The 62,500-nt window shown below is 42.2% G+C and overlaps 2 protein-coding genes across 2 annotated transcripts; both read left to right on the top strand.

Moving 5' to 3' along the window:
- The first annotated feature begins 20,085 nt into the window (after positions 1–20,085).
- On the top strand, positions 20,086–36,949 carry LOC106568382 (keratin, type I cytoskeletal 18). Its single transcript, XM_014138682.2, has 11 exons — positions 20,086–20,143; positions 22,240–22,510; positions 22,878–23,003; positions 23,272–23,354; positions 23,696–23,852; positions 31,824–31,991; positions 32,739–32,864; positions 33,665–33,787; positions 33,891–33,985; positions 34,447–34,472; positions 36,063–36,949. The coding sequence occupies exons 2-11, from the start codon at positions 22,247–22,249 to the stop codon at positions 36,188–36,190; spliced, it is 1,296 nt and encodes a 431-aa protein (XP_013994157.2). The 5' UTR covers positions 20,086–20,143; positions 22,240–22,246; the 3' UTR covers positions 36,191–36,949.
- Positions 36,950–57,388: 20,439 nt separating this feature from the next.
- LOC106568381 (zinc finger and BTB domain-containing protein 26) lies at positions 57,389–62,083 on the top strand. Its single transcript, XM_014138681.3, has 2 exons — positions 57,389–58,461; positions 58,681–62,083. Exons 1-2 carry the CDS (start codon positions 57,409–57,411, stop codon positions 58,870–58,872), a joined length of 1,245 nt encoding a protein of 414 aa, XP_013994156.1. The 5' UTR covers positions 57,389–57,408; the 3' UTR covers positions 58,873–62,083.
- The last annotated feature ends 417 nt before the right edge of the window (positions 62,084–62,500 follow it).

Here is a 62,500-nt window from a genome sequence, read left to right on the forward strand (position 1 = left end):
TCACGCCTGAGACAATAGCCCTGAGTGCCAGCTTTCAATCAATCCTTTTCTTTTTTTCATATTTCCTTTTAACATGAGGCAATTGTTGTGCTGGTTAAAGACAAATGGTAGGCCAGGCACAGGGACGTGATAGGTCTATAAGCCTGTTCTGTTGTAGCCTCAAGAAATAAAGGTGTCTATATAAATGCATAAAATGATGTTGTTTCATTAAGTTTGTCTCCCCTTGTCCTTTCACAATGTGGTAACGGCCATTCAGCGACATAAAGCAGCCTAAATATAGTGTTTAGAGTTGTTACACGCGCGGGCCTGGCTGGTAATTTAAACTTTTTCATTTCTCTTTTGTAATGTCATGTGTCTGCGGGGGTGATTGGCAGGCTCGAGTGGCCGCAGATTAAATGACTCCCGCGTTAATGAATAGAACGCTGATTGCAGGATCCCCGAGCCGCCAAATTACCGTGCTGCCACCCTGAGGTGTAATTACCGGACCCCTCGGCTCGTGGTATATTCATCGTTGCTGCTTTGCATATTGATCAACAATTTTAAAGCGTTGCAATTTACGGCAAACGAATGGTTGAGTTAAAAAGAAAAGAGCATTTTACCTTTTCTGTCGGAAGTTGAAGGTGTGGACTGAGTAGCAGGCGCGACGCGTGCCACTACCCCACGTGCCACAGTTTACCACTGTAGTTCAGGATATTATTTACCAACAAACTATTTTTAAAGCAAAACTCGGCTATTGGAGGGATTGTATTCCATGCACCAATTCCTTCTTAAATAAACTCACTATTTTATTTTATTGTATTTTGAATTTAAAAAAAACATTGTCCAATAAACGGGCTAAAGAAATGTAGGCCCACCAGCCCTAAATATTTGCTAAATAATAATAATAATGATAATAATAGTAATTCATTATCTTTGCATTCACTTTTTTATCCTGTTGCTCACTGCTAGTCCTGGTAAAATAGTATCATACTTATTATTCTATCATGCAAAATGTTTTTGTTTTAATTAAAATAATGTGTCTTTTCATTTGACAAATAACACACACAAACACGCATTGTCTCTGTTATCGTTCGTTGTTTTACTGAGCTGTTCTGTGATGACTCAAATGAACTCAGTATATTAGTCCATCTCTCTATTCAAGTGATGATTGCATTCATTGGCTTTTGTTGAAATCTTAGGTTATATACTGAACTACTGAGAATTCATCCTAAACGCAAAGTCATTTAAGTACTTTCAGGACAGGAGAAAGAGATGCAGTATACATAAGGCAATGCTACAATAGAAAAATGCATCGCCAAATAAAGCATAGCTGAGCAACGTTAGATTTAAGCCTGCCTCTCAAAACAAACAGACTACCATCACATTATCACTGGATCATATGACCATATAATTATTGTCTTGTGTTTCTCTGTCTATGACTCACAGTCGCACCCAATATCTATCTACGGAAAGTATTTCTGAAGAAAAATGAAGGAGAATTTAATGTTGCTGAACCCAAGTAGCTTTGATTATGGAAATATGAAGGAGTCTGGGGAACAAACATGTTTTCATTTTGTACTATTGTGAAATTTGAATTACTTTGTATTTTACATTTTTAGGCTACCATACTTGTTTCATACCAGTTGTGAGAAAGCTTGAGAAGGCTTGCCAACTTGCTGTTCTAATGAGCTATGGATTGCTCATTGTTCTTGCAGAACTCATGTATGCTGTGTTTTGTGTACATTATGTTGAAAATCAATACTTTTTTAATATCTTGCTAATATATATTATATGTATAACACTTCTTTATTGCTAATACTAGATTATGTATATGAGTCAATTCCAGTTTTGTTTGCAATAAGTGAACTGAGTGATCCACATGATGGGGATTGCATTGTATTTGTGATCACAGACCCAGGTCATTTCCACACCTGTCCAATCTCCTTTAATAACCCTAAAACCATGCTAGTGTCTACCTGCTGTTTGGGGGCCATAGCTCTCACTGTAATTGTTTAAGGTGTTAAAATAAGGCACAACACTTGTTACGTTGCATTATGCTTTGCTCGCTGTTCGGGGTTTTAAGTCGGGTTTCTGTATAGCACTTTGTGACATCTGCTGATGTAAAAAAAAGGGCTTTATAAATACATTTGATTTGTTGTAAAAAAAACATTTTAGAAAGAGGCTGGTTCCTGTGTGTTAAATAAATAACTGTGTCATTTTTAAGCAATGCACTTATGTGTAGGATCTTGCAGACGTTGTATTGCTTGTATTCATATCCTCCTGCAATTCAGCATATTCTTTCAATTTGATAGCAAAAACTGTCCAAAAGTGTTAGGTGTCCCTGCTTAGCAAAACTGTTTCTGGTTCTTCAAAACCAGTCCTTTCTGTAAATGTCTGAGGTTCTGAAGTTCTGTACTTTGGGTAAGTACATTAGGGGTACAAAGCTGGTTATGTGGTGTAGAATACTGTAGCAGCATAACACACCACACACACACACACACACACACACACACACACACACACACACACACACACACACACACACACACACACACACACACACACACACACACACACACACACACTAATCCCTCATACTGTGACGTGTGAGTGACACCTTTCCTTTACACATGTAAATACCCTTTCATATTCAAAAAGTGTAATCCCTTAGTTTATTTTAATAGAAATTACATAAACTAAACTATGCCAAAACCATGTGTTTGTAACCCAAACCTTTGTGTATTTGCTGTAGAGGTCTCTGTAAAGGTCTCTGTAAGGGTCTCTGTAAGGGTCTCTGTAGGGGTCTCTGTAGGGGTCTCTGTAGGGGTCTCTGTAAGGGTCTCTGTAAGGGTCTCTGTAAGGGTCTCTGTAGGGGTCTCTGTAGGGGTCTCTGTAAGGGTCTCTGTAAGGGTCTCTGTAGGGGTCTCTGTAAGGGTCTCTGTAAGGGTCTCTGTAAGGGTCTCTGTAGGGGTCTCTGTAAGGGTCTCTGTAGGGGTCTCTGTAGGGGTCTCTGTAAGGGTCTCTGTAGGGGTCTCTGTAGGGGTCTCTGTAAGGGTCTCTGTAGGGGTCTCTGTAAGGGTCTCTGTAGGGGTCTCTGTAAGGGTCTCTGTAGGGGTCTCTGTAGGGGTCTCTGTAAGGGTCTCTGTAGGGGTCTCTGTAGGGGTCTCTGTAAGGGTCTCTGTAGGGGTCTCTGTAGGGGTCTCTGTAAGAGTCTCTGTAAGGGTCTCTGTAGGGGTCTCTGTAGGTGTCGGTCCCTCTGCTGGTATAATCACATATGAGGGGTGAGGAAGGCCTACGTAATGTCAGGAGTTGCATTAGACTAATAATTTAGTTATTGATTAAACAACAACTTAAATCTATGTTGACTGACTCCTCTCAGTTAACATTGGTGAGTAGAGACATTCACAAACTGCTGTTTCTTGGAGATGTACTGAAGCGTGCCTGCCCTCTCTTGGTAATGTAGAGTGCTACTGCCCTCTCTTGGAGATGTACTGCCCTCTCTTGGAGATGTAGCGTGCTACTGTCCTCTCTTCGAGATGTACTGCCCTCTCTGGAAGATGTAGCTTGCTACTGCCCTCTCTTGGAGATGTACTACCCTCTCTGGAAGATGTAGCTTGCTACTGCCCTCTCTTGGAGATGTAGCTTGCTACTGCCCTCTCTTGGAGATGTAGCTTGCTACTGCCCTCTCTTGGAGATGTACTACCCTCTCTGGAAGATGTAGCTTGCTACTGCCCTCTCTTGGAGATGTAGCTTGCTACTGCCCTCTCTTGGAGATGTAGCGTGCTACTGCCCTCTCTTGGAGATGTACTGCCCTCTCTGGAAGATGTAGGTTGCTACTGCCCTCTCTTGGAGATGTAGCTTGCTACTGCCCTCTCTTGGAGATGTACTACCCTCTCTGGAAGATGTAGCTTGCTACTGCCCTCTCTTGGAGGTGTAGCTTGCTACTGCCCTCTCTTGGAGACGTACTGCCCTCTCTTGGAGATGTAGCGTGCTACTGCCGTCTCTTGGAGACGTAGCTTGCTACTGCCCTCTTTTGGAGATGTAGTGTCCTACTGCCCTCTCTTGGAGATGTAGCTTGCTACTGCCCTCTCTTGGAGATGTACTGCCCTCTCTTGGAGATGTAGCTTGCTACTGCCCTCTCTTGGAGATGTACTGCCCTCTCTTGGAGATGTAGCTTGCTACTGCCCTCTCTTGGAGATGTAGCGTGCTACTGCCCTCTCTTGGAGATGTAGCTTGCTACTGCCCTCTCTTGGAGACGTAGCTTGCTACTGCCCTCTCTTGGAGACGTAGCTTGCTATTGCCCTCTCTTGGAGACGTAGCTTGCTACTGCCCTCTCTTGGAGATGTAGCGTGCTACTGCCCTCTCTTGGAGATGTAGCTTGCTACTGCCCTCTCTTGGAGATGTTCTGCCCTCTCTTGGAGATGTAGCGTGCTACTGCCCTCTCTTGGAGATGTAGCTTGCTACTGCCCTCTCTTGGAGATGTAGCTTGCTACTGCCCTCACTTGGAGATGTAGCGTGCTACTGCCCTCTCTTGGAGATGCAGCGTGCTACTGCCCTCTCTTGGATACGTAGCGTGCTACTTCCCTCTCTTGGATACGTAGCTTGCCACTGCCCTCTCTTGGAGATGTAGCATGCTACTGCCCTCTCTTGGAGATGTACTGCCCTCTCTTGGAGATGTAGCGTGCTACTGCCCTCTCTTGGAGATGTAGCTTGCTACTGCCCTCTCTTGGAGATGTAGCATGCTTCTGCCCTCTCTTGGAGGTGTAGCTTGCTACTGCCCTCTCTTGGAGATGTAGCTTGCTACTGCCCTCTCTTGGAGATGTACTGCCCTCTATTGAAGATGTAGCTTGCTACTGCCCTCTCTTGGAGATGTAGCTTGCTACTGCCCTCTGTTGGAGACGTACTGCCCTCTCTTGGAGATGTAGCTTGCTACTGCCTTCTCTTGGAGACGTACTGCCCTCTCTTGGAGATGTAGCGTGCTACTGCCCTCTCTTGGAGATGTAGCTTGCTGCTGCCCTCTCTTGGAGACATACTGCCCTCTCTTGGAGATGTAGCGTGCTACTGCCCTCTCTTGGAGATGTAGCTTGCTGCTGCCCTCTCTTGGAGACATACTGCCCTCTCTTGGATACGTAGCGTGCTACTTCCCTCTCTTGGATACGTAGCTTGCCACTGCCCTCTCTTGGAGATGTAGCATGCTACTGCCCTCTCTTGGAGATGTACTGCCCTCTCTTGGAGATGTAGCGTGCTACTGCCCTCTCTTGGAGATGTAGCTTGCTACTGCCCTCTCTTGGAGATGTAGCATGCTTCTGCCCTCTCTTGGAGATGTAGCTTGCTACTGCCCTCTCTTGGAGATGTAGCTTGCTACTGCCCTCTCTTGGAGATGTACTGCCCTCTATTGAAGATGTAGCTTGCTACTGCCCTCTCTTGGAGATGTAGCTTGCTACTGCCCTCTGTTGGAGACGTACTGCCCTCTCTTGGAGATGTAGCTTGCTACTGCCTTCTCTTGGAGACGTACTGCCCTCTCTTGGAGATGTAGCGTGCTACTGCCCTCTCTTGGAGATGTAGCTTGCTGCTGCCCTCTCTTGGAGACATACTGCCCTCTCTTGGAGATGTAGCTTGCTACTGTCGTCTCTTGGAGACGTAGCTTGCTACTGCCCTCTGTTGGTGATGTAGCATGCTACTGCCCTCTCTTGGAGATGTAGCGTGCTACTGCCCTCTCTTGGAGATGTAGCGTGCTACTGCCCTCTCTTGGAGATGTAGCGTGCTACTGCCCTCTCTTGGATACGTAGCGTGCTACTGCCCTCTCTTGGATACGTAGCGTGCTACTGCCCTCTCTTGGAGACGTAGCGTGCTACTGCCCTCTCTTGGAGACGTAGCTTGCTACTGCCCTCTCTTGGAGACGTAGCTTGCTACTGCCCTCTCTTGAAGACGTAGCGTTCTACTGCCCTCTCTTGGAGACGTACTGCCCTCTCTTGGAGATATAACTTGCTACTGCCCTCTCTTGGAGACGTACTGCCCTCTCTTGGAGATGTAGCGTTCTACTTCCCTCCCTTGGAGATGTAGCGTTCTACTTCCCTCTCTTGGAGATGTAGCTTGCTACTGCCCTCTCTTGGAGACGTAGCTTGCTATTGCCCTCTCTTGGAGACGTATTGCCCTCTCTTGGAGATGTACTGCCCTCTCTTGGAGATGTAGCTTGCTACTGCCCTCTCTCGGAGATGTAGCGTGCTACTGCCCTCTCTTGGAGATGGAGCTTGCTACTGCCCTCTCTTGGAGACGTAGCTTGCTATTGCCCTCTCTTGGAGATGTAGCTTGCTATTGCCCTCTCTTAGAGATGTACTGCCCTCTCTTGGAGATGTAGCGTGCTACTGCCCTCTCTTGGAGACGTAGCTTGCTATTGCCCTCTCTTGGAGATGTACTGCCCTCTCTTGGAGATGTAGCTTGCTACTGCCCTCTCTTGGAGATGTAGCTTGTTATTGCCCTCTCTTGGAGATGTACTGTCCTCTCTTGGAGATGTAGGTTGCTATTGCCTTCTCTTTGAGATGTACTGCCCTCTCTTGGAGATGTTGCTTGCTATTGCCCTCTCTTGGAGACGTAGCTTGCTACTGCCCTCTCTTGGAGATGTAGCTTGCTACTGCCCTCTCTTGGAGATGTAGCTTGCTACTGCCCTCTCTTGGAGATGTACTGCCCTCTATTGAAGATGTAGCTTGCTACTGCCCTCTCTTGGAGATGTAGCTTGCTACTGCCCTCTGTTGGAGACGTACTGCCCTCTCTTGGAGATGTAGCTTGCTACTGCCTTCTCTTGGAGACGTACTGCCCTCTCTTGGAGATGTAGCGTGCTACTGCCCTCTCTTGGAGATGTAGCTTGCTGCTGCCCTCTCTTGGAGACATACTGCCCTCTCTTGGAGATGTAGCGTGCTACTGCCCTCTCTTGGAGATGTAGCTTGCTGCTGCCCTCTCTTGGAGACATACTGCCCTCTCTTGGATACGTAGCGTGCTACTTCCCTCTCTTGGATACGTAGCTTGCCACTGCCCTCTCTTGGAGATGTAGCATGCTACTGCCCTCTCTTGGAGATGTACTGCCCTCTCTTGGAGATGTAGCGTGCTACTGCCCTCTCTTGGAGATGTAGCTTGCTACTGCCCTCTCTTGGAGATGTAGCATGCTTCTGCCCTCTCTTGGAGATGTAGCTTGCTACTGCCCTCTCTTGGAGATGTAGCTTGCTACTGCCCTCTCTTGGAGATGTACTGCCCTCTATTGAAGATGTAGCTTGCTACTGCCCTCTCTTGGAGATGTAGCTTGCTACTGCCCTCTGTTGGAGACGTACTGCCCTCTCTTGGAGATGTAGCTTGCTACTGCCTTCTCTTGGAGACGTACTGCCCTCTCTTGGAGATGTAGCGTGCTACTGCCCTCTCTTGGAGATGTAGCTTGCTGCTGCCCTCTCTTGGAGACATACTGCCCTCTCTTGGAGATGTAGCTTGCTACTGTCGTCTCTTGGAGACGTAGCTTGCTACTGCCCTCTGTTGGTGATGTAGCATGCTACTGCCCTCTCTTGGAGATGTAGCGTGCTACTGCCCTCTCTTGGAGATGTAGCGTGCTACTGCCCTCTCTTGGAGATGTAGCGTGCTACTGCCCTCTCTTGGAGATGTAGCGTGCTACTGCCCTCTCTTGGATACGTAGCGTGCTACTGCCCTCTCTTGGATACGTAGCGTGCTACTGCCCTCTCTTGGAGACGTAGCGTGCTACTGCCCTCTCTTGGAGACGTAGCTTGCTACTGCCCTCTCTTGGAGACGTAGCTTGCTACTGCCCTCTCTTGAAGACGTAGCGTTCTACTGCCCTCTCTTGGAGACGTACTGCCCTCTCTTGGAGATATAACTTGCTACTGCCCTCTCTTGGAGACGTACTGCCCTCTCTTGGAGATGTAGCGTTCTACTTACTTCCCTTGGAGATGTAGCGTTCTACTTCCCTCTCTTGGAGATGTAGCTTGCTACTGCCCTCTCTCGGAGACGTAGCTTGCTATTGCCCTCTCTTGGAGACGTATTGCCCTCTCTTGGAGATGTACTGCCCTCTCTTGGAGATGTAGCTTGCTACTGCCCTCTCTCGGAGATGTAGCGTGCTACTGCCCTCTCTTGGAGATGGAGCTTGCTACTGCCCTCTCTTGGAGACGTAGCTTGCTATTGCCCTCTCTCGGAGATGTAGCTTGCTATTGCCCTCTCTTGGAGATGTACTGCCCTCTCTTGGAGATGTAGCGTGCTACTGCCCTCTCTTGGAGATGTAGCTTGCTACTGCCCTCTCTTGGAGATGTAGCATGCTTCTGCCCTCTCTTGGAGATGTAGCTTGCTACTGCCCTCTCTTGGAGATGTAGCTTGCTACTGCCCTCTCTTGGAGATGTACTGCCCTCTATTGAAGATGTAGCTTGCTACTGCCCTCTCTTGGAGATGTAGCTTGCTACTGCCCTCTGTTGGAGATGTACTGCCCTCTCTTGGAGATGTAGCTTGCTACTGCCTTCTCTTGGAGACGTACTGCCCTCTCTTGGAGATGTAGCGTGCTACTGCCCTCTCTTGGAGATGTAGCTTGCTGCTGCCCTCTCTTGGAGACATACTGCCCTCTCTTGGAGATGTAGCTTGCTACTGTCGTCTCTTGGAGACGTAGCTTGCTACTGCCCTCTGTTGGTGATGTAGCATGCTACTGCCCTCTCTTGGAGATGTAGCGTGCTACTGCCCTCTCTTGGAGATGTAGCGTGCTACTGCCCTCTCTTGGAGATGTAGCGTGCTACTGCCCTCTCTTGGAGATGTAGCGTGCTACTGCCCTCTCTTGGATACGTAGCGTGCTACTGCCCTCTCTTGGATACGTAGCGTGCTACTGCCCTCTCTTGGAGACGTAGCGTGCTACTGCCCTCTCTTGGAGACGTAGCTTGCTACTGCCCTCTCTTGGAGACGTAGCTTGCTACTGCCCTCTCTTCAAGACGTAGCGTTCTACTGCCCTCTCTTGGAGACGTACTGCCCTCTCTTGGAGATATAACTTGCTACTGCCCTCTCTTGGAGACGTACTGCCCTCTCTTGGAGATGTAGCGTTCTACTTCCCTCTCTTGGAGATGTAGCGTTCTACTTCCCTCTCTTGGAGACGTAGCTTGCTATTGCCCTCTCTTGGAGACGTATTGCCCTCTCTTGGAGATGTACTGCCCTCTCTTGGAGATGTAGCTTGCTACTGCCCTCTCTCGGAGATGTAGCGTGCTACTGCCCTCTCTTGGAGATGGAGCTTGCTACTGCCCTCTCTTGGAGACGTAGCTTGCTATTGCCCTCTCTCGGAGATGTAGCTTGCTATTGCCCTCTCTTGGAGATGTACTGCCCTCTCTTGGAGATGTAGCGTGCTACTGCCCTCTCTTGGAGACGTAGCTTGCTATTTCCCTCTCTTGGAGATGTACTGCCCTCTCTTGGAGATGTAGCGTGCTACTGCCCTCTCTTGGAGACGTAGCTTGCTATTGCCCTCTCTTGGAGACGTATTGCCCTCTCTTGGAGATGTACTGCCCTCTCTTGGAGATGTAGCTTGCTACTGCCCTCTCTCGGAGATGTAGCGTGCTACTGCCCTCTCTTGGAGATGGAGCTTGCTACTGCCCTCTCTTGGAGACATAGCTTGCTATTGCCCTCTCTTGGAGATGTAGCTTGCTATTGCCCTCTCTTAGAGATGTACTGCCCTCTCTTGGAGATGTAGCGTGCTACTGCCCTCTCTTGGAGACGTAGCTTGCTATTGCCCTCTCTTGGAGATGTACTGCCCTCTCTTGGAGATGTAGCTTGCTACTGCCCTCTCTTGGAGATGTAGCTTGTTATTGCCCTCTCTTGGAGATGTACTGTCCTCTCTTGGAGATGTAGGTTGCTATTGCCTTCTCTTTGAGATGTACTGCCCTCTCTTGGAGATGTTGCTTGCTATTGCCCTCTCTTGGAGACGTAGCTTGCTACTGCCCTCTCTTGGAGATGTAGCTTGCTACTGCCCTTTCTTGGAGATGCACTGCCCTCTCTTGGAGATGCACTGCCCTCTCTTGGAGATGTAGCTTGCTACTGCCCTCTCTTGGAGATGCACTGCCCTCTCTTGGAGATGCACTGCCCTCTCTTTGAGACGTAGCTTGCTACTGCCCTCTCTTGGAGATGTAGCTTGCTACTGCCCTCTCTTGGAGATGTACTGCCCTATCTTGGAGATGCACTGCCCTCTCTTGGAGATGTAGCTTGCTACTGCCCTCTCTTGGAGATGTAGCGTGCTACTGCCCTCTCTTGGAGATGTAGCGTGCTACTGCCCTCTCTTGGAGATGTAGCTTGCTACTGCCCCTTCTTTGAGATGTGGTGAATCCCAGTGCTGCAGTCTTGAAGATCTGGCTAATGCTATATCCTCCATAGTGGAGCCTTTTTCACTAGCTGGCAACAGTTACCTTTCTAATAGGGCAACTGTATTGTGTCACTAAGACTTCAATATTACTTGTATATTTTCTTTGTCAGACCTAATCTCTCTTTGTCAGACCTAATCTCTCTTTGTCAGACCTAATCTCTCTTTGTCAGACCTAATCTCTCTTTGTCAGACCTAATCTCTCTTTGTCAGACCTAATCTCTCTTTTTCAGACCTAATCTCTCTTTGTCAGACCTAATCTCTCTTTGTCAGACCTAATCTCTCTTTGTCAGACCTAATCTCTCTTTGTCAGACCTAATCTCTCTTTGTCAGACCTAATCTCTCTTTGTCAGACCTAATCTCTCTTTGTCAGACCTAATCTCTCTTTGTCAGACCTATTCTCTCTTTGTCAGACCTATTCTCTCTTTTTCAGACCTAATCTCTCTTTGTCAGACCTATTCTCTCTTTTTCAGACCTAATCTCTCTTTGTCAGACCTAAAATGACAGTTATGTTCAGAACATGTAGTAACCATCGTAGGCCACAGGGTGGCAACAATACCTTGCAGATAATAAAAATGTCTCTTAAACTACTGGCTGTCATTGGATATTCCTTAAATGGTTGCCAAACAACAGCCCTATACAGAGGATTATTCACTGACGATAGTCAAATCATAAACCAATGGAGGATGTATTCGTAGTCTCACCAATGCAAATTATGTAAATGTCATAAAAAGTATTTTTGCCATACTTTTTAATATGATATAAATGGCAGCTAACTTTCAAAGCGTGTACAACAATGACTGTGTGGTGTTTAACCTGAATTTTCTTCTGAAAGTGTGTAGCATATGTTATTCAAAAGAAGAGTGACAGGTGGACTTTACCACTGAACCGCAATAACGCTTCAGGCTAGATACAGTATTTGCATGGTTCACCTCCTGTGGACATTGTACAGTAGGATGCAAAATTTTCACCAATGACCTGGCAATATCTCCTTTTTACTTTTTACTGCTACATCTCCTTTTTTACTTAATTGTTTTCTCCTCCACTGTATACTCTGTCCTCTTTTAACCCACGTGTTGAAAACAACTGTCTACATAGGACAAAATGCACATTTTCTACAGTGAAACTCATTTTCTACAGTAGAACAGGATTTAACTGACAGACCAAAGACCAGTTAGTGACAGGAGATTCTTTGATCTACTATACATCTTGAGGCAAAATGGCTGCTGTACCTGCTCCACATTTGTTGTCTTGTTACGTATTCACACTATTCAGCTCTGTTGAACAGAGGACGGAGGGAGAAAGGGAAACCACACCAGGGCAACATTAATCACATTAATCATCAGGCAGTTTACAGAGAGGAGACAGGTTGACAAGACGGTCAACAGTACTTGAATATACAACACTACATGATACTGTATGTCACTGTGTCCCCTCTATTTTGCTCTGTGATGCTATTTCATAGTATGTATGGACTAACACCGTATGAAGCCATGTAATAACAGTGCATTGAGGCCAGGCTCAGTACTAGCTACTGTGGAACCTCAGGAAGCGCACCTGCTGAGACCTGTTGGAGGGAGATATTGTGGTTATGGCGGCAGGAAGTCAGGAAGTCATCAAGTTGGGATGGACCTTACTGTAGAGCAGGTGTGTTGGCTGTGATCAACCTGATTAACATCACAGAGAGACTGGGGGGACGGGGGACAGGGGGGGCGACACAGTTTACAAGAGGAAGACAGACCTATAGGAAGACCAGGAAATCCATAGTGTCTCTCTCTCTCTCGCGCTCTGACAGCTTAGATAGGGAGTGTCGCTGCACAGCTATTTTCAGATCTCTCAAGAGATGTTCGATCGGGTTCAAGTCGGGGCTCTGGCTGGGCCACTCAAAGACATTCAGAGACTTGTCCCGAAGCCACTCCTGCGTTATCTTGGCTGTGTGCTTAGGGTCGTTGTACTGTTGGAAGGTAAACCTTCGCCCCAGTCTGAGGTCCTGAGCACTCTGGAGCAGGTTTTCATCAAGGATCTCTCTGTACTTTGCTCCGTTCATCTTTCCCTCGATCCTGACTAGTCTCCCAGTCCCTGCCGCTGAAAAACATCCCCACAGCATGATGCTGTCACCACCATGCTTCACCTTAGGGAGGGTGCCAGGTTTCCGCCAGACATGACGCTTGGCATTCAGGCCAAAGAGTTCAATCTTGGTTTCATCAGACCAGAGAATCTTGTTTCTCATGGTCTGAGTCCTTTAAATGCCTTTTGGCAAACTCCAAGCAGGCTGTCATGTGCCTTTTACTGAGGAGTGGCTTCCATCTGGCCACTCTACCATAAAGGCCTGATTGGTGGAGTGCTGCAGAGATGGTTGTCCTTCTGGAAGGTTCTCCCATCTCCACAGAGGAACTCTGGAGCTCTGTCAGAGTGACCATCAGGTTCTTGGTCACCTCCCTGACTAAGGCCCTTCTCCCCTGATTGCTCAGTTTGGCAGGCGGCCAGCTCTAGGAAGAGTCTTGGTGGTTCTAAACTTCTTCCATTTATGAATGATGGAGGCCACTGTGTTCTTGGGGATCTTCGATGCTGCAGACATTTTTTGGTACCCCTCCCCAGATCTGTGCCTTGACACGGTCCTATCTCGGAGCCCTACGGGCAATTTCTTTGACCTCATGGCTTGGTTTTTGCTCTGACATGCACTGTCAACTGTGTGACCTTACATAGACAGGTGTGCGCCTTTCCAAATCATGTCTAATCATTCTGTTTATCAGGTGGACTCCAATCAAGTTGTAGAAACATCTCAAGGATGATCAATGGAAACAGGATACACCTGAGCTCAATTTTGAGTCTCATAGCAAAGGGTCTGAATACTTATGTAAGGTATTTCATTTTTTTATTTTTTTATATACATTTGCAAAAATGTCTAAAAACCTGTTTTCACTTTGTCATTATGGGGTATTGTGTGCAGATTGATGAGGATTTGTCTTTTTTGTATCCATTTTAGAATAAGACTGTAAGGTAACAAAATGTGGAAAAATCTACAGGTCTGAATAGTTTGGGAATGCACTGTATAGGTAATACTATGAAAACAAACCAGATCAATATCTTCTGATCTTCATATGAGTGTGACTCTGGCTGAGTGACCTGTACAGTATGTTTACAGTAGAGTGACCAGAACGTAGGGAATACCTAAGGGTCCGAGACTGTTATCCTGAGGGTATAGTGGTTATACATATTCACACTGTTCCTCAGTCCCAATATCTCATGTTCTGATCACAACATCAATAATGATGACTAACCAATCAGTCAACTCTCTGTAGCCTCAAAGGTCTTAAAATACAGCCACATACCTCCTAATCTCCTTAGAATCAACAGTCAAGCCCTTCTATAGCCTACTCATTAGAATTGATATAGCCAATCACCTAAACTCTTCAGAAGTGATAGAACTATTTAGTATTGACACAGCCACACATAGAGTATAACTATTTAGTATTGACATAGCTACACATACAGTAGAACTATTTAGTATTGACATAACCACACATACAGTAGAACTATTTAGTATTGACATAACCACACATACAGTAGAACTCTACTGACATAGCCACACATACAGTATAACTATTTAGTATTGACATAGCCACACATACAGTAGAACTATTTAGTATTGACATAGCCACACATACAGTAGAACTATTTAGTATTGACATAGCTACACATACAGTATAACTATTTAGTATTGACATAACCACACATACAGTAGAACTATTTAGTATTGACATAACCACACATACAGTAGAACTCTACTGACATAGCCACACATACAGTATAACTATTTAGTATTGACATAGCCACACATACAGTATAACTATTTAGTATTGACATAGCCACACATACAGTAGAACTCTACTGACATAGCCACACATACAGTATAACTATTTAGTATTGACATAGCCACACATACAGTATAACTATTTAGTATTGACATAGCCACACATACAGTAGAACTCTACTGACATAGCCACACATACAGTATAACTATTTAGTATTGACATAGCCACACATACAGTAGAACTATTTAGTATTGACATAGCCACACATACAGTATAACTATTTAGTATTGACATAACCACACATACAGTAGAACTCTACTGACATAGCCACACATACAGTATAACTATTTAGTATTGACATAACCACACATACAGTAGAACTCTACTGACATAGCCACACATACAGTAGAACTATTTAGTATTGACATAGCCACACATACAGTATAACTATTTAGTATTGACATAACCACACATACAGTAGAACTCTACTGACATAGCCACACATACAGTATAACTATTTAGTATTGACATAGCCACACATACAGTAGAGCTATTTAGTATTGACATAGCCACACATACAGTATAACTATTTAGTATTGACATAGCCACACATACAGTATAACTATTTAGTATTGACATAGCCACACATACAGTATAACTATTTAGTATTGACATAGCCACACATACAGTATAACTATTTAGTATTGACATAGCCACACATACAGTAGAACTATTTAGTATTGACATAGCCACACATACAGTATAACTATTTAGAATTGACATAGCCACACATACAGTATAACTATTTAGAATTGACATAGCCACACATACAGTAGAACTCTACTGACATAGCCACACATACAGTAGAACTCTACTGACATAGCCACACATACAGTATAACTATTTAGTATTGACATAGCCACACATACAGTAGAGCTATTTAGTATTGACATAGCCACACATACAGTATAACTATTTAGTATTGACATAGCCACACATACAGTATAACTATTTAGTATTGACATAGCCACACATACAGTATAACTATTTAGTATTGACATAGCCACACATACAGTATAACTATTTAGTATTGACATAGCCACACATACAGTAGAACTATTTAGTATTGACATAGCCACACATACAGTATAACTATTTAGAATTGACATAGCCACACATACAGTATAACTATTTAGAATTGACATAGCCACACATACAGTAGAACTCTACTGACATAGCCACACATACAGTAGAACTCTACTGACATAGCCAGACATACAGTATAACTATTTAGTATTGACATAGCCACACATACAGTAGAACTATTTAGTATTGACATAGCCACACATACAGTATAACTATTTAGTATTGACATAGCCACACATACAGTATAACTATTTAGTATTGACATAGCCACACATACAGTAGAACTATTTAGTATTGACATAGCCACACATACAGTATAACTATTTAGTATTGACATAGCCACACATACAGTATAACTATTTAGTATTGACATAGCCACACATACAGTATAACTATTTAGTACTGACATAGCCACACATACAGTATAACTATTTAGTATTGACATAGCCACACATACAGTAGAACTATTTAGTATTGACATAGCCACACATACAGTATAACTATTTAGAATTGACATAGCCACACATACAGTATAACTATTTAGAATTGACATAGCCACACATACAGTAGAACTCTACTGACATAGCCACACATACAGTATACAGGAAGGGAGGGTGACGGTAGCCACCCTCCCTTCCCTCCCTGTAGTTTGGGGGGTTTATTTTTGTTTTTATTTATTATTATAATTTTTTTTGTGTGAGGTGCATCCGGGGTCTGCACCTTTGGGGGGGACTGTCACGTTCTGACCAGTAAAGGGGTAATTTGTTATTGTAGTTTGGTCAGGACGTGGCAGGGGGGTATTTGTTTTATGTGGTTCGGGGTGTGTGTTTATGTAGAGGGGTGTTTGGTTTGAGTATTCCAGGGGTTTTGAGTTATGTTCTATGTGTCGTATTCTAGGTTCTATCTATGTTGTGTATTTCTTTGTGTTGGCCTGGTATGGCTCTCAATCAGGAACAGCTGTACATCGTTGTTGCTGATTGAGAGTCCTGCTCACATTGCCCTACCCTATGCTTTGACCTCTTTCTGCCCTCTCTCTCCAGATGAAATCTTGCGACTTGTGACGGCCGGCCGCCCAACAACCTGCCCGCTTGACCCTATCCCCTCCTCTCTTCTCCAGACCATTTCCGGAGACCTTCTCCCTTACCTCACCTCGCTCATCAACTCATCCTTGACCGCTGGCTACGTCCCTTCCGTCTTCAAGAGAGCGAGAGTTGCACCCCTTCTCAAAAAACCTACACTCGATCCCTCCAATGTCAACAACTACAGACCAGTATCCCTTCTTTCTTTTCTCTCCAAAACTCTTGAACGTGCCGTCCTTGGCCAGCTCTCTTGCTATCTCTCTCAGAATGACCTTCTTGATCCAAATCAGTCAGGTTTCAAGACTGGTTATTCAACTGAGACTGCTCTTCTCTGTGTCATGGAGGCTCTCCGCACTGCTAAAGCTAACTCTCTCTCCTCTGCTCTCATCCTTCTAGACCTATCTGCTGCCTTTGATACTGTGAACCATCACATCCTCCTCTCCACCCTCTCTGAGTTGGGCATCTCCGGCGCGGCTCACTCTTGGATTGCGTCCTACCTGACAGGTCGCTCCTACCAGGTGGCATGGCGAGAATCCGTCTCCGCACCACGTGCTCTCACCACTGGTGTCCCCCAGGGCTCAGTTCTAGGCCCTCTCATATTCTCGCTATACACCAAGTCACTTGGCTCTGTCATATCCTCACATGGTCTCTCCTATCATTGCTACGCAGACGGCACACAATTAATCTTCTCCTTTCCCCCTTCTGATAACCAGGTGGCGAATCGCATCTCTGCATGTCTGGCAGACATATCAGTGTGGATGATGGATCACCACCTCAAGCTGAACCTCGGCAAGACGGAGCTGCTCTTCCTCCCGGGGAAGGACTGTCCGTTCCATGATCTTGCCATCACGGTTGACAACTCCATTGTGTCCTCCTCCCAGAGTGCTAAGAGCCTTGGCGTGACCCTGGACAACACCCTGTCGTTCTCCGCTAACATCAAGGAGGTGACCCGATCCTGTAGGTTCATGCTCTACAACATTCGTAGAGTATGACCTTGCCTCACACAGGAAGCGGCGCAGGTCCTAATCCAGGCACTTGTCATCTCCCGTCTGGATTACTGCAACTCGCTGTTGGCGGGGCTCCCTGCCTGTGCCATCAAACCCCTACAACTCATCCAGAACGCCGCAGCCCGTCTGGTGTTCAACCTTCCCAAGTTCTCTCACGTCACCCCGCTCCTCCGCACACTCCACTGGCTTCCAGTTGAAGCTCGCATCTGCTACAAGACCATGGTGCTTGCCTACGGAGCTGTGAGGGGAACGGCACCTCCGTACCTTCAGGCTCTGATCAGTCCCTACACCCAAAGAAGGGCACTGCGTTCATCCACCTCTGGCCTGCTCGCCTCCCTACCTCTGCGGAAGCACAGTTCCCGCTCAGCCCAGTCAAAACTGTTCGCTGCTCTGGCACCCCAATGGTGGAACAAGCTCCCTCACGACGCCAGGACAGTGGAGTCAATCACCACCTTCTGGAGACACCTGAAACCCCACCTCTTTAAGGAATACCTGGGATAGGATTAAGTAATCCTTCTAACCCCCCCCCCCCCCCCCCCCCCCCAAAAGAGATATAGATGTACTATTGTAAAGTGGTTGTTCCACTGGATATCATAAGGTGAATGCACCAATTTGTAAGTCGCTCTGGATAAGAGCGTCTGCTAAATGACCTAAATGTAAATGTAAATGTATATGTAGTAGCCTGTTTTCACCTGTCCCTTTGTGGGAAGTTGTATTCGTGCACTGCTATGTTTAGCCTGCAGAACTGTTAGCTGTCGTTCGTTTTTTCGTTTTGTTGTTTGTGTGTGGTGTTCGTAATAAAATAAATATGAGCATTCACGTACCCGCTGCATTTTGGTCCACTTCCTACGACGGCCGTTACAGTATAACTCTACTGACATAGCCACACATACAGTAGAACTATTTAGTATTGACATAGCCACACATACAGTAGAACTATTTAGTATTGACATAGCTACACATACAGTAGAACTCTACTGACATAGCCACACATACAGTAGAACTATTTAGTATTGACAAAGCCACACATACAGTAGAACTATTTAGTATTGACATAGCCACACATACAGTAGAACTATTTAGTATTGACATAGCTACACATACAGTAGAACTCTACTGACATAGCCACACATACAGTAGAACTATTTAGTATTGACATAGCCACACGTACAGTAGAACTATTTAGTATTGACATAGCCACACATACAGTAGAACTATTTAGTATTGACATAGCTACACATACAGTAGAACTCTACTGACATAGCCACACATACAGTAGAACTATTTAGTATTGACAAAGCCACACATACAGTAGAAGTATTTAGTATTGACATAGCCACACATACAGTATAACTCTACTGACATAGCCACACATACTGTGGAACTATTTAGTATTGACATAGCCACACATACAGTAGAACTATTTAGTATTGACATAGCCACACATACAGTATAACTCTACTGACATAGCCACACATACAGTAGAACTATTTAGTATTGACATAGCCACACATACAGTAGAACTCTATTGACATAGCCACACATACAGTAGAACTCTATTGACATAGCCACACATACAGTAGAAGTATTTAGTATTGACATAGCCACACATACAGTAGAACTCTACTGACATAGCCACACATACAGTAGAACTCTACTGACATAGCCACACATACAATATAACTATTTAGTATTGACATAGCCACACATACAGTATAACTATTTAGTATTGACATAGCCACACGTACAGTAGAACTATTTAGTATTGACATAGCCACACATACAGTAGAACTATTTAGTATTGACATAGCTACACATACAGTAGAACTCTACTGACATAGCCACACATACAGTAGAACTATTTAGTATTGACAAAGCCACACATACAGTAGAAGTATTTAGTATTGACATAGCCACACATACAGTATAACTCTACTGACATAGCCACACATACTGTAGAACTATTTAGTATTGCCATAGCCACACATACAGTAGAAGTATTTAGTATTGACATAGCCACACATACAGTATAACTCTACTGACATAGCCACACATACAGTAGAACTATTTAGTATTGACATAGCCACACATACAGTAGAACTCTATTGACATAGCCACACATACAGTAGAACTCTATTGACATAGCCACACATACAGTAGAAGTATTTAGTATTGACATAGCCACACATACAGTAGAAGTATTTAGTATTGACATAGCCACACATACAATAGAACTCTACTGACATAGCCACACATACAGTAGAACTCTACTGACATAGCCACACATACAATATAACTATTTAGTATTGACATAGCCACACATACAGTAGAACTATTTAGTATTGACATAGCCACACATACAGTAGAACTATTTAGTATTGACATAGCCACACATACACTATAACTCTACTGGCATAGCCACACATACAGTATAACTCTACTGACACAGTATACATCTACTGACATAGCCTTCTGTTGTTTGATTAGACCAATTCTCTTTCCTTCTTTTAAAATGTTTGATTTTACTCTCCTGAATGAAGTTCAGGTGACTTCTACCTACCTGCAGGAGAGAACAACTCCAATGTCTTACAGAAGCTTCAGAGGCTACACCCACTTTTAGATGTGGCCCCTCCCCATTTCTCACCTCTATATAAATGCACCTGTAGCATTAGTCTCACAGTAGACTCAGCATTCTCTAGGATCTCTCTCTCCCTCTTTCTCTATCTCACTGAAGAGAACAGAATCCAGGTCAGTAGTTTCATTTCACTGTTTCTATTTAGTCCTATCTTACATGAATCGAAGATTTAAAAAAAAAAGAAAGATAATCAAGTTTGTCTGAATAACTGTAATGAAATGTATTTTTGAAAACAGTAAATGTATAATGACAGAAATATTGAAAACTAAGTTATAATGAAAGATTGTAGTTCATAAGATTATAAATTATAATTCAAATATCTTTTTTTGTGCCTTTATGGCCTTATTTCTATATGTTTCTCTACTCATCACATCACAAAGGAATGTTTTATTTTTTCGGATGTTTTGTCATTGGTGGGAGAAACTCACAGAGTATTAAATGACAGAGAGTTTTACCTATTGAACAGCCCACCCACTGTTCTAATCAGCGTTGCTTCCACATCATTTCAACCAAAAAACTCAATGTGATGACATTAAATTAACTTGGAAAACTAATTGAATTTGCAAAAAGTCCTCAACGTAAGGGAATTTTGTATTTTTTTCACCCAACTTTTCCCCTAAATCCAATGACAGGGTGACATTTTTGGTTCATTTCACATTGAATTCATGTTAGCAGACAACTCAACCAAATGTAAATGCAAACTAGACGTTGAACTGACATCTGTGCCCAGTGGCTGGTGACTGTGGACACTGTCTGTTTCCCGTGCAAACACCAAACAACACTAGTATTGTTTTAGACAGAACATAACTCTGAACTCCTTACTCTGAACTCATGTCTGTTCTTGGTTTTGTGATTTCTCTCATTGACAAGAGGTAAAAACTAGCTATCTAACTTATTGTTGAATAGGATAATAACAACAATAACTATCCCCATAGTAATGTAAGATATGAAGGGTTTTCTGACAGTTCTTGGGAAACTCTTCTGATACCAGATTGGTAATTTACATGTTGATGTGTGAGCTGGGATGAAGTAATTGTTGATTGGCTCAAACAGTTTAGTAGTCACAAAGACAGTCTAGTAGTCATACAAACTGTCTAGTAGCCGTGAAGACAGTCTAGTAGCCATAAAGGCAGTCTAGTAGTCACAAAGACAGCCTAGTAATCACAAAAACTGTCTAGTAACCAGTGCTCCCGCACATTGGCTAACCGGGCTATCTGCATTGTGTCCCGCCACCCACCACCCGCCAACCCCTCTTTTACGCTACTGTTACTCTCTGTCCATCATATATGCATAGTCACTTTAACCATATCTACATGTACATACTACCTCAATCAGTCTGACTAACCGGTGTCTGTATATAGCCTCGCTACTGTTATTTTCAACTCTCTTTTTACTGTTGTTTTATTTCTTTACTTACCTATTGTTCACCTAATACCTTTTTTTGCACTATTGGTTAGAGCCTGTAAGTAAGCATTTCACTGTAAGGTCTACACCTGTTGTATTCGGCGCATGTGACAAATAAACTTTGATTTGATTTGATAATCATGAAGACAGTATAGTAGCCATAAAGACAGTTTAGTAGTCACAAAGACTGTCTAGTAGCCGTAAAGACAGTCTAGTAGTCATACAAACTGTCTAGTAGCCGTACAGACAGTCTAGTAGTCATAAAGACAGTCTAGTAGTCATAAAATCAGTCTAGTAACCGTACAGACAGTTTGGTAGTCATAAAGACAGTCTGGTAGTCATAAAAACAGTCTAGTAATCATAAAGACAGTGTAGTAGTTATAAAAATAGTAATCCCTTGACGTTTATCATTGGCTGATTCTTAGTTTGAATAGACAGCAGCGGGCTCGTTCAAAATGGCCCCTAGGCTATGTGTTCTTTTTAGCCCATGAATGTATTGTTTCAGTCTGATCACAATCATGCACATTTGGTATGTTGACAGACCTGTTATACTAGCCTAAGGTTTACGTGCCTTTAATAATTATTTGCATACTGCAACAATCAATGGTGTAATGACCTTGATCAACTTTGTCCTCAAATAATGAGGATTTCCATATGAAACTGAGCCGAAGCACCACCAGACTAGAGACATATACCTTGAGGCCACATTAGTCATGTGTAGTCGACACAAGTGTGTTTATTACAACAGCCTTCCGACCCTCAAATCTTTATCAGGTCTTCTTCCTCTTTGTCATCTCCCACACAGAGCCGTCATGTCGTCCAGTTTCTCAGTGCGGAGCTTCTCTGTGGGCCGTCAGCCCTCTTTCTCAAGCCTGTCTCTGAGAGACAGCGGCCGTGCCCGCTCCAGAGCTGCCGTGTCCTTTGCCGCCAGCCCCCTGACCCGCTCCGCCTCCGTCAGCCATGACCTGAACGGAGTTCCAGTCACCCTGAACCTCAATGGGCAGCTGGGCAACCACACCAACGAGAAGGAGGCCATGCAGGGCCTCAACAACCGCCTGGCCACTTACCTGGACAAGGTGGGTGGAAGGTAGCCTAGAGGGTAGAGGTTAGAGAAGTGGTTCAGCAACCGGAGGCTCGCTGGTTCAAATCCTAGATCTGACAGGAAATCTAGTGTGGAGTGAGCTAGCAACTATCCTGAACAGAGGAGGCTGGTGGGAGGAGCTTAGGAGGAAGAGCTCATTGTAATATCTGTAATGTCATTAATGGAACGTTATCAGACATATCAGACACATGGAAACCACATGTTTAACTTCATTCCATGGATTCCATTCCAGCCATTACAATGAGCCCGTCCTCTTCTGATCCTGAGTGCCTTCCTGTCATTGTACCCTTGAGCAAGCACTTTGCGAGATAATGGATAATAAGTCTTCTTCTTCTTCTTAGGTGCGCTCCCTGGAGACGGCCAACGCAGACCTGGAGCTGAGGATCAAGCAGATAATGATTGAGCGCATCCCTAAAGGTCACGACTTCGAAACCATGATTATCCAGGCCCACCAGGTGGAACAGGAGGTGGGTTCCCAGCGTCCCTACGTTCCCATGAGCCCTCTCTCTCACCCCACGTAACTTAACCATGCTCTTGTCTCACTGTACAATGAGGACACTGTGTCTATGTCTGAGTCATGATATGGATTTACACATTGTAAACATAGTCTCACTCAGTACACACACGTGGCCGTACACGTACACGTTTACCATACAAGTGTTAACACAGTGACTCTTTAATAGGAGTTTAACATTAGCAGAAATAGACCTTACCCTGATCCCTGTCTTTCCTCAGGTGAGGAAGAAGACACTGGAGAACGCTCGCCTCATGCTGGAGATTGACAATGCTAAACTGGCTGCTGACGACTTCAGGATCAAGTGAGCGTGTTTCACTGTGTTGTTCAGTTTTGAAGTGAAAGCTCTTCAAACATGGTTTGCAGATGTATGTTCAGGCTCCACACCAACGCTGCACTAAGTAGACAAATATTTGTCTGCATAGCGGAACTGTGTGCTTGGTGTGTGTTTTAGTCTGTGTTTGTGTCAGTTAATCCTTCCCCTCCTCCCTCACCCCACCCCACCCCACCCCTTCTTTCAAGTTTAATGTTTATTTTACTATCTGTATTGAATACTTTAGAAATATTAGTCACCAAAGCTCTCACAATCTCTCACTTCAGAATCTCTCACTTCTCAATCTCTTCCTCCTCCTCCTCCGCCTCCAGGTGGGAGACAGAGTTGTGCATGTCCCAGTCTGTGGAGAGGGACTGTTTGGCCCTGAAGAAGGCCAAGGTGGACCATGATCAGATCATTGGGTCCCTGAAAGGAGACCTGGACAGCCTGAAGGAAGAGCTCTACTTCCTGAAGAAGAACCATGAGGAGGTGAGAGGAGGTAGCTCCATAGATCAGGGCATTATCCATCCTAAAGCATATAAGTCAAAAACTGGACAGAGGTCAACTTTCTTTATTAAGGATGATGGTATACCGACAGACAAAACTAGTTGGAATGATGTCATCAAGATGTCCTTTTAACCAGTTTTGACCTATGGGATAGAGGGGCCAGGAGTTTTTCCTCACTTCATTACGAAGCCAGGAAAAACTATGGGTCCCTAGTTATAGCCAGGTTATAACTGAACCACAGATTTTTCCCATGGTCTCCTAGTATGGGGAGATATCGCTGACTGGAGTGAGACAAGGATGTTCTCTGTCACCTTTCCTCTTCTTACTGGTCATTGACCGAATGGCCTGAACTGAATGACAGACCACTGAATCAAGTAAGTGGTCTGAGAGGGGAAGAGACTGGTCCTCTGTTCATTTCTGTCCCAGTGGTGGTATCATTCGACATCCCCTTGGAAGCTTGGAGTAGGAACCGGCTCAGACTCTGAAACCCAACTCCGGAGGTCTCTTTGTCTTAAGTAACTCAAAGCCTGAAAGTAACTCAGGTCTTAGCTTTTTTACTCAAGTCTACAGAGACCCCTCTCAAAACAGCATTGGTTCACTGGTTGCTCTGCTCTGAATAGGAACACTACAGACCTGTGTGAAGGGATAAGTCACCTTGTACTACTTGTATGTGGCACGGGTAAAATGATGTGATTGTACGTTTCTTCTGGTGTGTGTGCACGTGCCTGCATCCATGTGTGTGGGGGCTTGGCTCATCCTTTCCTATTTTCCAATGGGGTGTGTGTGTGTGTGTGTGTGTGTGTGTGTGTGTGTGTGTGTGTGTGTGTGTGTGTGTGTGTGTGTGTGTGTGTGTGTGTGTGTGTGTGTGTGTGTGTGTGTGTGTGTGTGTGTGTGTGTGTGGGTCGATAACTGGCCCTAGTTGTGCTCGGTGTGTCTATAAAGCTGGGTGTGGTGCCAATGCAGTGGCGCCATATGCTGAGTCTATTAAGTTGTGTATTTCAGAGAGAGAGAGAGAGAGAGAGAGAGAGAGAGAGAGAGAGAGAGAGAGAGAGAGAGAGAGAGAGAGAGAGAGAGAGAGAGAGAGAGAAAGGGGGGGGACAGTGAGAGAGAAAAATCTGCCCTTCTGCCCCCGAGCAAGGCAGTTAACCCACTGTTCTCCGGGTGCCGATGACGTAGATGTAGATTATTAAGGCAGCTAACTGCACCTCTCTGATTCAGAGGGGTTGGGTTAAATGTGGAAGACACATTTCAGATGAATACATTCAGTTGTACAACTGACTAGGTATCCCCCTGTCCCAGTGAGAGGGAACGGGGACATGAGCTCACCTCCATCAAGTATTCATGGAGAGGATGTTAATAATGAAGAGGGTATCTCTGTTACTGTGGGGTGTAGAATTCACTGACCTCTCTGTCACAGTGGGGTGTAGAATTCACTGACCTCTCTGTCACAGTGGGGTGTAGAATTCACTGACCTCTCTGTTACTGTGGGGTGTAGAATTCACTGACCTCTCTGTCACAGTGGGGTGTAGAATTCACTGACCTCTCTGTCACAGTGGGGTGTAGAATTCACTGACCTCTCTGTCATAGTGGTGTGTAGAATTCACTGACCTCTCTGTCACAGTGGGGTGTAGAATTCACTGACCTCTCTGTCACAGTGGGGTGTAGAATTCACTGACCTCTCTGTCACAGTGGGGTGTAGAATTCACTGACCTCTCTGTCACAGTGGGGTGTAGAATTCACTGACTTCTCTGTTACTGTGGGGTGTAGAATTCACTGACCTCTCTGTTACTGTGGGGTGTAGAATTCACTGACCTCTCTGTCACAGTGGGGTGTAGAATTCACTGACCTCTCTGTCACAGTGGGGTGTAGAATTCACTGACCTCTCTGTCACAGTGGGATGTAGAATTCACTGACCTCTCTGTCACAGTGGGGTGTAGAATTCACTGACCTCTCTGTCACAGTGGGATGTAGAATTCACTGACCTCTCTGTCACAGTGGGGTGTAGAATTCACTGACTTCTCTGTTACTGTGGGGTGTAGAATTCACTGACCTCTCTGTCACAGTGGGGTGTAGAATTCACTGACCTCTCTGTTACTGTGGGGTGTAGAATTCACTGACCTCTCTGTCACAGTGGGGTGTAGAATTCACTGACCTCTCTGTCACAGTGGGGTGTAGAATTCACTGACCTCTCTGTCACAGTGGGGTGTAGAATTCACTGACCTCTCTGTCACAGTGGGGTGTAGAATTCACTGACCTCTCTGTCACAGTGGTGTGTAGAATTCACTGACCTCTCTGTCACAGTGGTGTGTAGAATTCACTGACCTCTCTGTCACAGTGGGGTGTAAAATTCACTGACCTCTCTGTCACAGTGGTGTGTAGAATTCACTGACCTCTCTGTCACAGTGGGGTGTAGAATTCACTGACCTTCTCTCTGTCACAGTGGGGTGTAGAATTCACTGACCTTCTCTCTGTCACAGTGGTGTGTAGAATTCACTGACCTCTCTGTCACAGTGGTGTGTAGAATTCACTGACCTTCTCTCTGTCACAGTGGTCTGTAGAATTCACTGACCTTCTCTCTGTCACAGTGGTGTGTAGAATTCACTGACCTCTCTGTCACAGTGGTGTGTAGAATTCACTGACCTTCTCTCTGTCACAGTGGTGTGTAGAATTCACTGACCTTCTCTCTGTCACAGTGGTGTGTAGAATTCACTGACCTCCTCTCTGTCACAGTGGTGTGTAGAATTCACTGACCTCTCTGTCACAGTGGTGTGTAAAATTCACTGACCTTCTCTCTGTCACAGTGGTGTGTAGAATTCACTGACCTTCTCTCTGTCACAGTGGTGTGTAGAATTCACTGACATTCTCTCTGTCACAGTGGTGTGTAGAATTCACTGACCTCTCTGTCACAGTGGTGTGTAGAATTCACTGACCTTCTCTCTGTCACAGTGGTGTGTAGAATTCACTGACCTTCTCTCTGTCACAGTGAGGTGTAGAATTCACTGACCGCTCCGTCACAGTGGGGTGTAGAATTCACTGACCTCTCTGTCACAGTGGTGTGTAGAATTCACTGACATTCTCTCTGTCACAGTGGTGTGTAGAATTCACTGACCTTCTCTCTGTCACAGTGGTGTGTAGAATTCACTGACCTTCTCTCTGTCACAGTGGGGTGTAGAATTCAATGACCTTCTCTCTGTCACAGTGGTGTGTAGAATTCACTGACCTTCTCTCTGTCACAGTGGGGTGTAGAATTCACTGACCTTCTCTCTGTCACAGTGGTGTGTAGAATTCACTGACCTTCTCTCTGTCACAGTGGTGTGTAGAATTCACTGACCTTCTCTCTGTCACAGTGGGGTGTAGAATTCACTGACCTTCTCTCTGTCACAGTGGTGTGTAGAATTCACTGACCTTCTCTCTGTCACAGTGGGGTGTAGAATTCACTGACCTCTCTGTCACAGTGGGGTGTAGAATTCACTGACCTTCTCTCTGTCACAGTGGTGTGTAGAATTCACTGAACTTCTCTCTGTCACAGTGGTGTATATAATTCACTGACCTCTCCGTCAGAGTGGTGTGTAGAATTCACTGACCTTCTCTCTGTCACAGTGGTGTGTAGAATTCACTGACCTTCTCTCTGTCACAGTGGTGTGTAGAATTCACTGACCTTCTCTCTGTCACAGTGGTGTGTAGCGTTCACTGACCTCTCTGTCACAGTGGTGTGTAAAATTCACTGACCTTCTCTCTGTCACAGTGGTGTGTAGAATTCACTGACCTCTCCGTCACAATGGTGTGTAGAATTCACTGACCTTCTCTCTGTCACAGTGGTATGTAGAATTCACTGACCTTCTCACTATCACAGTGGGGTATAGAATGTCTGATATACTACGGCTTTCAGCCAATCAGCATTCAGGGCTCGATCCACCCAGTTTATAATGTTTGATATACCACGGCTGTTAGCTAATCAGCATTCAGGGCTCGAACCAGCCAGTTTATAATGTACTACAGCACACGCTCACTTGGAGGTCTAATACACAAACACAGAATATTCATAAAAGCATAGAAAAACTAACATAGAGATCAACATGGGGGAAAAACATGTTAGAAACACACTGAAACACAAAGTCAATCACAGACTCATTATTTAAGTCTGGGGGTCTAGGCCAGGTTCCTGTCAGGTACTTTGCAGGGGTTGGAACCGGTTCAGGGAACAGAACAGAAAACTGTCAAATATCAAAATTAATAAAGGAACAGAATCAGACCAGGGAACGAAAGTTATCTACATTGTTCTGAAACAGAACTGTTATTTTAAAAGCATGGGAACTGGTTAATAACGTTATTTTACAATTAACCTCTCTAGGGTATGTGGGACGAACCTACTCAACAGCCAGTGGAATCCCGTGGCGCGATATTCAAATACCTTAGAAATGCTATTACTTCAATTTCTCAAACATATGACTATTTTACACCATTTTAAAGACAAGACTCTCGTTAATCTAACCACACTGTCCGATTTCAAAAAGGCTTTACAACGAAAGCAAAACATTAGATTATGTCAGCAGAGTACCCAGCCAGAAATAATCAGACACCCATTTTTCAAGCTAGCATATAATGTCACAAAAACCAAAACCACAACTAAATGCAGCACTAACCTTTGATGATCTTCATCAGATGACACTCCTAGGACATTATGTTATACAATACATGCATGTTTTGTTCAATCAAGTTCATATTTATATCAAAAACCAGCTTTTTACATTAGCATGTGACGTTCAGAACTAGCATACCCACCGCAAACTTCCGGTGAATTTACAAAATTACTCACGATAAACGTTCACAAAAAACATAACAATTATTTTAAGAATTATAGATACAGAACTCCTTTATGCAATCGCGGTGTCCGATTTTAAAATAGCTTTTCGGCAAAAGCACATTTGGCAATATTCTGAGTAGATAGCTCGCCATCACGGGCTAGCTATTTTGACACCCACCAAGTTTGGCACTCACCAAACTCAGATTTACTATAAGAAAAATTGGATTACCTTTGCTGTTCTTCGTCAGAATGCACTCCCAGGACTTCTACTTCATCCACAAATGTTGTTTTGGTTCAAAATAATCCATAGTTATGTTCAAATATCCTGTTTTGTTCTTGCGTTCAAGACACTATCCGAAGGGTGACGAAGGGTGATGCGCGGACGCGTACCGTGACAAAACATTTCTAAATATTCCATTACCGTACTTCGAAGCATGTCAAACGCTGTTTAAAATCAATTTTTATGCGATTTTTCTCGTAAAAAAGCGATTATATTCCGACCGGGAAACCCTGTTTTCATTCAAAGACTCAAAATCTAAAATGGACTCTTCACGTGCACGCGTGCGCCCGTCTCATTGTTCTCAGATCGACCACTTACCAAATGCGCTACTGTTTTTCAGCCATGGGCTGCAAAGTCATCATTCAACGTTCTGCCGCCTTCTGAGAGCCTATGGGAGCCTCACAAAGTGTCACGTTACAGCAGAGATCCTCAGTTTTCAATAAAGAGAGTGTAGAAGGCCAAGAAATGGTCAGAGAGGACACTTCCTGTACAGAATCTTCTCAGGTTTTGCCTGCCATATGAGTTCTGTTATACTCACAGACACCATTAAAACAGTTTTAGAAACTTTAGGGTGTTTTCTATCCAAATCAAACAATTATATGCATATTCTAGTTTCTGGGCAGTAGTAATAACCAGATTAAATCGGGTACGTTTTTTATCCAGATGTGAAAATACAGCCCCCTACCCTAGAGAGGTTAAATGCAACAAAGCGCCTATGCAAAGCCCTCCCTCCTCCTGAAGCATAGGTTACTGTAGCCTACTGACGACGTTACATAGGTTACTGTAGCCTACTGACGACGTTACATAGGTTACTGTAGCCTACTGATGATGTTACATAGGTTACTGTAGCCTACTGACGACGTTACATAGGTTACTGTAGCCTACTGATGATGTTACATAGGTTACTGTAGCCTACTGATGATGTTACATAGGTTACTGTAGCCTACTGATGATGTTACATAGGTTACTGTAGCCTACTGACGACGTTACATAGGTTACTGTAGCCTACTGACGACATTACATAGGTTACTGTAGCCTACTGATGATGTTACATAGGTTACTGTAGCCTACTGATGACGTTACATAGGTTACTGTAGCCTACTGACAACGTTACATAGGTTACTGTAGCCTACTGATAAGGTTACATAGGTTACTGTAGCCTACTGACAACGTTACATAGATTACTGTAGCCTACTGACGACATTACATAGGTTACTGTAGCCTACTGACGACATTACATAGGTTACTGTAGCCTACTGACGATGTTACATAGGTTACTGTAGCCTACTGACGATGTTACATAGGTTAATGTAGCCTACTGACGATGTTACATAGGTTACTGTAGCCTACTGACGATGTTACATAGGTTACTGTAGCCTACTGACGACGTTACATAGGTTACTGTAGCCTACTGATGACATTACATAGGTTACTGTAGTCTACTGACAATGTTACATAGGTTACTGTAGCCTACTGACAATGTTACATAGGTTACTGTAGCCTACTGACGACGTTACATAGGTTACTGTAGCCTACTGATGATGTTACATAGGTTACTTTAGCCTACTGACAATGTTACATAGGTTAATGTAGCCTACTGACGACGTTACATAGGTTACTGTAGCCTACTGATGATGTTACATAGGTTACTGTAGCCTACTGACGACGTTACATAGGTTACTGTAGCCTACTGATGATGTTACATAGGTTACTGTAGCCTACTGACGACGTTACATAGGTTACTGTAGTCTACTGACAATGTTACATAGGTTACTGTAGCCTACTGACGACATTACATAGGTTACTGTAGCCTACTGACAACGTTACATAGGTTACTGTAGCCTACTGATAATGTTACATAGGTTACTGTAGCCTACTGACGATGTTACATAGGTTACTGTAGTCTACTGACAATGTTACATAGGTTACTGTAGCCTACTGACAGCATTACATAGGTTACTGTAGTCTACTGACAATGTTACATAGGTTACTGTAGCCTACTGACGATGTTACATAGGTTACTGTAGCCTACTGACAATGTTACATAGGTTACTGTAGCCTACTGACAATGTTACATAGGTTACTGTAGTCTACTGACAATGTTACATAGGTTACTGTAGCCTACTGACAATGTTACATAGGTTACTGTAGCCTACTGCCAACGTTACATAGGTTACTGTAGACTACTGACGATGTTACATAGGTTATTGTAGCCTACTGATGATGTTACAAGCGTAACTTTTTCAATGCTAGTTGAGGATACTTTAGTTTTCACATTTCCCATTGGATTTATTAACCACAAAAAGGTAAGACGTGCTTTTAATTCTAGTGCTGCTCTGCACAAACAAGCTTGTTAGCTAGCTAACATTAGCTTTGTCCAACATTAAGCCAACTCTCGGAAGTTCAAAGACATTCAAAGTTCCTCCATAGACTCTGCTCCTCGTAGGTATAATTCTGTGGGCCTAATTCAGATAACGCAGACCATAATAAGATGCCCAGAGCTTCAAGGCAAGCCTCCTCCTCCACCCTTTCTCGCTCTTTCCCCACCTGCAAAATCTCAGTCGCATCTCATGTCCTACACTTGTCTGTCCATAGTGACTGGCAGCACAGTGCACAGTGTAAGTGTTTGGCTTTCATAATGAATAAACCATGCTGTTTAAAAAGGAACAGAAAGGAGCGATGTAAACGTAACTTTTTGGGGGTTCCGACCGTTTCAGAACTTTATTTTACTGGTTGGAACAGTGGACGGAACAAAATAAATAATGGTTCTGTCCAGAAAGACACGATTGGAAAAAAGTTCCAACCCTGGTACTTTGTGACAACATTTGCAGTTGATTGATTGATTTATGTATGAATTGTCTCTCTGCAGGAGGTGGAGTCTATGAAGGGCCATATTGCTGCTCAGACTGTGAACGTGGAGGTGGACACAGGCCGTGGTGGACCAGAACTGGGCACAGTAATGTCAGAGCTCAGAACTCAGTACGAGGGCATCATCAAGAAGAACAAGGACCAGGCTGAGCAGTGGTACCTCAAGAAGGTCAGTGGGGGACTGGCTGACTGGGTACCTCAAGAAGGTCAGTGGGGGACTGGCTGGCTGGGTACCTCAAGAAGGTCAGTGGGGGACTGGCTGGCTGGGTACCTCAAGAAGGTCAGTGGGGGACTGGCTGGCTGGGTACCTCAAGAAGGTCAGTGGGGGACTGGCTGGCTGGGTACCTCAAGAAGGTCAGTGGTGGACTAGCTGACTGGGTACCTCAAGAAGGTCAGTGGTGGACTAGCTGGCTGGGTACCTCAAGAAGGTCAGTGGTGGACTGGCTGGCTGGGTGCATCACCATGCCAGAAACTAGACACTAGAGTTTAGTCTCTCAGGGTTGATTTGTAACATGAGATAAGTGCGTGAGACTCAAATGTTCATGCAAATGTCCCGTTGGCATAGCATGTGTATCTCAAGTTACGATTCAGGCGTATCATAGTTATCATATCCAGGTGAACCCAGGTGTGGTATCTAGTAACATACTGTAGTGTTCTCAGTGTTATTGTTTTCAGTAACCTGGGGATGTGGTGCGTTCATGAGCGTGTGTTACTGTTTTCAGTAACGTGGGGATGTGGTGCGTTCATGAGCGTGTGTTACTGTTTTCAGTAACCTGGGGATGTGGTGCGTTCATGAGCGTGTGTTACTGTTTTCAGTAACCTGGGGGTGTGGTGTGTTCAGGAACGTGTGTGTGTTATTGTTTTCAGTAACCTGGGGGTGTGGTGTGTTCAGGAACGTGTGTGTGGTGTGTTACAGCTGGAGATGGTGCAGAACGAGGTAAAGGAGTCTAACGAGGCTCTCAGGGGGGCTCAGAGTGAGTTGGTGGAGAGACAACGCTTCCTACAGAACCTGGAGGTGGAGCTGGAGAGTCTGCACAAACAGGTAGGAACTAGGAACCTGTCAACTGGGGGTTGTGTTGTACTGGGGATCTACAGCTGGACAACCAGCACAACTACAGTATCGATGAGATCCTTGCTCTTTCCCTCACCCATGTTATCCTTGTTGACTATAAATATCTCTCCTCTTTTCCCCACCCATGTTATCCTTGTTGACTATAAATATCTCTCACCTTCCTTGATGTTGGGTCAGATGCACTCCTTTAGGAGAACCCTTTTTGGTTCCAGATAGAAAAGGGTTCTTTAAAGGGTTCTTCTAGCAGGTTCTAGAGAGCACCTTGTTTCTAAGAGTGTTTAGGGATCAGTGTTATAACAACACCCATCCCCTGACCTGTATACACAGATTCTCTTCCTTTCTGTAATCACACACTGTATATTTGATGAGAAGGTGTATTGGGTATACATTTCATCTGCGCGTGTACATGCGTGCGTGCATGTTTGTCTCGTCCGCAGTTTATTTGCATTGCCCCTCCCCCCCGGATCACTGCTGCTACTCTCTGTTATTATTTATGCATAGTCACTTTAATAACTCCAACTACATGTACATACTACCTCAATTACCTCGGTAACGGTACCTCCTGTATATTGTTATATACTGCTGCTCTTTAATCATTTGTTATTCTTATCTCTTACTTTTTTTTGTATTTTCTTAATTCTGCATTGTTGGTTAAGGGCTTGTAAGTAAGCATTTCACTGTAAGGTGTACATCTGTTGTATTTGGCGCATGTGACAAATAACATTTGATTTGATGTGATTTCTTTATCGGACTCACCCTCTCCACCCCAGGTGTCAGCTCTGAAGGGTAACCTGGGAGAGACAGGTCAGAAATACAGCCTGGAGATGGAGCGTCTGCAGACCACGCTGTCCCAGCTGGAGGAGGACCTGTCTCAGCTGCGTCTGGACATGCAGGTACTCACTGGTAGCCAGGGGCTAAGGAGGTGGAACTGTATTCATATTTCCGTTGTTTACAGTAACAAATGGACTAATAAAGTTGTATTGTATTATATTGCAGCGCAACAAGACGGACTATGAACAGCTGCTCCGCATCAAGCAGAACTTAGAGATAGAGATCGCCACCTACAGGAGACTGCTGGAGGGAGAGGAGACGTGAGTCACCAGGAATAATCTTTATATGAACATTTTAAAGGGACATTTTCAACTTCATATTCATCATCTCCAGCACCACCCCAACATCAACATATGTGAAAATTACGCGTTTCTATGTTTTGTAGTAAAAAATATAGGGGAAGATGTGTTTCCAATGACATCATCAGTGTGCATCGTGTGATTTTAACCAATTATGAGTACGCATTGCCTGCTAATTGTCTACTAATTGGTTGATGATGTCATTGGAAACGCTTCTCTTCCTCTATCTTTGTTCCATATAATGCTATGGTCAGATGTAAATAAGGGGTGCTTAGTACTGTATATCCAGGAAAGTTCTGCTCTCAGTTGAGTTGATTCAAACCGATAATTCTTCTTCCTGGGACATAACATCTTCTGCCAATGACAATTTCCATGTATCAGTTAAAGTCATTGGGCACATTCTTTTTCCATTATTCATGCAGGATTAAAGAAGTACCATCACCAAAAAGTGAGTAACAGTACTTTAACTTGACATCACTCTCACATCCTCATTGACACAAGCTAACCTAAGCAAACATCAACAATTACTTACTCAGCAACACATTGATTGATTGGCGCACAATTGGCCCAGCGTCCTCCAGGTTTGGCTGGGGTAGGCCGTCATTGTAAATAAAAATGTGTTCTTAACTGACTTGCCTAGTTAAATAAAGGTTAAATTAAAAAAAATAAACAATTAAAATGATTGTGGATGTGACCGTCCACCTGGATGGAGAAAGCTCCTTTATCAGTGTGACGTTAGGTCATTCCATCCATGGCGTGTGATAAGAGTCCCCATTCATTCATGAATAGGTCATTTCATTCTCACACAGAGAGACCTCAATTCACCTCAGCCTCTCAAATGGACTGCATGGACTTATCCTGGTCACCCATCCTGGTCACCCATCCTGGTCACCCATCCATCTTTAGTTTCTCTTTCTTTCTTTCTTTCTTTCTTTCTTTCTTTCTTTCTTTCTTTCTTTCTTTCTTTCTTTCTTTCTTTCTTTCTTTCTTTCTTTCTTTCTTTCTTTCTTTCTTTCTTATCTTCCCTCCTCCCTTCTCTCGTCCCCCCCTCCCTTCTCCAACTCACCCTCACATTCACTCTCACCTTCACCGAGCATTTCACTGGTCTGAATGTTCACCAGGCTCAATGTCCAGGGGGGTTTCGCTCCCGAGTGAAGTTTCCCCTAGGTACAGATTTAGGATCAGCTTACACTCCCCAAATCCTAGTCGGGAAACTGCAAAACTGACCCAAGATCAGAATCTAGGGGAAACTTTACCCTACACCGAGCAGTTAGACTGGGAAACGACCCTAGGCTAGATTGTGTATGTACTGTCGGTGACTTATAGAGTAAAGTTGAGGTACTCCGGGCCGTTGGCTCGCTGACAAAGCCAACTGCCCATCAGCTATTTACACTACAGGTTTAAAATAGGGTCAGCGGTGTTGCCTTATGTCAGAATCAAATGTACAACTTTGATTCTGTGCTGCTTCCGCCACCCTGGCATCAAATCAAGGGGCCGTGGCCACAGACTAATGGCAGTTTCATAAACCTGCAAACAAAGCAAACGCCCAAAACAGCGCTGTCCCTAGCAACTGCATTAGGTGAAAATAATACCACAAGTCTCAATGTTGTAACGGACTGTTACTGTAGGCTTGTGACTATTCACTGAATCAATTTGGTAGCACTTTATTTGGAGTGTACTTACAAAAGGATTCTTAGCACATTCATAAGCTATACTTAACTCATTCATAAGCTATACTTACTTAACTCATTCATAAGCTATACTTACTTAACTCATTCATAAGCTATACTTACTTAACTCATTCATAAGCTATACTTAACTCATTCATAAGCTATAGTTACTTAACTCATTCATAAGCTATACTTACTTAACTCATTCATAAGCTATACTTAACACATTCATAAGCAGTAGATATATCAGGAACAAGTTGGCAAGTTCATAGGTCGTGTCTCAAATCAGAGCCTGTTGGGTTACAGCAATACTGTGACATCCTCTTCCTCATCCTCTTCCTCAACCTCTTCCTCTCGTTTCCCTGCAGAGGAGCCGGATGTGCGGACCAGGAAGATAGTGAAGGTGGTGACTCAGACTATGATCAACGGCAAGGTGGTGGATGAGTCCAGCGAGGTGGAGCAGATACAGGAGGAGGTGAAGAAGAAGAAGAAGTGAGAGGGGCCTCATCATCATCATCATCATCATCATCATCTTCATATAGCCTCATTATTGTTATTTTATTGTGTTCTTTTTTAAATGTATTTTTACTTTATTTAGTAAACATTTTCTTAACTATATTTTCTTAAAACTGCATTGTTGGTTAAGGGCTTGTAAGTAAGCATTTCACAGTAAGGTCTACACCTGTGTGACAAATAACATTTGACTTGATTTGATAATTTCTTCTCACACATCGTGGTCAAGGGCCAGCCTTACCCACTGACCTTCAGGGGCCAGCCTTACCCACTGACCCTCAGGGGCCAGCCTTACCCACTGACCCTCAGGGGCCAGCCTTACCCACTGACCCTCAGAGGCCTCCACTAACATGGATGTCTGTTTCATTCCCATCAGAGTGTTGGTCTTCCTTGTTCCTTTCACAGCCTCATGGATAAGTCTGGGGACACTATGAGCTATATAGTATATAATATGCATACAATAATATAATAATACAATAATATGAGATGTACGGAAAGTCAATGAGATGTCTCATACGGCATCCGTCCCTCAGTTGTCAGATTACTAACATGGATGTTGTTTAATAAAAGGTTTCGCTTTGTGTATTAAACTATTTATATCTATATTTAGGTAACAAGCAATAGACACAGTAAATCTCTTTCAACTGAACTGCATTTTTTGGGATGGGTTTTCAACATGCTTTTGTGTCTGTATCTATAAACTTCTGTAATGTCTGAAATAAAAGTTTGTCTTTTAGTCAAAGTTGGTATTATTTTCTCTTTTATTTGGTTTCATCATCATGGAGTGTCAAAAATACTTCTTATATGTTCAACAACTATCAACCACACTACAATGTAAGACGTATTACATCCAACACATTCCACACATACTCAAAACATACTCAAAACACATTCTATGAATTCTACACATACTCAAAACACATTCTATGAATTCTACACATACTCAAAACATACTCAAAACACATTCTATGAATTCTACACATACTCAAAACACATTCTATGAATTCTACACATACTCAAAACATACTCAAAACACATTCTATGAATTCTACACATACTCAAAACACATTCTATGAATTCTACACATACTCAAAACATACTCAAAACACATTCTATGAATTCTACACATACTCAAAACACATTCTATGAATTCTACACATACTCAAAACACATTCTATGAATTCTACACATACTCAAAACATACTCAAAACACATTCTATGAATTCTACACATACTCAAAACACATTCTATGAATTCTACACATACTCAAAACATACTCAAAACACATTCTATGAATTCTACACATACTCAAAACACATTCTATGAATTCTACACATACTCAAAACATACTCAAAACACATTCTATGAATTCTACACATACTCAAAACACATTCTATGAATTCTACACATACTCAACACATACTCAAAACACATTCGATGTAAAACCATGAAACTACCCTGTCTACTACGTTGTCACGTCCTGACCATAGAGAGCTCTTATTTTCTATGGTAGAGTAGGTCAGGGCGTGACTGGGGGGGTTTATCTAGTTTATTTAGTTCTATGTTGTTTGGTTCTAGTTTCTTGCGTGACATACGTAGCCTGATGAGCACAATGACACGTCAGTGGAGATAACTGTGCCTGTTCATGTGCGTGTGATGACTGCTTTGTGCAGTAGGTCGGCATGCATACAACACTGCAAGGTTACCTTCATGTTGAGCCTAAACGTCTGTCTGACAGCTCTGATTAATGCTCCAGTCCTATTCATCCATCATAGCACTTAGCTAATCACACTTTGTAATGATGAAAGGTTAGTAAGACTATTCGATTTGATGTGCTTATTGTACTTATGGCCTTTAATCAACTTTAACGTTGAAGTCAAATAATGCAAATGCCATCCAATCTTTCACCAGAATACTTTACCTTGTAATCAGAGACCTTTAGTGAATGCTGCTTGGACTTAGAGGACCCTGCACAGCAATTTGTGTGCACAGATGTTTAAAGGCAGACTGTGTCCAAAAACTGTGTTGCTGAAAAACATTGTTGTGAATGTGAAGCAGTGTGTTGCTGAGCTAAACAGATGTAATTACATAATCATTACCTGCAGAAACCATTATGCTGTCACCTTGGCATCAGTTATTTATGGGAAGATAATCTGGGAAAGCAAAAAAATTGTTTAAATATGCGGTAGGAGAGGGCTGTTTGTAAGTGTGTGTGGGTCTGTGTGGGTCTGTGTGGGTCTGTCCGGGTCTGTGTGGGTCTGTGTGGGTCTGTCCGGGTCTGTGTGGGTCTGTCCGGGTCTGTGTGGGTCTGTCCGGTTCTGTGTGGGTATGTGTGGGTCTATGTGGGTCTATGTTGGTCTGTGTGGGTCTGTCCGGGTCTCTGTGGGTCTGTGTGGGTCTGTCCAGGTCTGTGTGGGTTGTGTGGGTCTGTGCGGGTCTGAGTGGGTCTGTCTGGATCTATGTGGGTCTGTGGGTCTATGTGGGTCTGTCCATGTTTGTGTCGGTCTTTTTGTGTCTGTGTTGGTCGGTCCAGGTCTGTGTGGGTCTATGTGGGACTGTGTGGGTCTATGTGGGTCTGTCCGGGTATGTGTGGGTCTGTTTGGGTCTGTGTGGGTCTGTGTGAGTCTGTGTGGGTCTGTCTGGGTCTCTGTGTATAGAGACCCACACAGACCCACACAGACCTGGACAGACCCACACAGACCCACAGAGACCGGACAGACCCACACAGACCCACAGAGACCGGACAGACCCACACAGACCAACAGAGACCCACACAGACCCGGATAGTCATGTATGATCATGTATACTCATGCATAGTCATGTATAGTCATGTATAGTCATGTATAGTCATGTATAGTCTTGTATAGTCATGTATAGTCTTGTATGATCATGTGTAGTCATTTATAGTCATGTGTAGTCATGTATAGTCATGTGTAGTCATGTATAGTCATGTATAGTCATGTATAGTCTTGTAAAGTCATGTATAGTCTTGTATAGTCATGTATAGTCTTGTATGATCATGTGTAGTCATTTATAGTCATGTGTAGTCATGTATAGTCTTGTATGATCATGTATAGTCATTTATAGTCATGTTTAGTCATCTATAGTCATGTATAGTCATGTATAGTCATGTATAGTCTTGTATAGTCTTGTATAGTCATGTATAGTCATGTATAGTCTTGTATAGTCATGTATAGTCTTGTATAGTCATGTATAGTCTTGTATGATCATGTGTAGTCATTTATAGTCATGTGTAGTAATGTATAGTCATGTATAGTCTTGTATAGTCATGTATAGTCATGTATAGTCTTGTATAGTCATGTATAGTCATGTATAGTCATGTGTAGTCATGTATAGTCATGTATAGTCTTGTGTAGTCATGTATAGTCATGTATAGTCTTGTATAGTCATGTATAGTCTTGTATAGTCATGTATAGTCATGTGTAGTCATGTATAGTCATGTATAGTCTTGTGTAGTCATGTATAGTCATGTATAGTCATGTATAGTCTTGTATAGTCATGTATAGTCTTATATGATCATGTGTAGTCATTTATAGTCATGTGTAGTAATGTATAGTCATGTATAGTCTTGTATAGTCATGTATAGTCTTGTATAGTCATGTGTAGTCATGTATAGTCTTGTATAGTCATGTATAGTCTTGTATAGTCATGTGTAGTCATGTATAGTCTTGTATAGTCATGTATAGTCTTGTATAGTCATGTATAGTCATGTATAGTCGTGTATAGTCATGTATAGTCATGCATAGTCTTGTATAGTCATGTATAGTCTTGTATAGTCTTGTATAGTCATGTATAGTCATGTATAGTCCTGTATAGTCATATATAGTCTTGTATAGTCATGTGTAGTCATGTATAGTCATGTATAGTCATGTATAGTCATGTATAGTCTTGTATGATCATGTGTAGTCATTTATAGTCATGTGTAGTCATGTATAGTCATGTGTAGTCATGTATAGTCATGTATAGTCTTGTGTAGTCATGTATAGTCATGTATAGTCTTGTATAGTCATGTATAGTCTTGTATAGTCATGTATAGTCATGTGTAGTCATGTATAGTCATGTATAGTCTTGTGTAGTCATGTATAGTCATGTATAGTCATGTATAGTCTTGTATAGTCATGTATAGTCTTATATGATCATGTGTAGTCATTTATAGTCATGTGTAGTAATGTATAGTCATGTATAGTCTTGTATAGTCTTGTATAGTCATGTGTAGTCATGTATAGTCTTGTATAGTCATGTATAGTCTTGTATAGTCATGTGTAGTCATGTATAGTCTTGTATAGTCATGTATAGTCTTGTATAGTCATGTATAGTCATGTATAGTCTTGTATAGTCTTGTATAGTCATGTATAGTCATGTATAGTCCTGTATAGTCATATATAGTCTTGTATAGTCATGTGTAGTCATGTATAGTCTTGTATAGTCATGTATAGTCTTGTATAGTCATGTGTAGTCATGTATAGTCTTGTATAGTCATGTATAGTCTTGTATAGTCATGTATAGTCATGTATAGTCGTGTATAGTCATGTATAGTCATGTATAGTCATGTATAGTCTTGTATAGTCTTGTATAGTCATGTATAGTCATGTATAGTCCTGTATAGTCATATATAGTCTTGTATAGTCATGTGTAGTCATGTATAGTCATGTATAGTCATGTATAGTCATGTATAGTCTTGTATGATCATGTGTAGTCATTTGTAGTCATGTGTAGTCATGTATAGTCATGTGTAGTCATGTATAGTCATGTATAGTCATGTATAGTCTTGTATAGTCATGTATAGTCTTGTATGATCATGTGTAGTCATTTATAGTCATGTGTAGTCATGTATAGTCTTGTATGATCATGTATAGTCATTTATAGTCATGTGTAGTCATGTATAGTCGTGTATAGTCATGTATAGTCATTTATAGTCATGTGTAGTCATGTATAGTCATTTATAGTCTTGTATAGTCATGTATAGTCATGTATAGTCTTGTATAGTCATGTATAGTCATTTATAGTCATGTGTAGTAATGTATAGTCATGTATAGTCTTGTATAGTCATGTATAGTCTTGTATAGTCATGTATAGTCATGTATAGTTATGTATAGTCATGTATAATCTTGTATAGTCATGTATAGTCTTGTATAGTCATGTATAGTCTTGTATAGTCATGTATAGTCATGTATAGTCGTGTTCTGTCATGTATAGTCATGCATAGTCTTGTATAGTCATGTATAGTCATATATAGTTATGTATAGTCATGTATAGTCTTGTATAGTCTTGTGTAGTCATGTGTAGTCATGTATAGTCATGTATAGTCATGTATAGTCATGTATAGTCATGTATAGTCTTGTATGATCATGTGTAGTCATTTATAGTCATGTGTAGTCATGTATAGTCTTGTATGATCATGTATAGTCATTTATAGTCATGTGTAGTCATGTATAGTCGTGTATAGTCATTTATAGTCATGTATAGTCATGTATAGTCATGTATAGTTATGTATAGTCATGTATAGTTATGTATGGTCTTATATATTTATGTATAGTCTTGTATAGTTATGTATAGTCATGTATAGTTATGTATAGTCATGTATAGTCATGTATAGTTATGTATGGTCTTATATAGTTATGTATAGTCATGTATAGTTATGTATAGTCATGTATAGTTATGTATAGTCATGTATAGTCATGTATAGTCATGTATAGTTATGTATAGTCATGTATAGTTATGTATAGTCATGTATAGTTATGTATAGTCATGTATAGTTATGTATGGTCTTATATAGTTATGTATAGTCATGTATAGTTATGTATAGTCATGTATAGTTATGTATAGTCATGTATAGTCATGTATAGTCATGTATAGTTATGTATAGTCATGTATAGTTATGTATAGTCATGTATAGTCATGTATAGTCATTTATAGTCATGTATAGTCATGTATAGTCATGTATAGTTATGTATAGTTATGTATAGTCATGTATAGTTATGTATAGTCTTGTATAGTTTTGTATAGTTATGTATAGTTATGTATAGTCTTGTATAGTCATGTATAGTTATGTATAGTCTTGTATAGTTTTGTATAGTTATGTATAGTTATGTATAGTCTTGTATAGTCATGTATAGTTATGTATAGTCTTGTATAGTCATGTATAGTCATGTATAGTCATGTATAGTTATGTATAGTCATGTATAGTTATGTATGGTCTTGTATAGTTATGTATAGTCATGTATAGTTATGTATAGTCATGTATAGTCATGTATAGTCATGTATAGTTATGTATGGTCTTGTATAGTTATGTATAGTCATGTATATTTATGTATAGTCATGTATAGTTATGTATAGTCATGTATAGTCATGTATAGTTATGTATAGTCTTGTATGATCATGTGTAGTCATGTATAGTCATGTATAGTCATGTATATTTATGTATAGTCATGTATAGTTATGTATAGTCTTGTATAGTCATGTATAGTTATGTATAGTCTTGTATAGTTTTGTATAGTTATGTATGGTCTTATATAGTCATGTATAGTCTTGTATAGTTATGTATAGTCTTGTATGATCATGTGTAGTCATGTATAGTCATGTGTAGTCATGTATGTGTGTGTTGCTTCAGAAGCTCTCCATCAACACAAGGGAGTGGTGACAGTCAGACATTGAGCCCTTCTTGGGAGGTGATTGTCTCTCTGGACACTAATCACTGTCACAATGAACAATTATTAGAAATATGAGTGTGTCTGCTTGCCTCTTTCCTCTACTGTACCATCTTCAACCAGCCAAGACACACGGGCTGAGGAGATCAGGGTGTGTGTGGGACTTTCCCAGCGACAAACCCTCTAAGCTCCCTGACACACATCAGAAGAAGGGACTGACTGATGAGGGTGGGCGCCACACTGCGTGCCCAACCCAAAGTTCCTCCTTCCTTCCATCCTTAATAACGGCCACTTTCAGAGATCTGTTAAACCCTACTATTGGCATGGCGTGAGCTGGGGCAGACTGAGAGGACTGTGAGGCAGCCAGACATAATACAGGAGAGATTCCGTCACACTCTCACTCATAGGTTTATGATAAACAGACGTATATGACAGATGTCTATGACAGATGTTCGTCTGTCTGTCTGTCTGTCTGTCTGTCTGTCTGTCTGTCTGTCTGTCTGTCTGTCTGTCTGTCTGTCTGTCTGTCTGTCTGTCTGTCTGTCTGTCTGTCTGTCTGTCTGTCTGTCTGTCTGTCTGTCTGTCATAGGCATCTATCTATCATAAACTCATGGACAAGAGACAGACAGACAGGTGTGTTTCAGAAGACACTATAAACATGTACACGCTGCCTGTGTGTGCAGTCGTGTTTGACACACCTGTCCTAAGGAGATGTGTCTGTCTGGGCGGTGCACCACAACATGAGCCTCTGGAAGCCTTATTGATGAGCCAGATTAAGGCCTGTAATAATGACTGTGTAGTAATGTTTGGCAATGACTGTTATTATTATTATGGTGGTGATGAACAACACCTTCCCTTGTCTCTCTGTCTGGGTTCTGCCTACAGTAGAGTTTTTCCGGAGGTCAGATAAGGTCTTGGAAGTCTGAGGCTATTGTTGTTTCTTAAGAAGCTCTAGTCAACAAATTAGACTATAGTTAATTCAATATATCATTCATCTTCAATCCCTTGTCCCGATATGAAAGGTAAATAATAACTACAACTCGACCCAGCTTGTCAAAGCTGTGATGCTGATCAGACATGTATTTTCTACAACTCAACAGACATAGAGAAACAGGTCTTGGCATGCTTTCTCCACATCATTATATTTTGGGTCCTCGTAATCTACTGGACCACTAAGGATGGGGAAAATACCTGAAGTGTGACCTCAGACACAATACCTTATGATCTGTGTTTTACCTGGATGAGATGTAACCAGACTGTTCTCATGAGTCATACGTGTCTGTCTGTCTGTCTGTCTGTCTGTCTGTCTGTCTGTCTGTCTGTCTGTCTGTCTGTCTGTCTGTCTGTCTGTCTGTCTGTCTGTCTGTCTGTCTGTCTGTCTGTCTGTCTGTCTGTCTGTCTGTCTGTCTGTCTGTCTGCCTGCCTGCCTGCCTGCCTGCCTATTTGTCCGCATAGTGAGTTCTGACGATCAGGAACCTATTGTTTAGGATTAGCTATGCCAAAGCAAACACCTAGCTTTTGTAAAAGGTAATTACCATCTAATACAGATATGAGAAAACATCCCCAAAGTATTAGAAAACAAAAACAAACCATATAATGGTCTTGTAATTGACTCGTTCTTGGCAATACTGCACTTGAGAATGTCTCCCACACTGCCTCCGGAGGTCTACCCCACATACCCCCTCTGACTGGTACAGTGTAAAGACTACAACTCTCCCACACTACTACACCACATACCCCCTCTGACTGGTACAGTGTAAAGACTACAACTCTCCCACACTACTACACCACATACCCCCTCTGACTGGTACAGTGTAAAGACTACAACTCTCCCACACTACTACACCACATACCCCCTCTGACTGGTACAGTGTAAAGACTACAACTCTCCCACACTACTACACCACATACCCCCTCTGACTGGTACAGTGTAAAGACTACAACTCTCCCACACTACTACACCACATACCCCCCTCTGACTGGTACAGTGGTACACCACATACCCCCCTCTGACTGGTACAGTGTAAAGATTACAACTCTCCCACACTACTACAACACATACCCCCCTCTGACTGGTACAGTGTAAAGACTACAACTCTCCCACACTACTACACCACATACCCCCCTCTGACTGGTACAGTGTAAAGACTACAACTCTCCCACACTACTACACCACATACCCCCTCTGACTGGTACAGTGTAAAGACTACAACTCTCCCACACTACTACACCACATACCCCCTCTGACTGGTACAGTGTAAAGACTACAACTCTCCCACACTACTACACCACATACCCCCTCTGACTGGTACAGTGTAAAGACTACAACTCTCCCACACTACTACATCACATACCCCCTCTGACTGGTACAGTGTAAAGACTACGACTCTCCCACACTACTACACCACATTTTACCTTAACTACCTTAATACCAGTAGACAACATTTTTGCTCTGTTAGCCAAATTGAAAATGAAATGCCTTTAAAATAGCCACACGTTTGTGAATCATTGCATTAATCAGGTGTGAAACACTAAGTGCAATACGGTTTATATGTGAAGCTCCTGTATAGTTTGAATTGCCATTCTTATGTCCAGCGGCGCAACTTTGGTTTGAGAACTGTTTTTTTGTTGTTGGTTTGTTTATCCAGCCTACCGACCGCTCAGTGTCCACATGGTCCTAAAGCACACAGTTGCCTCGTTTTTATCACATTCCAATGATAAAACTGGGAGGGACAAAAATGCAATTTCAGAATGAGGGCTGGACAAGTCCCCCCCGTCCTATAGTATTTATGGTATAACGGCAGCACTCACACATTAGGCAGGAATGTGGCTTTGGCCACATCACATCCAAGGCTAATGTAAACAGAAAGGTGCAAATCTGATGTTGAAATCAAATCAAATAAAATAAAATTGTATTTGTCACATGAGCTGAATACAACAGGTGTAGACCTTACAGTGAAATGCTGAATACAACATGTAGACCTTACAGTGAAATGCTGAATACAACAGGTGTAGACCTTACAGTGAAATGCTGAATACAACATGTGTAGACCTTACAGTGAAATGCTGAATACAACATGTAGACCTTACAGTGAAATGCTGAATACAACATGTAGACCTTACAGTGAAATGCTGAATACAACATGTAGACCTTACAGTGAAATGCTGAATACAACATGTAGACCTTACAGTGAAATGCTGAATACAACATGTAGACCTTACAGTGAAATGCTGAATACAACATGTAGACCTTACAGTGAAATGCTGAATACAACAGGTGTAGACCTTACAGTGAAATGCTGAATACAACAGGTGTAGACCTTACAGTGAAATGCTGAATACAACAGGTGTAGACCTTACAGTGAAATGCTGAATACAACATGTAGACCTTACAGTGAAATGCTGAATACAACATGTAGACCTTACAGTGAAATGCTGAATACAACATGTAGACCTTACAGTGAAATGCTGAATACAACATGTAGACCTTACAGTGAAATGCTGAATACAACATGTAGACCTTACAGTGAAATGCTGAATACAACATGTAGACCTTACAGTGAAATGCTGAATACAACATGTGTAGACCTTACAGTGAAATGCTGAATACAACATGTAGACCTTACAGTGAAATGCTGAATACATGTAGACCTTACAGTGAAATGCTGAATACAACATGTAGACCTTACAGTGAAATGCTGAATACAACATGTAGACCTTACAGTGAAATGCTGAATACAACAGGTGTAGACCTTACAGTGAAATGCTGAATACAACATGTAGACCTTACAGTGAAATGCTGAATACAACAGGTGTAGACCTTACAGTGAAATGCTGAATACAACAGGTGTAGACCTTACAGTGAAATGCTGAATACAACAGGTGTAGACCTTACAGTGAAATGCTGAATACAACATGTAGACCTTACAGTGAAATGCTGAATACAACAGGTGTAGACCTTACAGTGAAATGCTGAATACAACAGGTGTAGACCTTACAGTGAAATGCTGAATACAACATGTAGACCTTACAGTGAAATGCTGAATACAACAGGTGTAGACCTTACAGTGAAATGCTGAATACAACATGTAGACCTTACAGTGAAATGCTGAATACAACAGGTGTAGACCTTACAGTGAAATGCTGAATACAACATGTAGACCTTACAGTGAAATGCTGAATACAACATGTAGACCTTACAGTGAAATGCTGAATACAACATGTAGACCTTACAGTGAAATGCTGAATACAACATGTAGACCTTACAGTGAAATGCTGAATACAACATGTAGACCTTACAGTGAAATGCTGAATACAACAGGTGTAGACCTTACAGTGAAATGCTGAATACAACAGGTGTAGACCTTACAGTGAAATGCTGAATACAACATGTAGACCTTACAGTGAAATGCTGAATACAACATGTGTAGACCTTACAGTGAAATGCTGAATACAACAGGTGTAGACCTTACAGTGAAATGCTGAATACAACAGGTGTAGACCTTACAGTGAAATGCTGAATACAACATGTAGACCTTACAGTGAAATGCTGAATACAACATGTAGACCTTACAGTGAAATGCTGAATACAACATGTAGACCTTACAGTGAAATGCTGAATACAACATGTAGACCTTACAGTGAAATGCTGAATACAACATGTAGACCTTACAGTGAAATGCTGAATACAACAGGTGTAGACCTTACAGTGAAATGCTGAATACAACAGGTGTAGACCTTACAGTGAAATGCTGAATACAACATGTAGACCTTACAGTGAAATGCTGAATACAACAGGTGTAGACCTTACAGTGAAATGCTGAATACAACAGGTGTAGACCTTACAGTGAAATGCTGAATACAACATGTAGACCTTACAGTGAAATGCTGAATACAACAGGTGTAGACCTTACAGTGAAATGCTGAATACAACAGGTGTAGACCTTACAGTGAAATGCTGAATACAACAGGTGTAGACCTTACAGTGAAATGCTGAATACAACATGTAGACCTTACAGTGAAATGCTGAATACAACATGTAGACCTTACAGTGAAATGCTGAATACATGTAGACCTTACAGTGAAATGCTGAATACAACATGTAGACCTTACAGTGAAATGCTGAATACAACATGTAGACCTTACAGTGAAATGCTGAATACAACAGGTGTAGACCTTACAGTGAAATGCTGAATACAACATGTAGACCTTACAGTGAAATGCTGAATACAACAGGTGTAGACCTTACAGTGAAATGCTGAATACAACAGGTGTAGACCTTACAGTGAAATGCTGAATACAACAGGTGTAGACCTTACAGTGAAATGCTGAATACAACATGTAGACCTTACAGTGAAATGCTGAATACAACAGGTGTAGACCTTACAGTGAAATGCTGAATACAACAGGTGTAGACCTTACAGTGAAATGCTGAATACAACATGTAGACCTTACAGTGAAATGCTGAATACAACAGGTGTAGACCTTACAGTGAAATGCTGAATACAACATGTAGACCTTACAGTGAAATGCTGAATACAACAGGTGTAGACCTTACAGTGAAATGCTGAATACAACATGTAGACCTTACAGTGAAATGCTGAATACAACATGTAGACCTTACAGTGAAATGCTGAATACAACATGTAGACCTTACAGTGAAATGCTGAATACAACATGTAGACCTTACAGTGAAATGCTGAATACAACATGTAGACCTTACAGTGAAATGCTGAATACAACAGGTGTAGACCTTACAGTGAAATGCTGAATACAACAGGTGTAGACCTTACAGTGAAATGCTGAATACAACATGTAGACCTTACAGTGAAATGCTGAATACAACATGTGTAGACCTTACAGTGAAATGCTGAATACAACAGGTGTAGACCTTACAGTGAAATGCTGAATACAACAGGTGTAGACCTTACAGTGAAATGCTGAATACAACATGTAGACCTTACAGTGAAATGCTGAATACAACATGTAGACCTTACAGTGAAATGCTGAATACAACATGTAGACCTTACAGTGAAATGCTGAATACAACATGTAGACCTTACAGTGAAATGCTGAATACAACATGTAGACCTTACAGTGAAATGCTGAATACAACAGGTGTAGACCTTACAGTGAAATGCTGAATACAACAGGTGTAGACCTTACAGTGAAATGCTGAATACAACATGTAGACCTTACAGTGAAATGCTGAATACAACAGGTGTAGACCTTACAGTGAAATGCTGAATACAACAGGTGTAGACCTTACAGTGAAATGCTGAATACAACATGTAGACCTTACAGTGAAATGCTGAATACAACAGGTGTAGACCTTACAGTGAAATGCTGAATACAACAGGTGTAGACCTTACAGTGAAATGCTGAATACAACAGGTGTAGACCTTACAGTGAAATGCTGAATACAACATGTAGACCTTACAGTGAAATGCTGAATACAACATGTAGACCTTACAGTGAAATGCTGAATACAACATGTAGACCTTACAGTGAAATGCTGAATACAACATGTAGACCTTACAGTGAAATGCTGAATACAACATGTAGACCTTACAGTGAAATGCTGAATACAACAGGTGTAGACCTTACAGTGAAATGCTGAATACAACAGGTGTAGACCTTACAGTGAAATGCTGAATACAACAGGTGTAGACCTTACAGTGAAATGCTGAATACAACATGTAGACCTTACAGTGAAATGCTGAATACAACATGTAGACCTTACAGTGAAATGCTGAATACAACATGTAGACCTTACAGTGAAATGCTGAATACAACATGTAGACCTTACAGTGAAATGCTGAATACAACATGTAGACCTTACAGTGAAATGCTGAATACAACAGGTAGACCTTACAGTGAAATGCTGAATACAACATGTAGACCTTACAGTGAAATGCTGAATACAACAGGTGTAGACCTTACAGTGAAATGCTGAATACAACATGTAGACCTTACAGTGAAATGCTGAATACAACATGTAGACCTTACAGTGAAATGCTGAATACAACAGGTGTAGACCTTACAGTGAAATGCTGAATACAACATGTAGACCTTACAGTGAAATGCTGAATACAACATGTAGACCTTACAGTGAAATGCTGAATACAACATGTAGACCTTACAGTGAAATGCTGAATACAACATGTAGACCTTACAGTGAAATGCTGAATACAACATGTAGACCTTACAGTGAAATGCTGAATACAACAGGTGTAGACCTTACAGTGAAATGCTGAATACAACAGGTGTAGACCTTACAGTGAAATGCTGAATACAACATGTAGACCTTACAGTGAAATGCTGAATACAACAGGTGTAGACCTTACAGTGAAATGCTGAATACAACAGGTGTAGACCTTACAGTGAAATGCTGAATACAACAGGTGTAGACCTTACAGTGAAATGCTGAATACAACATGTAGACCTTACAGTGAAATGCTGAATACAACATGTAGACCTTACAGTGAAATGCTGAATACAACATGTAGACCTTACAGTGAAATGCTGAATACAACATGTAGACCTTACAGTGAAATGCTGAATACAACAGGTAGACCTTACAGTGAAATGCTGAATACAACAGGTGTAGACCTTACAGTGAAATGCTGAATACAACAGGTGTAGACCTTACAGTGAAATGCTGAATACAACAGGTAGACCTTACAGTGAAATGCTGAATACAACATGTAGACCTTACAGTGAAATGCTGAATACAACATGTAGACCTTACAGTGAAATGCTGAATACAACATGTAGACCTTACAGTGAAATGCTGAATACAACATGTAGACCTTACAGTGAAATGCTGAATACAACATGTAGACCTTACAGTGAAATGCTGAATACAACATGTGTAGACCTTACAGTGAAATGCTGAATACAACAGGTGTAGACCTTACAGTGAAATGCTGAATACAACATGTAGACCTTACAGTGAAATGCTGAATACAACATGTAGACCTTACAGTGAAATGCTGAATACAACATGTGTAGACCTTACAGTGAAATGCTGAATACAACAGGTGTAGACCTTACAGTGAAATGCTGAATACAACAGGTGTAGACCTTACAGTGAAATGCTGAATACAACATGTAGACCTTACAGTGAAATGCTGAATACAACATGTAGACCTTACAGTGAAATGCTGAATACAACATGTAGACCTTACAGTGAAATGCTGAATACAACAGGTGTAGACCTTACAGTGAAATGCTGAATACAACATGTAGACCTTACAGTGAAATGCTGAATACAACATGTAGACCTTACAGTGAAATGCTGAATACAACAGGTGTAGACCTTACAGTGAAATGCTGAATACAACAGGTGTAGACCTTACAGTGAAATGCTGAATACAACATGTAGACCTTACAGTGAAATGCTGAATACAACAGGTGTAGACCTTACAGTGAAATGCTGAATACAACATGTAGACCTTACAGTGAAATGCTGAATACAACAGGTGTAGACCTTACAGTGAAATGCTGAATACAACATGTAGACCTTACAGTGAAATGCTGAATACAACAGGTGTAGACCTTACAGTGAAATGCTTACTTACAAGCCCTTAACCAACAATGCAGTTTTAAGAAGAAAACATTTCAAATATAACTAATCAATAAGGAGCAACAATAAAATAACAGAGGCGAGGCTATACACAGGGTGTTACGGTACAGAATACAGGGTGTTACGGTACAGAATACAGTGTGTTACGGTACAGAGTCAATGTGAAGGCTATATACAGGGTGTTCCGGTACAGAGTCAATGTGGAGGCTATATACAGGGTGTTCCGGTACAGAGTCAATGTGGAGGCTATATACAGGGTGTTCCGGTACAGAGTCAATGTGGAGGCTATATACAGGGTGTTCCGGTACAGAGTCAATGTGGAGGCTATATACAGGGTGTTACGGTACAGAGTCAATGTGGAGGCTATATACAGGGTGTTACGGTACAGAGTCAATGTGGAGGCTACATACAGGGGGTTCCGGTACAGAGTCAATGTGGAGGCCATATACAGGGTGTTCCGGTACAGAGTCAATGTGGAGGCTATATACAGGGTGTTCCGGTACAGAGTCAATGTGGAGGCTATATACAGGGTGTTACGGTACAGAGTCAATGTGGAGGCTATATACAGGGTGTTACGGTACAGAGTCAATGTGGAGGCTATATACAGGGGGTTCCGGTACAGAGTCAATGTGGAGGCTATATACAGGGTGTTCCGGTACAGAGTCAATGTGGAGGCTATATACAGGGTGTTCCGGTACAGAGTCAATGTGGAGGCTATATACAGGGTGTTACCGGTACAGAGTCAATGTGGAGGCTATATACAGGGGGTTCCGGTACAGAGTCAATGTGGAGGCTATATACAGGGTGTTCCGGTACAGAGTCAATGTGGAGGCTATATACAGGGGGTTCCGGTACAGAGTCAATGTGGAGGCTATATACAGGGTGTTCCGGTACAGAGTCAATGTGGAGGCTACATACAGGGGGTTCCGGTACAGAGTCAATGTGGAGGCTACATACAGGGGGTTCCGGTACAGAGTCAATGTGGAGGCTATATACAGGGGGTACCGGTACAGAGTCAATGTGGAGGCTATATACAGGGGGTTCCGGTACAGAGTCAATGTGGAGGCTATATACAGGGGGTACCGGTACAGAGTCAATGTGGAGGCTATATACAGGGTGTTACGGTACAGAGTCAATGTGGAGGCTATATACAGGGGGTTCCGGTACCGAGTCAATGTGGAGGCTATATACAGGGTGTTACGGTACAGAGTCAATGTGGAGGCTATATACAGGGGGTTCCGGTACAGAGTCAATGTGGAGGCTATATACAGGGGGTTCCGGTACAGAGTCAATGTGGAGGCTATATACAGGGTGTAACGGTACAGAGTCAATGTGGAGGCTATATACAGGGGGTTCCGGTACAGAGTCAATGTGGAGGCTATATACAGGGTGTTCCGGTACAGAGTCAATGTGGAGGTTATAAACAGGGGGTTCCGGTACAGAGTCAATGTGGAGGCTATATACAGGGTGTTACCGGTACAGAGTCAATGTGGAGGCTACATACAGGGGGTTCCGGTACAGAGTCAATGTGGAGGCTATATACAAGGGGTTCCGGTACAGAGTCAATGTGGAGGCTATATACAGGGTGTTACGGTACAGAGTCAATGTGGAGGCTATATACAGGGTGTTCCGGTACAGAGTCAATGTGGAGGCTACATACAGGGGGTTCCGGTACAGAGTCAATGTGCGGGGGCACCGGTTAGTCAAGGTAATTGAGGTAATATGTACATGTAGGTAGAGGTAAAGTCACTATGCATGGATAATAAACAGAGAGTAGCAGCAGTGTAAAAATGGGGGGTGGGGACAATGCAAATAGTCCGGGTAGCCATTTGATTAGCTGTTCAGGGGTCTTATGGCTTGGGGGTAGAAGCTGTTAAGAAGCCTTTTTGACCTGCGCTTAGAGAGATACTGTAGATCTCACTAGACATATTTTACTAATGTAAACCCACCCATAGAGGGTGACAGGTGTGTTGTTGAGGCCCTTACAGTATCAGAGGAGCTTGTGAGAGGCTGACTGGATTAAGACCGTCCACCCTAAAGTGGAGAAAAGTCCTAATCGTTTGGCCTTGAAGTCATTATACACTATGATTCCAGGTAGCTCCTAACAGATCTTATGAGGTCTGGTGGATTGGTGAGATCAGGGAAAAGCCAGGAGGAAGTGAACTTAGTGACTCTCTCACAGTATTTGGTCCCTTCAGGGTTGTGTCATCACTGTTGGACTATTTGACTCACATGTTCCCAGTATTACCTCAGAGGACAGAGCCTACCAGATCCAGTATCCTACCAGTGATACGAGCCTACCAGACAAGCTAAACTACATCTATGCTCGCTTCGAGGCAAATAACACTGAAACATGCATGAGAGCACCAGCTGTTCCAGACGACTGTGTGATCACTCTCTCCGCAGCCAATGTGAGTAAGACCTTTAACCCTTTCATGCGAGAGTTCCAAATATCTCTAACGGTCGCCCCAGCGTGAGTTTTCTTATGCACGTGATGTTAGAACGTTCTCTCCATTCCAGAATGTGATTGTTACACAACAGTACATTTAATCCGCGCTGCCCTCAAACCAAGGAACTTAGCCTGTTTTTACTTATAGGCTGTTTCAACTTCAATTTCAAATGATTTTCGAACAAGTTTTTATTTTCTAAGAACAGTTTGAATTGAGGTGTGTTCCGCCTCCTCTTTCATTCACATAAAAATAGTCCTTTTTACTTTTGCGGACAATACATTTTTGGGGCATTTCTGACCCGGACAAAATTCCCAACGCACTTCCCAATTCTTTGTGCAGTTCAAGTCTGCAGACATTTGTGCATCTCCCGTCAGGACAGGATCTGCACACGTGTTCACATTTTCCATCTGTTGCCCGCATCGCTATCATTGTTGTTTTCGTTACTAATAATAACTTTGGAAATGTGTGCGTTTCTATCAAAGTAAGTGCCTTATTGCGTTCCCTATGGCTCAGTTGGTAGAGCATGGTGTTTGCAAAGTCAGCATGGTGTGTGCAACGCCAGGGTTGTGGGTTCGATTCCCACGGGGGGCCAGTACAACAAAAATATATTTATTTTATTTTTTAATTATAATGAAATGTATGCATTCACTACTGTAAGTCGCTCTGGATAAGAGCGTCTGCTAAATGACTAAAATGTAAATGTAAATGTAGGACAGCTCTCCAACCAACTTCCAGGTGACCTATTTTTTTTAGATTTTTTAACTAGGCAAGTCAGTTAAGAACAAATTCTTATTTTCACTGACAGCCTAGGAACAGTGGGTTAACTGCCTTGTTCAGGGGCAGAACAACAGATTTTTTACCTTGTCAGCTCAGGGATTTAATCTTGCAACCTATTGGTTACTTGTCCAACGCTCTAACCACTAGGCCACCTGCCGCCCCTATAATGATATATTATGATATAATGATAATGATATAATGATATATCTATTCTACAGCCTAGTCTGACTTGCCAGATTGAAGACATGTATGCTTTTTCACAAAAGTAGTGTAGTATTATTCACAAATGTAAATTGTCTTCATCGGTTTGCCTGAGCTGGGAACATTGTGTAGATATTGCTTTGAAGTCTGTGAAAGTTTGTATGGTAAATCTACAGTTTAGTCTAAATACTCAGATAGAGGAAAATGCATGTTTTTATACGAGACAAATCATCAATATTCACAAAAAGTGTGTAGCATTCATAACTTTAAATTGTCTGTAAGCCCCAAGGCAAGATAGTTACTGTAGCATCATCAGACTAGACCAGTTACAGCCTTTTCTCCTTCAGGCCATTAGCTCCTTGAGGAATATACTATCTATTCTTGTCAGAGAAACAAACGTCTATGGTTGTTGTCAGAACAACAAAGGCATTTAGGACTAAAAGAGAGCTGGGCTTTGATGTTCAACCACAGCCATGATTAGCCTACATGGACAGCTGTGCTCCCGATCCCATATCCACCTGTTTGACCAGCACTGGTCTTGACCAACTATCAATTCAAATCAAATCAAATTGTATTTGTCACATGCGCCGAATACAATAGGTGTAGACCTTACCGTGAAATGCTTACTTACAAGCCCTTAACCAACAATGCAGTTTTAAGAAAATATTTACGAAAAAACTAAAGTAAAAAATACAATTCTAAGTAAAAAATAAAAGAACAATAACAAGGCTATACAGGGGGTACCGGTACCGAGTCAATATGCAGGGTACAGATTAGGGGGTACCGGTACCGAGTCAATATGCAGGGTACAGATTAGGGGGTACCGGTACCGAGTCAATATGCGGGGGTGCAGATTAGTGGAGGTCATTTGTACTTGTAGGTAGGGGTATATTTACTGTGCATAGATAATAAACAGTAGCAGCTGGGGGGGGGGGCAATGTAAATAGTTCAGGTGGCCATTGGATTCATTGTTCAGCAGTCTTATGGCTTGGGGGTAGAAGCTTGGGGATAGAAGACTGCAATGAACTGTTATTTCCTTGGCAGCTCTTTACCTAGCCTACATTTTTGCCTTTATGTGGAATAACTCACAGAGCTCTTTGAAATCTGATCATTCAGAGAAATATATGTGTCTGTTTTTCTTAATATGTTTAGTAATTTTTATATTGTATGTTGTATATATATGTTTGATGTATTTATGCAGGGCTCATCTGACAAAGAGAGCCTAGTCTCAGTATAGCTTCCCTGTCCACATACAGGTTTAATAATAATAATAACCTAATTTGGAAAGAAATTACAAGAATGCTTCAGGGGATATACTGTAGCTACAAATATAACGCCCTAAGGCAAACTCTGCAGGAAAAAGTATTAAGTTAATGCTAGCCAGATAGACTGAGATGTATATATACATCTCATCTAAATCTATTTGTTGTGAGTCAAGCAGATATATTGTAGGGACTCAGTGTGTCTCTCATCTGGTGATAGAGGTCATTTACAGCAGACACTTCATCATTGGCTTGCCTCAATGGCTGCTCTATTGTTTGTGTGGACTGCCCTCTAGTGGCGAAACCTTGACATGACAGCAGATAAATAATACAACCGTTACTTTTACTACTTTTGTTATTTCATCATATTCCATTCCATCTATTCAGTAGGTCGATCAAATTGTAAAAGACCAAGGTAAATTAGGTGAATTATCTTCAATACCTTCTAGGCTAAGTGTGTTGTAATACTACTAGGTTGCAGGAGTGACACACGATGAGGAATAATTACGTCATGATCTGAGGATTAAATGAGAGCCACATGAGGTGGAACAATTTTATAAACTCAGCGCATATCAAACATATCGTAGGAATGACATAATATTAACGTTAGTGTTCTCATCACCCGTCTGAGGGGACTAAGGCATTTTAGCATGCGCTCCTGCGCACAATAAACCAAGTGCGTGCGTTTGGAACGCCCAGGAAACAGGAAGTGATCCGCAAGCGACTCTCTTTTTTTGTGAATGAGCGGTGCTCGCTTGATGATGCTTCAGAGATGCGGAGATGATTACAGACATTTGTCAGCCTACACAATTATAGACACCATATAATTCGTCACCCACCCTAGGCTACGTACTGTATTCAGGAGAAGGAAGAAGAGTAGACTAGGGACTCTACTTCATACTCATATCAGGCGAGTTTGAAATATGCAATCTCTTCTGCTGCATCATTCAACTACAATACACTGTCTGTAATTCATGACCAGATTGTTTGTTCAGGTGATAATTGTCAGATATACAGTAGCACTCGTCATGAAGATATAAGATCCCCACATGAGAAAAAGCACATGTTCAGTCATTGACTGGCCTGTAACTTATAGATAAATAAAATAGCTCTTATATAAAAACAAACGATGAAAAATATATTTACAAGCAAAATACGTTTTGTGTCACTAAAAAGGTACCTCATAAACAGTAACAACTATGTAATGATGATGTTATAACATTGTAATTACAGAGAGAGAGAAGAGCACCACTACCATGTCATCTTCCTTCTCAGACACACTCCAATTCCGTTTCTCCAGCCCTGTCCACGATGACTCCATCCTGCAAAAGATGAGCCTGCTGAGAGAGGACCGACGCTTCTGTGACGTCACCCTCGTCCTCGGATCAGGGTCGTTCCGCTTCCCGGGTCACCGGGTGGTCCTGGCGGCCTCCTCTGCCTTCCTCCGGGACCAGTTCCTGCTGCACGAGGGGAGCCGGGAGCTGCTGGTGACCGTGGTGCCCAGTGCGGAGGTGGGCCGTCGGCTGCTCCTGTCCTGTTACACAGGACACCTGGAGGTCCCTCTGAGGGAGCTGGTCAGCTATCTGACGGCAGCGAGCGCACTGCAGATGAGCCACGTGGTGGAGAGGTGTGCCCAGGCCGTCTCTCAGTACCTGGACCCCACCCTGGCCCACCTGAAGCTGGAGAGAAAACCAGAGACTGAGGGGACCCCTCCACCACCACCACCAGACAGCGTTAAACCCCAACCCAGCTCAGCATGTCTGGACAAGGGGGAGACCCAGGAGGACCCAGAGGACAGGGACCACAGCCTGACCTCAGAAGACACTCTGGACAGTGTCCACATGGTACACACTAACAGCACGTACCCTTACAGCCCGTACCCTTACCCGACGGGCGCCCACAGACGCAAGCAGCGCCCGCCCACGCCATGCAGAGAGTATAGGACGAGGACCTTCCCCCCAGCAGGAAGTCCTACCAACAGCAGTTCAGGATTGGCTGACAGCTCCCAGGACCAGGAAGTGGGCGAGGACTCTGGAGAGGACATATACATGCTTGCTTCTCATCATATGCAGGGGGTTGGGGGCGGGTCTCTGACAGGGGCAGAGTTTTCAGGACGGGGACAGGAGATGCTCCTCCAGAGACCCTACCTGTGCAGGAAGTGTGACCGAGGGTTCCACCACCTGGACAGCTACGTGGGACACCTAAAGGAACACAGGCTCTACCCGTGTCTTCTCTGTGGGAAGAGCTTCAGCCAGAAAAGCAACCTGACCCGACATATCAGGGTTCACACAGGGGTCAAGCCTTTCCAGGTGAGTGGAACACAACCCTCCACCTTTACTGTGTTTAGAGCACTTTGAGCATCTTATGTGACTCAGTTGGTAAGCGTGTGGGGCTGTCAGTGCCAGAGTTGTGGGATGTATAACAAGTATTTTAGTATTGTTTGTATGTAATTTATTGTAATCTGCTTTGGATGTAACTGTCTGCTAAATTTCATATATTATTATTTTATTACTATATTATTATTCCAGTGCCCGCTTTGCCACAAGACTTTTTCCCAGAAGGCCACGCTGCAAGACCACCTTAACCTCCACACAGGGGACAAGCCACACAAGTGCAACTACTGCGCCATCCACTTCGCACACAAACCAGGCCTCCGGCGCCACCTCAAGGACATCCATGGCAAGAGCAGCCTTCAGAACATGTTTGAGGAGGTGGTGTGAGCCTGGGAGCTGATGGACTTCTGCAGCAAGACACTTCTGAGTTAAGCATACCAGTGCCTAAATTAAAACTACAAAGAATTAAAACTACAGAGAATTAGAACTACAAAGAATTAAAACTACAGAGAATTAGAACTACAAAGAATTAAAACTACAGAGAATTGGAACTACAAAGAATTAAAACTACAAAGAATTTGAACTACAAAGAATTAGAACTACAAACATTTTAAACTACAAAAAATAGAACTACAAACAATTTAAACTACAAATAATTAGAACTACAAAGACAAGACGGAAACTAGTGTAAATGTATTATAGATGCCAGTATATATTCAACTTGTCTGCCTCTAATGATGTAGCTAGAGTTTTAGCACAGACCAATGTCTAAATGAAAACTATGTAGACGAACAGGCCAGGAGGGAGAAGTAGACTAAACTAGAGTGGAATGAAAAGATATTGACGATAAAAGTTCTCCAAATGACTAACTGAAGATGATCTTTCACTAGTATGCCTCTTTCCTAATGTGGTGTTTTTGCACTTTATTTTCTCCCCCCATCCTGAGACTGTAATGAGTGTTTTGATGGACTAGCACAGGAACATACAGAATCAGTCAACAAGCTGTAGCTACGTCACTGCTATTTATATTTATGTGTGTGTGTGTGTGTGTGTGTGTGTGTGTGTGTGTGTGTGTGTGTGTGTGTGTGTGTGTGTGTGTGTGTGTGTGTGTGTGTGTGTGTGTGTGTGTGTGTGTGTGTGTACTGTAAGAGAAATGTGTCCACCTGTCTGTGTTTCTTTACGATAGATATCTGCTGCTTTGATATATGGCCGTGACGCACAAAACCTAGAAGGATCCCATGTGTGTGTTATTAAGAGGCTGATATTAAGAGGGTGTTATTAAGAGGATGTTATTAAGAGGCTGTTATTAAGAGGATGTTATTAAGAGGATGTTATTAAGAGGATGTTATTTAGAGGATGTTATTAAGAGGATGATATTAAGAGGGTGTTATTAAGAGGATGTTATTAAGAGGATGTTATTAAGAGGATGTTATTAAGAGGATGTTATTAAGAGGATGTTATTAAGAGGATGTTATTAAGAGGATGTTATTAAGAGGATGTTATTTAGAAGATGTTATTAAGAGGATGTTATTAAGAAGATGATATTAAGAGGATGTTATTAAGAGGATGTTATTAAGAGGATGTTATTAAGAGGAGGTTATTAAGAGGATGTTATTAAGAGGCTGTTATTAAGAGGATGTTATTAAGAGGATGTTATTAAGAGGATGATATTAAGAGGATGTTATTAAGAGGATGTTATTTAGAGGATGTTATTAAGAGGATGTTATTAAGAGGATGTTATTTAGAGGATGTTATTAAGAGGATGTTATTAAGAGGCTGTTATTAAGAGGATGTTATTAAGAGGATGTTATTAAGAGGATGTTATTTAGAGGATGTTATTAAGAGGGTGTTATTAAGAGGATGTTATTAAGAGGATGTTATTAAGAGGATGTTATTAAGAGGATGTTATTAAGAGGATGTTATTAAGAGGATGTTATTAAGAGGATGTTATTAAGAGGCTGTTATTAAGAGGATGTTATTAAGAGGATGTTATTTAGAGGATGTTATTAAGAGGATGTTATTAAGAGGATGATATTAAGAGGATGTTATTAAGAGGATGTTATTAAGAGGATGTTATTAAGAGGAGGTTATTAAGAGGATGTTATTAAGAGGCTGTTATTAAGAGGATGTTATTAAGAGGATGTTATTAAGAGGATGATATTAAGAGGATGTTATTAAGAGGATGTTATTTAGAAGATGTTATTAAGAGGATGTTATTAAGAAGATGTTATTAAGAGGATGTTATTAAGAGGATGTTATTAAGAGGATGTTATTAAGAGGAGGTTATTAAGAGGATGTTATTAAGAGGCTGTTATTAAGAGGATGTTATTAAGAGGATGTTATTAAGAGGATGATATTAAGAGGATGTTATTAAGAGGATGTTATTTAGAGGATGTTATTAAGAGGATGTTATTAAGAGGATGTTATTAAGAGGATGTTATTTAGAGGATGTTATTAAGAGGATGTTATTAAGAGGCTGTTATTAAGAGGATGTTATTAAGAGGATGTTATTAAGAGGCTGTTATTAAGAGGATGTTATTAAGAGGATGTTATTAAGAGGCTGTTATTAAGAGGATGTTATTAAGAGGTTGTTATTAAGAGGATGTTATTAAGAGGCTGTTATTAAGAGGATGTTATTAAGAGGTTGTTATTTAGAGGATGTTATTAAGAGGAGGTTATTAAGAGGATGTTATTAAGAGGGTGTATTTAGAGGATGTTATTTAGAGGATGTTATTAAGAGGATGTTATTAAGAGGATGTTATTAAGAGGATGTTATTAAGAGGCTGTTATTAAGAGGATGTTATTTAGAGGATGTTATTAAGAGGATGATATTAAGAGGCTGTTATTAAGAGGATGTTATTAAGAGGATGTTATTAAGAGGATGTTATTTAGAGGATGTTATTAAGAGGATGTTATTAAGAGGATGTTATTAAGAGGATGTTATTAAGAGGATGTTATTAAGAGGATGTTATTAAGAGGATGTTATTTAGAGGATGATATTAAGAGGATGTTATTTAGAGGATGTTATTAAGAGGATGTTATTAAGAGGATGTTATTAAGAGGATGTTATTAAGAGGATGTTATTAAGAGGATGTTATTAAGAGGATGCTATTTAGAGGATGTTATTAAGAGGATGTTATTAAGAGGATCTTATTTAGAGGATGTTATTTAGAGGATGTTATTTAGAAGATGTTATTAAGAGGATGTTATTAAGAGGATGTTATTAAGAGGATGTTTTGGTTTTACTACTTGACTTGTGAAACACCTGTAAACATTGTAAACTGAAAATAGTGAAGTAGTTTTATGCTGATTGACAAATCAGACATTGCTAATTTTAGGTAACTTTGCAAATGTAACATTAGCTGTCTCTTTTCATATGAATATTGCATAATGTCTCATTGATTAAATGTGTGTCTGTTTAAATCAGCAGTTCTCTTGTCATGGTTGTAGTGTTTTTAACTGCATACTGTGCTGTAGACTTTTATAGATGGCCACAAGGTGGCACCTGCAGTATTGGATAATGTGAATTTCATCTTTCTGACATTTCACTTGGAATAAAGAGCTCACTTGTAGACAGTCATTCTCCAAGAACACGTAATCATGGAATGTGTTGGTGTGTGTAGTTAATCAATATGTTTTTTGCGTAAATGAGTGCTCTATAATATGTTGGTGTTTCTGTGTGTTGGTCTGTAGGGCTATGTGTTCTGCATGGAGATGTAGAGTGAGAGAGGCAGTGGTATGGCCCAGTATATAACCTGAGTCATCTGTGTACCTCACTGAGCCCCAGTATATAACCTGAGTCATCTGTGTACCTCACTGAGCCCCAGTATATAACCTGAGTCATATGTGTACCTCACTGAGCCCCAGTATATAACCTGAGTCATCTGTGTACCTCACTGAGCCCCAGTATATAACCTGAGTCATCTGTGTACCTCACTGAGCCCCAGTATATAACCTGAGTCATCTGTGTACCTCACTGAGCCCCAGTATATAACCTGAGTCATCTGTGTACCTC

The sequence above is a fragment of the Salmo salar genome, chromosome 13 (assembly GCF_965601325.2).
Source record: "Salmo salar chromosome 13, fSalSal1, whole genome shotgun sequence".
NCBI lineage: Eukaryota > Metazoa > Chordata > Actinopteri > Salmoniformes > Salmonidae > Salmo > Salmo salar.

Excerpts from the sequence above, each read along its gene's own strand:
- LOC106568382 (XM_014138682.2), top strand. The coding sequence starts at position 22,247 with ATGTCGTCCAGTTTCTCAGTGCGGAGCTTCTCTGTGGGCCGTCAGCCC. Across the intron at positions 31,992-32,738 it reads AGCAGTGGTACCTCAAGAAG|CTGGAGATGGTGCAGAACGA; the intron begins GTCAGTGGGGGA and ends GGTGTGTTACAG. Across the intron at positions 32,865-33,664 it reads TGGAGAGTCTGCACAAACAG|GTGTCAGCTCTGAAGGGTAA; the intron begins GTAGGAACTAGG and ends TCTCCACCCCAG.
- LOC106568381 (XM_014138681.3), top strand. The coding sequence starts at position 57,409 with ATGTCATCTTCCTTCTCAGACACACTCCAATTCCGTTTCTCCAGCCCT. Across the intron at positions 58,462-58,680 it reads CAGGGGTCAAGCCTTTCCAG|TGCCCGCTTTGCCACAAGAC; the intron begins GTGAGTGGAACA and ends TTATTATTCCAG.